The sequence below is a fragment of the Corythoichthys intestinalis genome, chromosome 10, assembly GCF_030265065.1.
Source record: "Corythoichthys intestinalis isolate RoL2023-P3 chromosome 10, ASM3026506v1, whole genome shotgun sequence".
In the NCBI taxonomy this organism is placed as follows: domain Eukaryota; kingdom Metazoa; phylum Chordata; class Actinopteri; order Syngnathiformes; family Syngnathidae; genus Corythoichthys; species Corythoichthys intestinalis.
This window is the reverse complement of record NC_080404.1, coordinates 36973629-37045717: the sequence shown is the minus strand read 5'-3', so window position 1 is coordinate 37045717 and position 72089 is coordinate 36973629. Positions and strand designations below refer to the sequence as shown.

The 72089-nt window shown below is 38.2% G+C and overlaps 1 protein-coding gene across 2 annotated transcripts; it reads right to left on the bottom strand.

The window, feature by feature from the left end:
• Window positions 1–58027: 58027 nt before the first annotated feature.
• chst3a (carbohydrate (chondroitin 6) sulfotransferase 3a) lies at window positions 58028–67899 on the bottom strand. 2 transcript variants are annotated; one of them, XM_057849001.1, is made up of 5 exons: window positions 67494–67899; window positions 64544–64674; window positions 60772–60915; window positions 59069–59575; window positions 58028–58996 (listed from the first exon to the last, which is right to left on the bottom strand). In XM_057849001.1, the coding sequence occupies exons 3-5, from the start codon at window positions 60849–60851 to the stop codon at window positions 58309–58311; spliced, it is 1275 nt and encodes a 424-aa protein (XP_057704984.1). In that variant the 5' UTR covers window positions 60852–60915; window positions 64544–64674; window positions 67494–67899; the 3' UTR covers window positions 58028–58308. The 2 variants fall into 2 exon arrangements, with proteins under 2 accessions (XP_057704984.1, XP_057704985.1); XM_057849002.1 differs by lacking the exon at window positions 67494–67899 and having other exon boundaries at window positions 64544–64762.
• Between the last annotated feature and the right edge of the window lie 4190 nt (window positions 67900–72089).

The following is a 72089-nucleotide window of genomic DNA, read 5'->3' as shown; positions in this document are numbered from 1 at the left end:
GTTTAAAATACTTAAGTATTTTGTGGTGAAGTGAGTTTCTCAACCAATCGCAAACCAAATAAGGGCTACATATGTGGGACCAGGGCTAGCTACAACGGAAAAATGGCCGCACTCTCTTGGTGTTCAATAAATTAATTTAGACTAGGCCCGATTGTGTAATATCTAGCGATTTTACCTCTTGAATTGGAAAAGGAATCCAGTATTCCCAGTATTCAACTGGGACCGTGTGCTTTGGTCAGATGAGACCAAGATTGAGCTTTTTGACAACAAACACTCTAAGTGGGTCTGACGTGCCACGAAAGATGCTCATGCTGAAAAGCACCTCATACCCACTGTGAAGTATGGGGGTGGGTCAGTGATGCTGTGGGGCTCTTTCACTTCCAAAGGCCCTGGGAACCTTGTAAGGGTGCATGGCATCATGAATGCTTTGAAATACCAGGACATTTTAAATCAAAATCTGTTGCCCTCTGCCCGAAAGCTGAAGATGGGTCGTCACTGGGTCTTTCAGCAAGACAATGACCCTAAACATATGGCCAAATCTACACAGAAATGGTTGACCAGACACAAAATCAAGCTCCTCCCATGGCCATCTCAGTCCCCAGACCTTGTTTTGTTGGCAAAAGGGGGTTGTACAAAGTATTGACACCAGGGGTGCTAATAATTATGACACACATTATTTGATGTCAAATAATTATTTCTTTATGTGGGATTTTTTCCCCACTGAATAAATGCACTTGTATTGAAGGTTGGATTTTTCTTTTTTCCATTAAGGTCCCATATTATTTGAATATAATATATATATATATATTAGAAGATAAAAACCACATCTTAACCAGGGGTGCCAATAATTATGGAGGGCACTGTATATATCGGTTGTACCAAGTTGCATATATGAGTTTCACATTGTTTCAGCATTAGCATTAAGCTAGATGTCCAGTCCATTTGAACTGGCAGGGCTGGCAGTGCATGATAATGTTTGAGTGCTTTTGACAACCATAGATGTCCAATCCACTTTAATTGGGGGAGCTTACAATGGGCGTCAATGGTGGTGAATGAGTTAAAAATGGCGTGGAATTAGCTGCTAGGATGCAGCCCCTCAAGAAGGAGCTTGCGAGCTAATGGCATTTGCTCTCTTTAAACTTTAATCTTTCCTATTAATTCCCTGCAACTGGAGAATGTGCGAGAGTTAATGTTCCATGAACGTGTTTCTCACTCTGCACTCTCCTCGAGCTAATTACCCTCAGGTGCTAAATGGGGGGAAATTGCAATCCATTTGGAAGGGAGAAATTTCACCTCCCCTTTCCCTCCTGCACACCCGCCGCCACCCCCTCATGTGCAGTGAAAAAGAAGAGAAAATCAAACATTGAGTACATTTAATCCAAAATGGACAATCAGCGCTAATGCGTGATGGGCTCGCCCTTCTCCAAGGTGGCTTTGGGGAGCGTAAACGGCTCTCCCCTGTTTCCCCGCCTCACCGCTTACCTCCCGGGTTACAGCAAGTTCAGCCACGGACGACCCGCCGCTGAACAGATGTTTGATTGACGCGAGTGCCGCGGATCGGCCATCAAAGTTTGTTCCTGATGGGGAAGGAGAAACGACACCGGAGGAAGTCAAAATTCAAATTAAAAAAGTCTTTTGACAGATCGACGGTTGCCGTCACGGGACATTGAACGGCGGAGAGTGACGGTGTATCTGTCAATGACAGAGTTAAGTTGTGGTATACAAATGCTTCCCAAATCCATTGCTAATCAGTAACGCGGGATCAACGGCTGTCATCGCAGACAAATAGCTTGGATAACTTTTGCGGTATAAAGGGAGGAGAGGAAGTGGAGGAGTGTCACTTTGTCCTCCGTTTGATCTTTGTCTTCACACGGCAGCAGGAAATTAAAGATGAGGAGGTGCTGACTACTGCCTCATAAACACTGAGGCCTCCTTTTCTGACATGTACAGGACAGCAAAAGTCACCATTAGATTTGTTGTTTTGACAATACCATTATCATACACAGTGGTAAGAAGACTGACCCACTAACAAGTTTTATCAAACATTTTCTTTCTTGTTTCATGTAACATTTATAAATTCTTTATCCTCCGCGAAGAAATATACGTTTAAAAAAAATAATAATAAATAAATAAAGCCCAATGGTGCAAAAGATGAATGAATGAAAAAAAAAATAAAACAAAAACTTAAATTAAAACGTGTTAAAGAAGTTGTGTTGATACAAAGACAGTCTTGGATTAGATATTGTACCTATGTACTCACGTTTGGAAATTAGTTTTACTAGAATACGTGAAATAGTATATGACATTGTACTTCCCACCTATCAATTTTTAAATAATCCGCATGCAAATTATTGCTTATCTGCAACCTAAAAAAAAAAAAAAAATCATACTGTAATTCATTAATTTAACAACAACAACAACTTTTTAACAGCAATTAATTCATTCATCTTCTTGCACCCATCTAAGCTGTCTCAGGGCAGGAAGTGGTGTCCTTACAATGATTATGCCCCCCAAAAATGATGTTACTAATATTGTAAAAATATAAAGAAAAACATTAAGTATAAAGATTGACTGTCCATCAACGAAGATGTCGCTTGACAAAGATGGACTTAAAAATGAGCACAATATTGAAGGGGAGACACGCTCCCATTCATATGAGTGCACTGAGTACTTGGTCATCACATGTATGATATTTTTTCCTTAGGTACAATTGAAATAAAGAGACTATTAAGGTATTGTAAAACGAAACATATCTGCACTGTATTTTTAGCATGAGTCCAAGACAAGGGGAATAGAAAGCAACCTGACCTAAGCAGCCTATGTGCACTGTGAGTGATCAAAATGCTATTTCTATTGATTATGAGATAATTAATCGACCAATCATGTAAAAAGTAGAAGCTTGTTCTACTGCTGGCCAACACAAACTTCCCCAGCATGTTTGATGACCGTGCAAGTCAGTCTTCAAATAAAGCTCCACAGACAGACATCTTGTTACAGTGGGATTAACTCATTGAAACCCAAAGACATGTGTTTTTTAATATTTTTTCACGCAAACTCATTCAGACTTGCCTGCATCTGTTTTAGTGGGAAATCCAAGCTTTTTACATAATCTTTCCATTGAAAAGTGCATTACTCACCTATTAAGACCTGTCTCGAGACCACATTCAAGGTTTTTCGTGTTTTTTCTCCGTCTCAACTTCCAAAAGTTTTCGCCGTGTCTCTTGGTCTCGAACTTGCTGGGAATTTCCGCTAAAACCAGCACATTGGTAATTTTAAAGGAGCCATACGTAATATTGGTGGCCAAAAATCGCACTGCAACCAGGATTAAAATATTTAAGAGTTCAAACTTTCGGCTGCCAGATAAACTCAGCGATGGAAAATCAAGATGTGTTATCATATCTATTTTGCAATTTCATCAAATAAGAGAGAGGCTAACTACACATTAATGTTAGCAATGACAATGTGAACATACAGCATGTGTAATCTCAAACCTATGTCTACTACATACCAAAAAGTAATAAGTATTTGCTACAGACTTCAAATGTAGGGGTTTCAAATTGCATCTGGGTTAATTTGGTACATAAGTAAATCAGTCTTAGCGAGATAGATCAATTCAAAGATAAAAGTCGAGTTAAAAAAAAGCCGAGTTCTGAGCTCCAGTTTAGTTTCTATCATGACAGGAGGAGGGGTACTCTCGGAACTACTTTTTTCAACATATAAGCACACTGGTAAAGAATTGTCTCATTTGGTGATGCAATGACAGCATCCACAAAGACAAAGTAAAACAGGAAAACCCAAAAGTACATCGCCCATCGAGAAGCAGTTGTGCAACTTTGCCATCCATCATCATTTTTTTCTTCGTTTCCAGATATCTCATGTAGTGTAGAGATATTATATATTCTCATATATTTTACTTGGTACATTCATTTTTATATCATCTTGTACCGAATAAGGTTCACAGCTCTCAGTGTCTTCTCTGAAGCAATAAGACAGGCTACCAAGTGTTTTTCTACTGTTTTTTTTTTTTTTCCAATGAAGGGGCTGGCACTAGCTTGCCGCATATATGAAAAATATAAACTGTATGATCACGAGGGTTCGGGACAGATCTTGAGGGCACCTCCATAAGGCTCTCGGGAACATTTGTCTTGGCCGACCAGCTTTTACTTTTTCTTTCCTGAACAAATCTATTTATCGTTGGTGATTATTGCTATATTTTTGTTACTGAATTGTATGTCGTAATTTCTTGCTCATTAAGAGAATAAAAGAACCAATAAAAACTTTTTTTTCCCCTCTTCACTCCATTGATCTAAGGCATCGCCAACACATTCTTGTCTTATTTCTGATTCTTTCATGACAATCATTTACGCAAACACTTATACCTGGGGTCAATTTGGGAGTGTTCAAACAGACTAGAATACATGTTTTTGGAATGTGGGAGGAAACCGGAGTACCTGGAGAAAACCCATGCAGGCACGTGGAGAACAAACTATGAACATGAACCCTTGATCGCAGAACTGTGAAGCAGACGTGCTAACCACTTGGCCACTGTACTGCCATACATTCAATTTATGTGTTACAAACATTCCATTTTTCGCAAACTTAGCAATATACTATATATATATATATATATATATATATATATATATATATATTAGGCCTGTCAACAATAACGCGTTAACGACCATGATTAATCTGGAAATATTAACGCATTAAAAAAAAATAACGCAATTCACACTAAGTTTGGCCACAACTGCCTCCCGTAGTCCCACACGCTGATGTTTACATTCTCTGCGCGGCAATGCAGGACAAAATGCAGCCAGCCACGATGAGTGAGGATGATGACCAAATTCCGTTTTAAAAAGCTGCCTAATGGAAACCTGGATTAAACCAAAGTTGTGTGCACATACTGCTGTGATGAACTGTCCTTCGATCGAAGTTCAACCAGCCTAAAGTACCGCCTTCAGGCAAAGCATATCTTCGCTAGTGTTAGCAATGACGCTAACACTGCGGGAACAAGCCGCAGTCATCAAGCTACACTGGCAGAGTGCGGACTCGGACTTGCCAACAAAAAGACAACAAGTAGGTTGACTACTGCTATCGCTGCATGGGTAGCCAGAGACTGTAGAGTGTAGACCCATTAACATAGTCGAAGACGAGGGCCTTGAAAATCCATTGACAACAAACAACAACAACCAATGACAAACCACTAGACAGGTACAAGGCAGTGCCAGCATGGACTTATGTCCACTACAGTGGTGGTCTGTGCACAATGGTGCCAACAGTAAGATGGCCCACCTTGCAAAAAAAGTATCTGGTCACACCTGCCACAACCGTTCCTTGCGAGAGACTGTTTTCTTTGACAGGGCACATTGTTCAAAAGAAAAGGTCTGCTCTGTTATCTGAAAATGTCAACAAGCTAGTTTGCCTGAGCAGTTGGTTAAAAAAATATAGCGTATGACTGGCTAACTTAAGCAGTGTTTCTAAACACCTTTATGTTAATGTTTTTCAGTTAAGTGTTTGAAAATTGACATTTTTTAAAAAAAAATTTAGTATCTCACGCAGCTTCCAGGCCATTTAGTGTAAAACTGCAAATGCTGCATTTATTTGTGTGAAATGTTCAATTCAACAGACAAGTTGTTTACACATTTTTTTGAAACACTAGCTATTGTTACTGTATAGTGCTTGTCTGCTCTTTAAATTGGCAGTTAATTTTGGGTAATATGCCAAATGGTACTTGAGTCACATTGTTAGTCTGAGGCACTTTAATCTGTTATAACTCTTTGCTGTATAATACAGACATTTTATTTTTTATTTTATACGAGCTGAGTTGTTAAATAAAATTATTAAACTCTATTTGATTAGTTATTAATTCATTCACACATCATACATTTCATCTTAAAACAAATTTTAAGTCAATTATAGTATTTTCCTAGATTTATTTTTTTCCTGAAGAGCAACTTTATTCATCCCGAGGGAAATGTGATTAATCATGATTAATCACACAATTGACATATGATTAACTAGATTAATTTTTTTAATGGTTTGACAGCACTAATATTTATATATATATATATATATATATATATATATATATATATATATATATATATATATATATATATATATATATATATATATATATTAGCTGTTATAACTACTAAAACAGAGGTTTGACCCCCCCAAAAAAGGAAGAAAAGAAATAATAAATAGATAACATTTCTGGCTCCGTGGCAACCTTCACGTCGGGGAGTTCCGGCAAGAAATTCTAGCCACATTCACCCCTGCTTGTAAGAAAATAGATTGGCTCGTTTGGTTGGAATGAAATCCAGGACCCACTGCAGCCCTTTGAGGACCGGTTTGACACCATTATTCTGGAGTAATATGGTCTTGAGCACAATAATAGTATACATAGATACTTAGACTCCTTTCCACATCCAACGTCAAATTTGACTCGTCGTTTGTCTCGATATGCTCGATATATGCCGATTTATGACAGCGTCGCAATTTCATCGTTTTCCCACAAGACGGAAGCACGGCGGAGGTAAACATGGGTCCAAAGAAGGTTATTGCAGGTGGTGAAAAAACAAAGGGTGACACTTACCATTGAAATAAAAATAGAAGTCATAGAGAAATATGAGCATGGTGTGCGCGTCAGTAAACTGGCTCGACATTACAGCCGGAGTATGTCTACAATCTCGAGGGTCCTCCTCCGACCTCTGTTCGTCAGTCTTTAATAAGTTAAGGGGACAATTATTATAATTTTAACATCGGCAAGGAATTCGCCAGCTCCTTCAGGTTTTTAATCATTTATTTTAGAACTTGAGCAGCACAGCACAGCTATTGTCCGCCGTAGCTGACGCCAAAAACAACATGAAATATCATGAAATTCCAATTTGTATTTATAATTCATTTGTTTTGCTACATGTACTGTAATTGCTATTTGTAATTGTACCAGCAGTATTTATTAAGGATTAAGAGTAGTTTTTGGGCTGTGGAATGAATTAATCGAATTATAATGTATTCTTATTTGCAAAACACGCTTGACATATGACCATTTCGACTTACAGACCAGGTCCTTGAACAAATTAAATTTGTATGCAGATGTACCTCTATACAGTAGTGATGGCCAAAGAATAGCCAAAAATGTTTGAATTCCAACACCTACATCAGCTCATTCGCTGCCCTTGACGTAAATTGACGTACAAGTCATTTGGAAGAGCTGGTGACTCCTCTCTGTTCAAATAAATAGGATATTCACCCCATAAACAGCATAGAATGAGTTAAAAGTAAAGATAAAAAAATAGCACCATAGCACACATTCACCCCGAGCATATTTCTTGTGTGCAATAATAAATGAATTAGTAGCGGGAGTAGTACCGTCCATATCTTGGCCAAACAATCATAGCGCCAGCCCTGAGCTCCCACTGTGCAGTGGAATCACTCCCTCCCATTTATCTCCACGGCAGAGAGCAAACAAACATCAGAAGAAAAGATAAGTTTCTCGAGGGAAAAAAACAACACATCCACTTTGGTAACTAAAACCCAAAGAAGTCAGATAAGTTACTCCATTTCATCCTGTGTGGCCTTTCACGCCATTATTTTGTGCCGATTTTTGCTTGAAGGCATAAGTAAACTCCGAGTGTCTCCCAAATCTCATCCTTTAAAATGTCAAAGCTATTTGGTTAAATCATTAGAGGTGTACTCCGTCTGTGCGAAAGGTTATTTTCTTCATGAACACTTGAGGGTCCGCTGAGCCCCCTGCAAGTGTCTGCATGAAAATGCATTGACATTTAACGTGAATGGGACGCTCTCCACATTACAAGTCATTATAGTAGCAATAGAGGACCACTCAACCCATGTTGGTATTACCTTGCAGGAAACCCTTACACTACTTGAGGGTTATGCCATGAAAGCAAGAGACGTTAACCTTTGACCTTACTGCGTTTTACATGTGTTTGGTAATGTGACTATGTGTTTTACACCATTAACTGTTGTTTTTGTTGGAGGTGAAAAGACACTTAAAAAAACATAGCATTTAGAAATATTTGTTAGGACTGGGCAACAATTTTAAACTATTAAAGCAGTTAAACATGTGACTAATAGCATGAGATCCTTCCTATTAGTAGCATTGTAATACATACAACCCATTAATACAAAAGTAGTATATATTGCACACTTTTTTTTTTATTATTATTATTATTTACTACAATAATAATTAATTTGTCTTTGACAAAATACAGAATGACCATTGACAGGGAAATTGCATTACTGATGTGGCTAATTTTGGACCACTTCTCATATGGTCATGTACTAATGCTTGGTTCTGCTCTGTATTGACGCACATTCTTATCAATTACCATATTGGCCCGAATATAAGACGGCCCTGATTATAAGACGACCCCCTCTTTTTCAAGACTCAAACTTGAAAAAAGACTTTTTGAACACCAAATTAATTTTTATACAGAAAATAATTACAGTACATCTGAAGCATGTTATTTTGCCTCATTCAAATCGTAATATCTGAACATTTAAATATGTAAACTAAAGTGCAATCACATTCGTAAATGAATGGCTTCTGGTTTTTGAAATGTAAATAAACCAATCTATTGTGATAAAACAACAAAATTGCAATAACTGAATTAACCATCAAAGTGAGGTCTAACTGTAACTGTAGTCTTGAAACAAATCTGAATAAGGAAAAACATTGCAATAAAATAAAGCAAACTGGTTAAACTTTAGGAATAATGTTCTGTCAAGTCAGATTTCAGCTACTCTAAAGTTCAGCATTCGCTTCAATGATATCTGGCGCCATCTAGCGTCGTGAATGGGTATAATGTCTAGACCCCAAATATAAGACGACTACCACTTTTTCAGTCTTATTTCAATGCAAAAAACACTGTCTTATATTTGGGCCAATACAGTAAATCAGTTGCTAATCAAACTTTTTCTTTGATGACTCTGATTTTAATGTACTGTTTTTATTGTACAGTACCATCTCTCTTAACATAAACTAAGTGGTTTGTGGCTCATTGGTGAAGGACTTGACTAACCTCTGACTGGACAACCATGTGACTTGATGCGACTTGGCTTGACAACCTTCTAATTTGGCTGGATTCGACTCGACACACTTGCAACTTGACAAACCCTTTACCAAGCTTGACTTGAATTAACACCCTTGTGATTTGGCCCTTGCCCATACTCACCGCTGTTCCAGCGATAAGAGTCTGGCGACCGTTCCGCGGATAAACTTCCCAGGGCAGAGGAAGCCACAGCAAACAGACAGAGGAGTAGACCAATCAGCGACGGGCCGACGTGACATTGGTAAAGCGACAAGAATCTCTACCGCGAAGAAGTAAGCATACGAGGAGAATGGAGAAGTTCATTCAACATGGCTAGCGCGAGACAAACTGTTGTCACTGACTATCAGTTGCTGGGGTTTTAGCGACTTGATATGTTTTTGGTCATCTAAAACTCAATTTATGGCAGATTGGAACATATTCTCGGCTCTCCCGTTCGCCATCTGTGTTCTTGTGGAGACGACTCAGACGCGAAAGAGTGACGTTAATCGTTAAGAACACGTCACGCAAATAAACATCTGATTGCACAGATATGTTCGTTCTGGCTCGAGAGGTGAGTGAGGAGCTGGGTCCCAGACTGTTCTCTCGGTGTTTGAAAAATACAGGGCGAACAGTCTGGCCGTGCCAGGAAAATTTGGCCCGACTTAACTTGACAAACTTTACTCTAAATATGACCCGTTAACTTGACCTGACACCACCTTGTCACTCGATTCGACGCGCACACAACAGGAAAGACTTGCAATTTGCTTGAGACTTGAATCAAATGACTTGCATCTCGGTTGTGACTCAGATCAGAGGGACTGGTGCAATTGTCTGTCAAAATGTACTTCTCAACCATGCAATTTCTTTTCACAAATTATTGTCATTTATTGTTGACATCATGCAAAACACCAAGGGCGTAGGTTTGGACTCAACATTGGTAGGGACCATATAAGAGCATAACCTGCATGTACACTTAATGGTGGGGACCGGACATTAATGAGACCAAACAGATTGGGTGAAGGGGGTCAAGGCAACATTTTGGCAAATATGAATCTAATTAATTGATAGGCTAACTACTGTATATAATAACTTTCATGTGTATTGGTTCAAGTGATACACCGTTCGATTCGATACTTTGTTTTCAAAAACTACTAACGAAACATTTTGAAAACTTCCAGAATAAAGGTCTGGATTTTATTAGCGAATTTAAATTGCAATATTTAAACATAAATTATATGAACATGCGCAATAAATTTGTTAATAATCTCTTAACTATCCAGGAATGCAAAAAATAAACATTTGTTTTAAGACTACTTAGAATTTTCTGTCTGAATAAATAAAATGAATATAACTGAAAAAACCTCTTGGTCAGGGATTGACATGTATGAACGTAGTTGACATGTACGAAATGTAGTCTTTCGTTTTGTAAACTGCTGCTTGAGTCCAAAAGCTCACCTATACTCAACAAAAAAATGAAAGCTCCTTTGGGCTGTTTAAGGACCACATAATGTAAATGAAATAAAAATGAACATTAGGGAGAAGGAGGTAAACTTTGGTTCATTTCTGACAGTTTAATTAACGTTAACAGTAGAAAACACATACAGTACAGAATGACACTTATCTCTAAGCAGCTCCCTACTCGAGGTTACCAAGTTCACACAGTTTAATCTTATGCTAACTCTGATAGAGGCCAGACTTGCAGTAGCAAAATTAGTGGTGTGTTCCCCACCTCCACAACATTGACGTCTTTTTACATTACTTAAAGTGGCTGCTGCTGGCCATAAAAACTTCCAATATCCCTCCTCTTCCACAGGAGCGGAGGAGGCGGTATGTTGTTGACATGCTGTCTGTGTCGGGGCTGTGTTTGTGTGTGGGTGGGTTCGGGGTTGTCAAGTCATCAGCCAATCAAACGTGAGTTTAAGGGGGGGAACATTCATCGAAAATTCAAGTCTGAAGGGGTAAATGTAAGTCTGAACATAAAGAAAATAATTGACCTAATAATGGTACAGTCAGTTATGTTCTTGCGGCATATGGGAAGACAATCTAAACTACCTATATAACTGAACTCTTTATTAAATGCAAATAAGGTTGCTTATAAGTTGGTGGGGACATTTTGAGCATCTGAAAAGTTGGTAGTGTTATCTCCCCACCGTCCAAATGGAAACCTACGCCCTTGCAAAACACGTTACAGTAATTCTAAAGCCTCACAACGACAGTACTCACAGTTAAAAATGTTATCTGCTCTGAAGACTCTACTCAAATTTCGAAAATGTGTTAAAAAATTCCCCCCACAAAAAGGAAAGAAAATATAATTGTGTGCTCTTATGCGAGTGTGGAAAGGAGGTGTCCGGGCATCCAAATCCAGTGAGGCCGAGTCGCATTCGTCTGATAACGTAGGTAATGGTGTTTCTGGAAGAGTGAGGCCAGATGAAAGCGGCACATGAGCAGATACCGCCGGCACACTGGTCTCTTCTGTCGGAAAATTCCATTTTTTCCGGCAGGGAGGCATGAATGCCGAGGTTGAATCCAAATCCGGTTTTCCGCACTTTATCAGCACGCGGCCCACCGAGTGGTGAGATTGTGTGGAGGGGGGCGCAGGGGGCCAATGGTGCGGAGGTCGGCGGGGCGGGGTGGGGTGAGCTGCTCAGGCGAGACCCTCCACTTTAATCCAATTTACAGCCTCCCCCAGCAAAAGATAATTACAAGCCTTAAACCAGCTTGGAAAGGGGTGAGAAGAAAGGACCTCACTCGAACCCAAACGGTGCATCTGGCCCCGCGAAGTAGGCAACATGTGAGTTTGTGTGTCCGTGTGTATGTGGAGGGAGGGTTTGTTAGTAGGAGTTAAACTAAGGCTTTGTGACAAACTTTGAGTGTGCAGAGCTAAAGAGACAAATGGATTTTCCTTTCGACGTCCTCAGAATTTAGGCTTGTATCTGTGTCATGGAGTCACTTTACCGCCTTCATTTGACATTTAACAATTTCCTCATGTACCGTACCGGGTTACTGTATATCAGCGGTCGGGAACCTTTTTGGCAGAGAGAGCCATGAACAACACATATTTTTAAATGTAATTCTGTGAGAGCCATACATAGGCCTGTCGCGATAACAAATTTTAGTGTTCGATAGTTTATCTCATAAATTATTTCGATATGCGATGTTATTGCGTCCCCCCACTTTTTTTTTAAACATATTTACAATAACACAGTGAGAATACAGTATATATTAATAGATCAAGTACAACTATTTAAACGCGATAAATATTTACTCTTAACTTCAAAAATACTTTTTAAGAAATCACAACTAAAAACAACAACAAAAAATAAAATTGCACTTAATAACTTAAGCATTTAGGCAAATGAAAACTTTTCCCCTCATAGCTTCTGCTATGGTGTTCCACAGGGATGCAACGATAAAGTTAAGTCACGGTTCAGTACGATTTTCGATACGGAGGACACAATTTTCGATTCGATTCAATACATTTAATGCTCTGGGGGAAAAAAAAAAAATGTATTTTTTGTTTCGGGTTTTTTTTTTTTTTTTTTTTGCTAACGAGCAAAAATTAAATTGCCATCATATAAACATGCATTTAAGTGCATAATATTTATGTGCTTACTTCTTACTGATCTGAAGAAATTTTGTATAAAAGTACTGAGAACAATCTTTACTGTTTGTCAAGTGAGGCAGGGCACACTGTTGATTGCTACAGCTCTCTTAGCAGCTAGGTTTACTACATGAGCAAATCATCCTATTTGTGGTTCGAATCCATTTGTGTCACGTACTGAATTAACAATATTTGCAGCATTATCTATAGTCAATGGTATGGATTGATTTGGCCTGCTTAACTTCCATTCAGTCATGGCGATTTATAATTCATCGATGTAGTCTATGGACTACGTGTCCCATCATCACTCTGGGCTCACGTAGCCAATGGCATGGGACGTAGCACATCTAGTTTGCTATTTCATGATATCTAGGGTGTGCTCGCATTAAAAAAGTTAGCAAACGCCACAGAAGTCACGTCTGCTCATTACTGCACAACACCAGCATATGACAGTCGACTTTCATAAACAGGACGAGTTTGAAGCACAGCTGGCACTCAAATATCCGGTGTTGTGCCGAAAAATAGCTGCCCCGCGTGAAATGTCACCCCTGACGGGAGCGCCCACACGTCAACAACACCGGCACGCCGGAGATGGTCCGCAGTCAATCCGGAGCACTGACGCGGCTGGTATACGTTGACCAATAGGATATAATGGGAACGATTGGCTCCGGCGCTATTTTTTGCCGGACCTGGAACGAAGATGCATTTTGCTCAGTTGGGTAACAAGGAATCCGAACTTTTAACAGCACGTCTGTCGCACACGCGCACGCACGTGCACACGAGGCGATAAATCGCAGTAGAAAAATTACCGCCTTCATTTTTATTTATCGTGCGATAAATTGAATTATTGCATATTGCGACAGGCTGAGCCATACAGTATGTTTAAAACTAAAAATGCAAGTAATATGTGCATTTTATGTCATTTCAACACTTTTAAAGTACAGTAAGTCTCTGAATTCTTTTTAATAACGTATATAAATAATAACAATTTATTTAAATAATATTAAAATAGTTATAATATTTTGTTGTGTCCACAAATAGATTCACCCTATGTTTAAAATGTTTCATCTTATTTCTTTGTGTTTGTGGAAAATATATAGACAAGTTTCCGAGGTACTTCCTCTTTACTTCCTTATGTCTGCCTACCACTTCCGTTTCCTTTTTTTTTTTACCATTGACTTCAATGGCGTTGGAGTGGCTTCACTCACTAAAAACCCTGAAAAACCATGATTTGGAAATACCACATTCTTCTGCCATCTTGACATGGGAAGACAACATCAAGAAGTGGCCGAGGGTGACCACAGGTAAAATATTATCGTATTTTATTGACTGTACGGCAGTCGATGGAAACGTCATCAGGAAGCTCTGAGGCATTCCAGTACTAGTTGCACACCCAAAAAGTTGGATATGTCCTCATTCATGAACACAGGAATTTTGTCTTCATGAAGGCGGATGTAGAACCAAGCCAGTGCCTCAATGCTCCGTACCACAAAACATGGGTGCTCGTAATACCGGAGGGGAGGAGACATCCAAACTGCAGGCTGTCCTGCGGGTCACAGCGGTTGTCATACGTATGTACGCTCATGACGTCACCGCATTGTGCCACATTAAAAGTCGTCCGGGCAAAACGTCATGCTTAGAGCTGGCAAATTTAAACGATTCCTCGAGGTGGAGAAAATTCCTCGATCAATTTTTAAAATTGACATACTCAAATTATTCGAGTAATCGTTTCAGCTCTATGTGAACTGTGACCACAGCACCTTGTCTCCTCTCATCGGTACTCACTATTGCTCTTTTTTAGGTTTGTCATGCTAAAAAAAAAAAAAACAACATGCAACATAAGTGAAAGCTTTCAATATTGAAACTCCATTGAGTACAACAGCGACTAGAGGTGTGCGAAATTTCCGACTCTTAGATTATTCGCAATTCGGCCGTGGAAGATTCGAGAACGATTCACAAACATCCAAATTACGATTATTGAAATATGTCAAGTAAAGCAGAAGTAAAACACACTCAGCGCGCCGCGCGGTCTTCAGGACGCAAGGAGGAACGGAGCGAGAGTAGCTAAACATCATGCTTGTCATTACCTGGCCCCTCGGGTAATGCCAATGCTCAACTCATGCCGCGAGATAAAAAAACAACAACATACCTGACTGCTGCCGAAAGCTGCTACAAAGTACGTCCACATAATGTTAAGGTAGATATCATATTTATATAGGACTAGATGCAGAATATACTCGGTGGCGATAGCAGCACATGTAGAGAAAGCTAGATAGGGCGTTAGTAAACGGCCGCCATCTTAAAGCAGTAGACTTCCCTGCAAGGCTGTTGCAGCGAACCTTCCAAGTGAACCTAATTAACTTTTTATCTAAAATACTCCTAAATTGGTAAAATATTGACTAGAATCTATGTTTAAAATAGTTTTAAAACTTTCACATGTCGAAAGTAGACAAAAGGGAAATTATGGAATAACAGGAGCAATTTTAACAACTTTAATGGTTGATTGACAACATTAAATTAATTGAATGTAGTTTAAAGCTGCTGATACAGAATGGGGATTTGAGTATATTATTTATTGTTTTTAACTGTTAACTTGATACTGAAATAGTCGTTTATTTAAGCCTGCGAGGCTTTTTTTTTTTTTTAAGTTTTTGTAACTAATGTACAAAACATTAGCAGCTAATAGCGGGGGAGGGGGGGGGCTGTCATCAATAATCGATTTATAATCGAATCGTAGCCTCTGAATCGTAATCGAATCTTTAGGTGCCCAAAGATTCCCACCTCTAACAGCGACATTGCAAGATTTGCAGTCTGAAAACTACAAGAGATAGAACAAAAACGACCAGTCTCAATACACCAAACCTAGGGGCAGTTTACATGGCGGCTCTGCGACACAAAGACGCAATGACTGAGTAGCGGAATTGCCTCGCGTGCATATGGTGTCGGCGAAGACGGAAGGCGAAGACGAAAAATTCTGAATCCTGCCTCGAAAGTGGAAGAATTCGATTGCGGGGGATTGAGGAGGCTTGCTTCGCATGCATATCAAAGGCTACTGCCGCGCCGGACCCGAGCCGATAACGTCAGCACTCCTACACGTCACATTGGGCGTGCGCAGCGGTGCTATTTAACATTAAAATTTGCAAATGGCGGAACGTCGGCTTTAATTTACTGTTTTAATAATATTTTAAAATTTAAATATGTCGAATGTTTCCATTTTTGTGCCTTTTGGAGCAAAAGGAAAATGCCATTGCTTCGAACGGGCGGGCATGTTTTCTTCCGGGCTGAGGATCCCCGTGGGGTCAAAGTGCATCATTCGCTGTCGCCTTGTAAATCTGCACTGCCCCCTACGGCTTGGCTTGAATACTACATCGTTTTCATTCGGAATTGCGACATTGTTCGAATGGAAACGAAACCATGTAAATGCACATTTGAAATTTTTCGTCTTCTTGGAGAGTCACCATGTAAACGGCCCCTTAAAGAAACATTGGAGATCAAAACATGAATCTGCAAAATAGTGCCAGCGCCAAAAAGATTCAGTTCAAAGTACAAAGAAACTCGTCGCTCATCCAAAAGGACACATTCAAGGTTCCCTTTCTTGCCACCGCATTTTTGTCAGACAGTCTTTGAAGTGAGCGCAGAGAAAAGGGGGTTAACTTTTGCAAAAGAATGTGAGGAAATAATAAGGAAGGGCGACTCGCAGGGGAGCGGAAAGGCCGGCTGGCCAGCCGCTTGGTCCTAATTAATAGAAGGAGAGACACTCCCAAATTCTCCCATTCACAAGCTCACAATGGCCGTCTCCAGTGAGCAGAACCTGGAATGGACCATCGGAGGGAGGGAGTGAAGGGGAAAAAAGAAGGGGGAGCTGAGGAAACTAATTATTATTTCCTTTATAAGTATATAATTGTATTTTAAAGCTTTATATTGTCAGTTCTTGTTTCGCTCTATCCAGTCCCTCTTTAACAGTGAGCAGAGTCAAGAGCATCCATTCCCGACAAGTGGGGGGCTTCAAGGTTGCAACCGGCAGCTTATTTTGCCACAAGTCAAGAGTTGGGGGTGCCAACCAAGAAGTGTGGGCCCACCTGCCACTGATTATCCCCCCCAGTTCGACGCTTTAGTCTTGACCTTCCAATTTCAGAGCTGCCCCACACCACTAATCTGTTAATTAACTGAGAAATACCCTGCAAAAACATGAGACAGATCCATGAGTGTGTGTGTGAGTGTGCATGCGAGCGTGTAAGGGGAAGTGACAACAAGAGTAACAGAGAGAGAGAAGATAGTGAAAGTTTTTCTGTTCATGTTTTCACACCCATTAACACGCTTGTACACATCCAGTATGTCTGTTTCCATCCAATGAATAAAACAGGCAAAACTGGTTGGAAGGATCGCCCTTACATTCATTACGTTACATAAAAAAACGACTTCTAATGTAACGTCACATTTTCTCATTCTACAGTTGTGGTCAAAAGTTTACATACACTTGTGAAGAACATAATGTCATGGCTCTCTTGAGTTTCCAGTTATTTCTACAACTCTGATTTTTCTCTGATAGAGTGATTGGAACAGATACTTCTTTGTCACAAAAAACATTCATGAAGTTTGGTTCTTTTATGACTTTATTATGGGTGAACAGAAAAAAGTGATCAAATCTGCTGGGTCAAAAATATACATACAGCAGCGCTAATATTTGGTAACATTTCCCTTGGCCATTTTCACTTCAATTAGGCGCTTTTGGTAGCCATCCACAAGCTTCTGGTTGAATCTTTGACCACTCCTCTTGACAGAATTGGTGCAGTTCAGTAAAATTTGATGGCTTTCTGACATGGACTTGTTTCTTCAGCATTGTCCACAAGTTCTCAATGGCGTTTAAGTCAGGACTTTGGGAAGGCCATTCGAAAACCTTAATTCTAGCCTGATTTAGCCATTCCATTACCACTTTTGATGTGTGTTTGGGGTCATTGTCCTGTTGGAACACCCAACTGCGCCCAAGACCCAATCTTCGGGCTGATGACGTTAGGTTATCTTGAAGAATTTGAAGGTAATCCTCCTTCTTCATTATCCCATTTACTCTCTGTAAAGCACCAGTTTCATTGGCAGCAAAACAGCCCCACAGCATAATACTACCACCACCGTGCTTGACGATAGGCATGGTGTACTTGGGGTTAAAGGCCTCACCTTTTCTCCTCCAAACATATTGCTGGGCATTGTGGCCAAACAGCTCGATTTTTGTTTCGTCTGACCACAGAAATTTCCTTCAGAAGGTCTTATCTTTGTCCATGTGATCAGCAGCAAACTTCAGTCGAGCCTTAAGGTGCCACTTTTGGAGCAAGGGCTTACTTCTTGCACTGCAGCCTCTCAGTCCATGGAGATGCAAAACATGCTTGACTGTGGACACTGACACCTGTGTTCCAGCAGCTTCTAATTCTTGGCAGATCTGCTTTTTGGTGATTCTCGGTTGAATCTTCACCCTCCTGACCAATTTTCTCTCAGCAGCAGGTGATAGCTTGCGTTTTCTTCCTGATCGTGGCAGTGACAAAACAGTGCCATGCACTTTATACTTACAAACAATTGTTTGCACTGTTGCTCTTGGGACCTGCAGCTGCTTTTAAATGGCTCCAGGTGACTTTCCTGACTTGTTCAAGTCAATGATTTTTCAGATCTATGTATGTATATTTTTGACCCAGCAGATTTGATCACTTTTTCGGTTAGCCCATAATAAAGTCATAAAAGAACCAAACTTCATGAATGTTTTTTGTGACAAAGAAGTATCTGTTCCAATCACTCTATCGGAGAAAAATCAGAGTTGTAGAAATAACTGGAAACTCAAGAGAGCCATGACATTATGTTCTTCACAAGTGTATGTAAACTTTTGACCACAACTGTATAATGGCTCCATAGTTATTGTAAGAGCGTTAACCGCATTAGAGTACTTATATTCCATGATCCAAGTGAAAAGTCACCCCATGCATCGCCGTGGCACGTGGGTCTATCTGTCATTTTACAGACGTCTCTGCTACTCTCTGTATCTCTGGTGTTCCGTGTTGACAGCTTTTTGCTCTCATACTAAGCTCAGAGCCCACATGGCTCTTTTCACTCAAACTTGAATACAGAAGAGGTTATTGATTGGCTAACATAAGGCAAGATGTCAGTGTAAGCCAGTCAGAGACAGTCAGACATAGTAGGGTGGGTCTTGTCGACAATGGCTTCAGTTGATTATCATTATTATTGTTATTAATATTTTATTTCATATTGCACAGTAACTTTTGTTTTGAAGTCAGGTTTATAGATATAATGATGCCTGTCGAAATTTCTGCAGGATATTTTGTTCCGTTACATTTCATAGTGTTAGGAAGGAATTGTCTTATCTCTAACTGTATGACAGAACAACAAAACATTAAAAGAAAAAGAAAAAAAATCATTATATGCCGTATTGGCCCGAATATAAGACCGTGTTTTTTGCTTTGAAATAAGACTGAAAAAGAGGGTCGTCTTATCTAGACATTATATCCATTCACGACGCCTAGATGGCGCCAGATATCATTGAATCGATGTTCTGTCATGACAGATCTCAGCTACTCTCCCCATTCACGACGCTAGATGGCGCCAGATACCATTGAAGTGATGTTCTGTCATGACAGATCTCAGCTACTCTCAAGTTTAACCAGTTTGCATTATTTTATTGCAATGTTTTTCCGTATTCAAATTTGTTTCAAGACTACAGTTACAGTTAGACTTCACTTTGATAGTTAATGCAGGTATTGCAATTTTGTTTTTTTTATCACAGTAGATTGGTTTATTTACATTTCAAAAACCAGAACCCATTCATTTACAAATGTGATTGCACTTTAGTTTACATATTTACAGTAAATGTTCAGATATTAAGATTTGAATGAGGCAAAATAACATGCTTTTTCTCTCAAATATATTATTATAATAATTTGTTTCGGATGTACTGTAATCATTTTCTGTATAATATAAAAATGAATTTGGTGTTCAAAAAGTCTTTTTTCAAACTTGAGTCTTGAAAAAGAGGGGGTTGTCTTATAATCAGGGCCGTCTTATATTCAGGCCAGTTAGGTACATGTATACATAATTTTTTAAACTTTTTTTTAAAACTTAAAGTAGTGACTTTGATAATTGAATAACTAGTAAAGCAATTAGTTACTTTTTCAAAGAAGTAACAATGATAACTACTTTTTTAAAGTAATGTTATATATGTATATATTTCTATATTCATGTATACTTTAATGAAATATATCATTTGTTATCATTGGTTTAATATTATTTATTAAATAAATTTACGAAAAAATTTGATAAAATGATTGAACTCACCAAAACGCTAGTCTTTCTATGCATATATCGATAGTTCATTTTCGCAGTTGAGGGGGGTATGCGACAGTTAATGAACCTCGGTGTGCCACATTTTGGGTTAAAACCCGAAAGTTACATTCTACCAGAGAATGTGGATTTGTGCTGTGTGTCCCTGTGCAGGGAAATGGTGAGCTTCGGGCGACCGTGAGAGGAGCATAAATCGCCTGAATGCTGGAGGTTCTCGTGGTGCTCGAAAACATTCACATTTCATTCTGCACCTTCATTCACAATTTAACCGTGCATTGCAGCTTAATAAATGACAATAAATGCCACAATCCGCCTCAGAGTGCGATCCTCTGTGTGCTATTGCCCGCATACAGTATATATATATTATATAATATACGTCCACCGTGTGTTACAATCACATTTAATATTGTTTTATAATTTAATTTGAAAAAATTATGAACTGCAAAACAAAATCACATTAACTTGTATGTATTTGTATGAACACACGTTTTTCAACTTTAGATGTGTAAGGGTTTTATTTAAGTAATAACGTAATTAGTGATTAGCCATAAGGAAATCATTGGACCGAGGTCGACAGGTATGATCATCTTATATTGGAATCGACTTAACACTCATTTTGCTATACCAGGTCACATTTTTATTCTTGAATGACTAGAAAAACAATCTGAAAATACAACAATTTAAAACATCCTTTCTAAACATCATTCAACTTCAATCATTTGTGTTTCTTTCCCAACTACGAGCAGAGCAACAAGCTATTTGTAGGAGATGAGGCTCACCTTGCCGTAAACAAATATCTCGGAGGTTGCGCTGCCTGCTGAGGCGGCTGATAAGTGGGGTAACAAAGTCAATTAGTTGTGTGATTATTAGTATGTGACAAGCACTGGGGTCCTGCAGATTAACTCACAAGCCTTGAAGGGATGGGACAACAATAATTCTGAAACATGTCCGTCCGAGCAGAAACGTAAAGGTAGCAAAAAGCAACAACAGCCTGTTCAATTAATTATATTGAATTAATGAAGTTCTGCTTGATTGAATGGCGATGCCGTCGAAAAACGCCTAGTTTTATCTGACATAATAGACATTTTTCCGTAATTACCCTAGCCGCAATTATTACAAGAAGCAGCACATTATCTTATGGAATCCATGCATCCCCTTGAACTCGCAATGTATAAATTTAGGCTATTGGCCTCCATTACTAATCAGCTCTATCACAGGATGAACGCCAGCCTTCACCCTTCCCTTGATAGGGGCATATTGATTAAATGCAATGCACTATTTTTAACGCAACCTGTGAAAAGAAGCTATTGTTTTTGTATATTTTAAAGTGAGAAAGTTTCTCATGGTGCAAATGTGACCATTTAGACAGCTGTAATAAAATAATTGTTGCGAAGCCACGCGGGATCGATAATACCTGCCCTCTGAAAGCTACTCATGCAAAAAGTGACTTTCACACACAAAGACGACCCCCACCCCCCATCTTTTTAATCACATCCATTATAACAAATGAATTATTTGTTGCTCGTGATTCGGTGTCATTGACAGAATTGTTAGTTTCCACCTCGCTCATTAATCAAAACTGCATTTCGTCTTCTCTGTAATGATGGAATGTCTTGCAGTCCTTTGTGACAAATTACATATGCAATGTTTGCACTTGCAATTACAACTTAACAGCTGTTTGGGTAAATAAACAATGCATCACCGCACGTACACCAGGTAAAGCTTCACGCCATTTTGACCTGAAGTTGTCTACCCCCTCCTCCCAAAAACTTAAGTAAATAAATAATATGTGAAAAATCTAGAACAGGGGTTGGGAACGTATGGCTCGCGAGCCAGATCTGGCTCTTTTGACGGCTGCATCTGGTTCGCAGACAAATCTTAAATTATTTAAAAAAAAAAAAATCGTTATACTCCTTTGCACATTGCGCGAAACGGCGACGGTCACTGGTGACTAGAAAGTGGCAAACATACATGTCATTCTATCTATCTATCTATCTATCTATCTATCTATCTATCTATCTATGCAACGCAGATGAGTAAGAGACTGTTCAAGTGGGGTTGCCGTATTTTGCTGTTGAAAATAGCGGTTGATGAGTGCATGTGCTTGAGATCAGGAAGTAAACTTCCCTCGTTTTCAGTTTCGTTTTCCGCGTTGTCAGCTAATTGTAGAAACACTTTTGAGAAGATGGCAAAAAGTAAAAAAGAAGAGGACTATCGTACTTTTCAGCAGGAATGGACAGGATAAAGACAAGATAATTAAACGAATAAGACATGCCTCGGTTGGCAAGAACTGTTCACGATCGTACCATCATCATGTCAAATTAAAATGAGGCAACGCAAGTGAAGGACATAAATGCGGCACCGTTTCTTTCTCTCGCTTTGGGTGAGTCAACAGATGTAAGCAATTTATCCCAGTTCAGCGTGATTTCAATGTTTGGACTATAAAAGGGACAAAAAGAGGGGAGGATTTATTCAAGTCTTCAGTTGAAGAAAAAAATCTACCGATGGATAAACTTGTTTCGGTGTGCACTGATGGTGGTCCTACCAAGGTGGGGAAAAACGTAGGATTCATGGCACTCCTTCGTCAACATGAAAAGAGACGCATCCTAAGTTTCTCAACGCCTGCATGAAGCCTAACCTCACCAAGGTTCAACCAGACTACAAAGCCATCAGCAAAACTATGCAGCACCAGAAGTTGCATTAACTCATTCACTCCCAGCCATTTTCACCGGTGCAACCCCCTCCGCTCCCGACCGTTTTACTGGATTTTGCAAGGCCCACAGAAAATTCTGTTCTATTGCTATATAAACATGGAACCCACCAAAAGAAAAATTAGACTCTCTTCTTTCAGGAGAAAAAAAGTTAGTTCTTATCTTTTTCCATTCTTTAGAAATCAGCATTAGAAAATAGCTTAGTTTGAGTAATTCTCCAATTTCTGATGAAAAAACAGAAAGTGGGCTTTTTGTAAACGCGTACATTTCAAACATAACTTTGACCTTAACACAGCTATTTTTTGTTTTAGTTACATCCCCGAAAACATCTGAATAATGTTTTCCTTTTACAAAATAACATAAAACAACAAGACGAAGAGAGCTTTTGATACCAAAGTAACAATTTATTTCCACATAACTAACAGAGATGATGCTGTTGTGGCCGCGGCGGCCGGGGTAAACTTTTCCCTCATTCGTTCGCTGTACTGGTGGTCCCGGTCGTTCTGCTCGGTTGTCCATTGCCTGGCATCCCGGGCATCCTCCCGGTTGTTCTGCTCTGTCGTCTGCCGCCTGGCATCCTGGACGTCCATTCGGTCGTCTTCCGCCGGCACCCTGGCCGTGCGGCCGCCGTTCGTTCTGTTGAATCGGGTTGGGGGGGTCTTACCAAATGCACCACTGCCCTCCAGTGGCCAGTTTTATTGCTTCAAAATAATTTTCAGCTTTGTGCTTTGGAGCTAAGTTGAATCAGAACCTTGACCTAGAACCTAACCCTTTCTTGTTAAAAAAAAAAAAAAAAAAAAAAAAAAATTTAATTAAAAGACGTATAAATTCGTCTTTGGGACACTGAAACAATTAAAAATAGAACATATTTATATGTTTTTGGGAGCAAATGAGTTAATGGTAAGAAATACTCATCATTGATTAGCAACAGCATAACAATGTTATTTGAAAGAATTCAGAGACTTATTGTACTTTAAAAGTGTTTTCATTACATATAATGTCACATTCCTTGTATTTTTTAGTTTTAAACATTTTATATGGCTCTCAATTACATGTAAAAAAAAATATGTAGTGTTCATGGCTCTCTCACCAAATCCCGACCCCGGCTCAATAACAAATTGAAAAAATCATATTATTTGGAGTAAAATGTGGAGTGGGACACATTTCTGGCATGTATAATTCATCTGTACAAGCAAAACGTACTCAACGGCTGCCATTGACGGCAGCAGACATCCAATCTATTTGAACAGGGAGGGCAGGCAGCACTCATTCGTAATTAATGACAGCCAATGAGTTAAGAAAATGTATTGGATAGATCATCATAGTGTGTGGGGGACAAAAAAAAACCTATACACGTGTCATGAAACAATGGTGTGCGCCATACAGTCCAAAATCAAAGTTTGTATCAGGATTTAATCAGGTTTAATATGATGGTGAAATCAGGCAATTTTATAATACATGTGAACTGTTTTGAAACCAGCCTCCAGTGGCGATCTCTGATACTGCAGGGTTTTAAAACAATTCCGGGCTTCATTGTCAAGGATGTGAGGTTGACCTTTGCCCCAGACACCTATTGCCTATTGAATTAAAACATTAAATCATTGTGCGTTAACTTTAATTGTTGATATATAATGATGTTGTTGGACTTTAATTATGTTGTTATTGTGTTTTTCTTGGGTAAAATATTCTACAGGGCTGTTTTTTCTTAATAAAAAAAACAAAATCTTGCTAGTCTTTGTGGTATTTGGTGCCTCTAACTGATCTTAATTTGGGCTTATTGATGAAAGCTCTTGTATTTGTCTATAATAGACAACTCCAAAAACAAAAAAAACAAACAGATACATACAAATTCATGGCAGATATAGATGAACATACTTCTTATCCGCAGTGTCATCCGTCCTTGTCATCACCAAGGCATACGGCTTTACACTTCATTAACAGTTTGCTAATATTTAAACTGGCAAAGCAGTATGAATCCAATCTTGGAATGGACAATTTAGGTTAACCGTTAACTAAAAGGCGGGTGTTGGTTATTCACTAAAAGATCCTAAAGTGTAAGGTGTGATTTTTCTTTAGTTTCATACCAGTACTTTGCAAGTAGAAATACACATACTTTGTCTAAACCCTGATTTATAAGACTAATGAGTATAAGGAGGTGTTCGTTATATTGAAACACTTTTCCCCAATACATACATTTCGTTTTTGTCATTGAAAGTCAGTATTTTCAAGACCAGTATTTCAACTTAATTCATGTGCTATTAACTCATTCGCTCCCAGAAACGTATAAATACGTTTCATTTTAAATGCTTCATTGTCCCAAAAACGTATTTTTAAGTCTTTTGCTTTTTTTTTTTTTTTTTTTTTTTTTTACAAAAAAACGGCGTGGAAAATGAATGAAAAAAGAAGAATCTATAGCTTGTGATCTATCTGAGAAACAAAAAACGAGGCTCCAAACCCATTTTAAAGCAATAAAACTGGCCACTGGAGGGCAGTAGCACATTTTGTAAAGACCCGCAACCGGATTCAACAGCAATGAAAGGCCGGGAAGCACGGTCGAAGCACTGGCGGCAGTATGCCACGCAGCGGACGATCGAACAAAACAACCAAGAGGACGCCTGGAATGCCAGGCGCTGGACGACCGAGCAAAATGACTGAGACCACCGTGCAGCGGGCTCGCCAACCAGACCCCGCAGAAATTAAAAAATAATCCATCTTTGTGAGACAGACAACGATGAGGGAAAAGTTTACACGGCGGACGCGGTGACAACAGCGTCATCTCAGCGACAACGGGCGTCATCTCTCAGTAGTCATGTGGAAGCAAATTGTTACTTTGCTATCAAAAGCTCTATTTGTCTTGTTCATTATGATATTTTGTAAAAGGAAAACATTATTCAGATGTTTGGGATGTAACTAATGCAAAAAAAATAGCTGTGTTAAAGTCAAAGTTATGTTTGAAATGTATGCGTTTACAAAACGCTCATTTTCTCCGTTTTTTCATCAGAAATTGGAAAATTGCTCAAACTAAGCTATTTTCTAATGCTGATTTCTAAAGAATGGAAAAAGATACTGTATGAACATACTTTTTTTTCTGCTGAAAGAAGAGAGTCAAATCTTTCTTTTGGTGGGTTCCATGCTTATATAGCAATAGAACAGAATTTGTGAATAAGTTAAGGGAAAAAAAAAAAACACCATAATTCATTCCAATTTTTCTGTTTTCACCACTCGTCTCAGTTTCAGCCTGTCATGGTGTTGACTCCAAAAAGTTTTAGTGCTGTCTTGGTTTCTTGGGCAAGTGTTGGTATCATATAGTGTGGTTTTGAGGCAAAATACAAACACCTCAAAATTTAGAATTATATATAATTTTCATAGGGGAACAAAGAAGGAATATGCATCCCCAGGAAACACAAAAGCAACTCCACCCACAGCATTTAATGCTTATTCATGACTCGAAAATCCACAGTGCAAGCGTTACTTTGGGGTTTTGTCTTCCACCTGTTGCATAAAATGAGCTAAGGTTTAATGAGTTGGGTTTAAGCCCCTCTGTCCTTTGACTCCTGCAGCCACAGCTTGGTCTCCTAATGAGCCATCATCATGCAAAACTGCCAGCTTGATACACATTAATTGGATTTTCACTTTTTTACCAATTAATTGAGCAGCATTGTCATGTTGGCAACCCCCCCCCCCCCCCCGTTCCTTCTTTCTGTACTCATTGACTCAAATAGCCAATGTCTGGACAGGGGAAGCTTTTTATTCCCTCTCTTTTCTTTAGTGCAGATCAGCTATCTCATTAAAGGCTTATGACATTGGTGGGAGCCAATCCCTTTGTGGAGAGAAAACAGTTTGTGTGCTGCTCAGTTGAAGTCATTAGATTTTGTTAAGCTCGCCACTCCCAGCACCCGGTGGGCGAGCTGCGGGGGGAGGCCGGCGAATCAGACCACTTGCTCCCACACCACCTTGTCCAACAAGTACCCCAAAAACCATCAAATTTTGTGTTTGTTGCAGTTGATACAGTATAAACGCTTAAATTTGATCAGAAGGTGGCAAAAGAAGTTTTTGAAAAAAGGCTTCAAAACGGTGAACATCATTCACTCGCTGGCTCTCAAGTCAGACTTTTATGACTTGCTCATTCTTCTGTTTTTCTCTTGTGCGAACTCAAAAGCGCTCTAAAGCATACACATAATCAGAAAGGAAGATTGCAAGTTCACATGTGCACATATTCTAAGATTTTTGGGTTGCAACAATAAATTTAATTCTTTACTTTGTTAATCCATTTCATTCTGTCTATTGTTGATTTTAAATGTCACTAGGACATGATGTCAAACTCAAAGCCCAGCGGCCAAATCTGGACCGCCATGTCATTCTGTGTGACCTGCAAAAAGCAAATTATTTAAATTGAATTCATGTTTCTCACTAAAATACAATAATTACAGATTGGCATGTTTAAAAGCGTTGAGATATTGTGAGCGTTTTTGTTCTAAATACCCCCTTTTAAAAATAACTTAATAAGAACATTTTTTTACTGACGTCGGATTAAAAATAAAAAATAAAAACAATGGTATATCTCAAATTGTTGGTCCTGACTGATCTTGATGAAGTATCTTAGAAAGGCATTGAATTTTAACTGGAAGGTCCTAAATTCCTTCCATTTCAAATTGTGCTGCATTGCATGAAATTGTGTCTCAGAAATTTTCTGAAATGTTTTGAGTGACTAATTTTTTTTCCAAGATTTGCCCAGAAATTTGCTGCAGAATTGTAATTAATTTCTCTTTTAAGTGATGTTGAAAAGTCTTAAATTTGACTTGATAAAACATGTAGGGGGTGAGTGTGAGTGGTTTATGTGTGCCATTATTTACTAGCAACCATTTAAGGCAGACATGTCCAAAGTCCGGCCCGGGGGCCAAATGCGGCCCTTGGTCAAATTTCATCCGGCCCCCAGCCTCGATCATAAAATCAATAACGTCTGGCCCGCACGCAGACTTAATAAATTGGTCAGCAGTACTGCTACCAGCATATGAAGTAGCTTACACACTAAATGCTGCTCCTCATTTACCCACTAAAAGGCAGCAGCACTCTAAGCAACATTACCCTATGTGACCCTATGCTCCCAATTTTCTAAAATGGTGACAATCAACAATAAAAAGAAAGTTGACTGCGACGGCCGACGCTTCAAGGATAGGTGGAAATTGGACTATTTCTTCACTAAAATACGCAACAACCGTGTCCCCACATTTGCAAAAAGACAGTCGCTGTTTTTAAACAGTTCAATATGAGGCGATATTACCAAACAAGACACGCTGACATATACGACAAGATTACAGGGAAGATACGTAGCCAGAAATTGAAGCAACTTGAAGCTAGTTTAATTTTACAGCTGCAGTATTTTACAAGAGCTCGAGAGTCGAAAGAGTACGCTACAAAGGCTAGTTGCGAGATTGTCGAAATTATTCATTTTGAAAAATAATAAAGCAAATGTGACACAGGGAATGGCTTGCTAAAATTTGCTTAAATATATTGTTCTACGTAAAGGACGTCAGCCAAGGTCGGCCCCCCACAATTTTACCACACCAAATCTGGCCCCCTTTGCAAAAAGTTTGGACACCCCTGATTTAAGGCATACACGGAGATTAAGGGGGGCGCGCGGGTGCATAGCCCCTCCTGGCGGCCTAAAATGTCATTGCATATAATTGACTTTCGAATATATGATTTTAAAATTAACACTTTGCCAGTAAAATGGTGAGCGGAGTTTAAGTTTGTTCAACTAAAGACGTTAACCCTCAAAAATGATGGGAAACAAAACAAAACAAAACAAAAAAAACGCTATTTTTAAATTTATTATTACAAATGTTTCTGTCTGGAATATTCAGTCAAAACGGATGCGGCATCTACTTCTCCACTAGGTAAGATTAAAAAAAAAACTTCACGCGCTCACACACACACACAGATGTGATGCCTGTATGTACAAGCATGGGCTAAGCTACTATCCGAGCATATAGCTTGTAAGCTAATTTCATTGCTGACACTGCGTTTCAGGGTCATCAAAATTTTTGCCCCCCCTGCCACAAAAGTCAAACTCTGCCTATGATATCAGGGTGTACCCTGCCTCCTGCCCACCGTGTGCTGGTATAGGCTCCAGCTCCTCCGCGACTCTCGTAAGAATAGGTGGTATGGAAGGCGAATGAATGAATGAGACACGTTATAATACAATGCAATATATTTGCATTCATAGTGGGACTCCAAAGGCAGTGGTGGAATATAACGAAGTAAAAGTACTTCATTACTGTACTTAAGTACATTTTGTATCTGCACTTGAGTACAAATCTGAAGTGGTGCTTTTTACTTTACCACATTTTACAGCATGTATCGGTACTTTTCACCCCATTACTTCTAAAATTTTTGCCCATGTTACACGTTACATTGCTGTTTTTTTTATTTTTTTTCTCATTGTGAATTAGTAGTTTCGTTTTCATGCCTCTGGCGTAATCGATAAGCCCCATTTAACTACAGTATATCATAATCAAGCACTAGAAGCAGCAATACGAGTACAAGCAAGATTAGGCATGTGAAGAAAATACTGACCAATAAAAACCAACAGTGAGAGCAGCACGCCTTCAGATGGGCTCTGCTCACTCTTGTACAGTAGGTGAGGGTATGTGTCTAATAGTCACTTGCGATCCACCACTAAGGATTTCATTAATCATTTTGCCAGAAGATATTATTTAGTCTAGATTGAGTTTTTTTTAGCTTCTTAAGCTTCTATTAAGAGTGCAGTCAGTTTTACTGCTTGCTTTTCCATTCTGCACAGTTTTAAATAAATGTATGCAGTCAATGAATTTTCTTGTTCTTCGAATATTGGCTCAGATCTCTGTATATATCACATTTTTGCATCGGGAGAAAAATACTTTTACTTTTTACTTGTCAAGTAAATTTTAAAGTAGGGTTGCACGATGTCCATTTTTTGAAACCGATACCGATAACTTCCTGTTCCTCAAGACCGATACCGATACGATAACCGATAATACTAGTATATATATAATTTTTCAATGTATATTCACCTGGGTTTTTGAACACCTGTAGGTCAAAAATACTAGTGGTTGATTCAACATAGATTTGCCTTTGACCGAACCAGAATTTTCATGATGACATGAACATTATTATAATGAACAAAACAACCACAATAACAGTTTTGACTTCAAATAAAGTACCCATATTAATTTTTTCAAATTTTTTTCGGATTTATTGGGATGACGTCATAATTCCTACTATCGGACCGATAATTATTGGACCGATAATTATCGTGCACCTCTATTTTAAAGCAAGTACTTTTGTACTTTTACTTGAGTACATTTTTTTCTTAGATACTTGTACTTTTACTACTACTTCTTTTACTACTAATACGTTTTAAGTATTTTTCTCTATTTGAACCTTTAGTTAAGTTTAAAAAAAAAAGTGAGTCCTAAGCTTAGGAAACTGTAGCTACAATTAATGGAAAAAATGGAAAAGGTTTGATACTCTGCACTAGATGGGGATACAGTTTATGGGAATAGTGTTATTTCCAAACAAATCCCTGAATTCACAGGTTTTAAAAGTAAAAGAAAAAAATAAAATTGTAATGAGGCACGATTGTCAGATTTTTCCCAGACCTGATAATATTTGACAGTAATCTGTCTGGGAATCATTCTATTTCATTCTGCGCGTAGTCCGAACATTGCAATGAAATGGCCTGGTGTTGTGGTCTTTTCCTACAACAGATGATTGCGCTCTTCTGGCCACTTGTTAACTCCAGCAGTGACACAATAAAAAATGTGCGGCCATTCATTTCCAGGCAGCCGGCCTGTTGTTTGTCTGGCCTCCGCCTCTGTGATGTGAAAGATTAATACTCTTGCCACACTCTCATAGAATAATGTCACTTTAATCTTGTTTGGGGCGAAATTCCAAGTGGAGTGTGTCTACTTGTTTCCCGAGATTACTTCATCTTTCTTTCGGCACTGGCGTGTGACTCGGCCGCCTGCTGTCCCCTGGCGCTGGATGTCCCATTACCCTTCACACGCCGCAACTTTCTGCTGTTTGCACAAACGCTGGCCACAGGAGCCAAAAGTGCGGCGCGCTGCTATTGATGTTTTCAGGCGCTTCGCTACTGCAGTGTTGATTCCAGGCCTCTGTCAAAGAGGACTGGCTTAGTGGGGCACCACAGCAAGTGTTTGTGCACTTTGGCATTTTTTGTTACATTTATTGCAATCATACAATTCATAATGTAATGTTGCCTGGTGTATCCAGGTTCACACGAGGTGTCTGGGACTAGATTGTATTTCTTTAAACAATGATTTGTGGAGTTTTTTTTTCTGTATACAGGCAAGTTTTGTTCTAAACTCATATCCTGAATCATCTTTTTTTCAATTCAAAGATTAAATTAATCATTTACTCAGATTTTATGAATAATATATGCTTGTGCATATTATAATATTTGTCTACATGTTTCTTCACTGTATTAGATGTCTGTTCAGAACTGTGTAATTGTCTTTTACAGTACAGTTTACTAGGCGTGACCACAAATATAGGAAACCTGCCAATAACTGACGGTTGAAAATGCATTTCATTATTTTTGTCAGGATTTGGGGGCAGGAGTGGACCCAAACGCAGGGAAAAACAAAGACAAGGCAAAAAAAAAGCAAGGCAAGGTGAACTCAAAAACACTGTAATAATAAAACACCAGCAACAGGGATCAGACAAAAATACAGGAATCCAAAACCTATTTGAGCAAGAATAAACACGAGGGCTTGAACACTCATATCGACTCTTAGATAAACATGAAACCGACAACGACACAACAAAGACTGACAGCACATGGGGCACTTAAATACAGACATGGAGTAACGAGACAATGAGGCACAGGTGGGTGACAGAAGAGGCAGCAGATTGGTCAACACACAAGGAGCAGGCCACAATAGGTGAAATCAATGGGTAATAACATGACAAGACACACAAAGGCACAAACCTAACAGAAGTTAAAATGCCTATGAGACCAAAAAGCATGTTTATTTCTTATTTTAAGCGATATGTTTTGCTCCTGAATGAAATGGACCGCTTGGATGTGTATGGAAGCAATCGTTTTATTTATTCAAATTTTGGAATCCCGAGCCATGAAAATTAGTGACCTGCGGCTCCTTTCTTGGATTGAGGAGGAATGCGGATCAGCATCTCACAACACAGCCATTGCTTTATAGCATGCCGATGGACTGCGGATTCAGCTGATTTTGCAGATTAATTCGTTTATTTTTCGTGTCACGCCATCCCAATGTGCTGCAGGCTTTTGTTGCTGCACCAGGGAGAGTGGTGTGAGGCTTTCTGGATTTCCAAAAGATACCACGATGGGCAAAGCAAGTCAGACAATCAAGAGACTATTGGACGAATGACTAAGTGAGTAAACTTCGTGTTTTATATTATGTCAAATACTGGGATCATGGCAAATGTTTTAATAAGGAGGAGGCTTGCATTTTATGGGTTATAATTCTACTCCTGTTTTGTTTATATTTTTGGCGTTTCCCCTTCTCTCTCTCAATCAACCCCGTCGCCGTGTGTGACATGAGCTGGGGTACTTTTGTGTGATTTGTCATTTTCGGCGTTTCCCCTTATCGACCCGGCGACGAGCACTGCCTGCCCGCCGCTGCTCGGTTCGGGTTAGCATGTCGGCTAGCTGTCACGCCTCCTCTTTCCTCCGTCACCAAAGCCGGGGCAGAGAAATGACTGACTGACTCCGGTGGCATAAAATACTTTTCGGGAGGTGCAAGAAGTCGACAGTTTTGACCATTATTCAGTAATTTTGTCCTGTCGTACTGAATAAATGCATTTTTAATATTTCATATTCCATTTAGCACAAGACTTATTTGTCATGAAATAATATATGGATGAAATTATTTGTCATTTATTTAGCGATTAAGGAAAAATACGTAGATAAAAAGAATACCCTGTAAATATATTGGAGTAGAGAGATTAAAACAATGACATTTTCCTGCTCTTTGTTGCAATTTCCTCGTTCTGAATCGTCACCTTCAAAAATTCTAAATTCTAAATCTGCTGAAATTGTGACCTGCCGACGTCATCCTCCAGCTGGGGACGTTAGAGCGCTATGATGACAGGCGGGGCTAAACGGCAGATTAAAAGACTAATGTCTCATCATCTGCGCTTTGCCAAATTGTTGTATGTAGTCGAATCGTCTCAAAATATGATTTAAATTCACATAAAAATGCGATTTGAGATTTTTTAAAATGCTGTCACAGGCACTTTAAGGCATGACATTTTTTAAAAAATGCATTTATTTTACCCCACTTTTATTATTTTTTAAACCCTTTTTGAAAAATTCTTTTAACATTCACAATATGGATGAATACGAATATTTGTTAGCACCAAGTTAGTTGTCATTTGATTTTTTGGGGGGGTCATTTGTGTATTTCCTCTGACAAGTGATACAAGTGAAAGTCAATAGCAAAAGCGTGATGACAATGAACTCATTCGGTGCCAAAGACATGTTAGAAAGTATTTTACTTTTTTCTATAAGGAGGAGGAATGTATGAATATCTGAGCCTACTTTGAATTTAACCCCCTTAGCTCCCATTAACTCATTCACTCCCAGCCATTTTCACCAGAGCAAGGCCCTTCGCTCCCGGCCGTTTTTTCCGGATTTTGACTGATTTTGCGAGGCCCACAGAAAATTCTGTTCCATTGCTAAATAAACATGGAACCCACCAAAAGAAAGATTAGACTGTCTTCTTTCGGCAGAAAAAAAACAAGTTTATATCTTTTTCCATTCTTTAGAAATCAGCATTAGAAAATAGCTTAGTTTGAGCAATTTTCCAATTTCTGATGAAAAAACTGAGAAAATGAGCTTTTTGTAAACGCATACATATCAAACATAAGTTTGACACAGCTATTTTTTGCTTCAGTGACATCCCAAACATCTGAATAATGTTTTCCTTTTACAAAATAACATGAACAACCAGCCAAATAGAGCTGTTGATAGAAAAGTACCAATTTATTCACACATGACTACTGAGAGATGACGGTTTGTCGCCGAAATCACGCCATTGTCGCCACGTCAGCCATGTAAACTTTTCCTTCATCGTTGTCTGTCTCACAAAGATGGAGTATTTTTGCGTTTTTGCGGGGTCTGCTTGGCGAGCCGCTTAACTGAGGGTCTCACTCGTTTTGCGCAGTCATCCAACGCCTGGCCTTCCAGGCGTCCTCTCGTTGTTTTGTTCGGTCGGAGCGCCGCCTGGCATCGTGCCACCAGCGCTCCGACCATGCTGCCCCGGCCATTCACTGCTGTTGAATCGGGTTGCCTGGTCTTGCAAAATGCGCTACTGCCCTCCAGTGGCCAGTTTTATTGCTTTAAAATGGGTTTGGAGTGTTGCTCTTTGTTTCTCAGATACAGTGGAAGGTATATATGCTTCTTAGTAAAAAAAAAAAAAAAAAAAAAAACACAAAAGACATATAAATACGTTTTTGGGACAGTGAATCGTTTAAAAATAGAACGTATTTATACGTTTCCGGGAGCAAATGATTTAAGAGCAATTGACATCTATTTCATTTTGAGCTGAATCCCTCCTAGTCCAAATGTACTGGAAGTCTATTGTCGTCAATAGCAGTGAATGTGTTAAAAAGTGTAAATCTGCTGTTATACAAGCTCTTTGGGTGGCTAGTATTTGTATTGTCTGTCACCGGGTCGTTGACAACACCGCGTTAGCGCCTCTTTTCCACTGTGTTGACCTCATGAACATGTTGCAGCGAGCGAGCAGTAAATCTCTAATGAGGCTTGGTGTAAATACCACATTGCACAAAACCACATCAATTCCTCCTGTGTAGCAACTCATCACGGGTACACAAAAAAGCAGTTCAACCTTGTGCTGAATGTGCTTGTGGTTATCGCTCATTTTCCATTGTAAATTATTTATTTTGACTAGCACATTGAGGTACACTGGTTTGACTTGGCTGGTACTGTCTGGAGTATCCCCTAAAACGTCTTGTTGTAATCATAGTATTGTAAACACCAAAAAAAATCATGTAATAAAACTTGTATCATTGATCTGTAAGTGGAGCCAATTGATATTAGCCATCGTTAGTCATGAGAAATTAGCGGAAAATAAGACAAACTGTTTATTTTTCCCCCAAAAAATGAAGCCCCAATCACCCCCAAATCTGAAATGACCCAATATTGATTTGGCAGTTAAACCTTTTTTTTTATTTTTTTATTTTAAATCTATCTCAAATTGCCATGCACGTGTTGAAGAAAAAAAAAATCTTTTTTTTTTAATTCTTTTTACAGGTTCTTTAATTCTCTTAACAAACAGGAGATGACGACATTCAGGAACAAAAAGAAATCAATAATCACCTAAGATTTAGTATTTACATTTATTAAGGAAAGAGTAATTAACGACTGGTCGACCAGGACAAATCTCCCAAAACACCAGGAGGTGCCCCCAGAAGAAGTGCCCTAATCTTAAAGTCCATGAAATTATATTTGCCGTCTACACAAACATTGGAATAAACCAGCCCGCAGCCTAGTGCCGGCCCCTACCAAGATAAAACAATGGAAGAAAAAGTCTTTGTACGAAAGCAGTAGTGTACAAGTAGATAAACACACAGTTTTGAAAAAAAAAAAAGAATGATTATGTGCAAATATGTAAAATAAACAGATATATGTTCAAGTAAATAAATGGAAATACTATATATATCTACAGTGTGTATGCTCGAGTAGTATTTATGTACAGTAGTTTATTGAAGTTGTGGGTCTGACAGCATATCAGTAAAATTGAGTTGTTATAGAGTTTTAATTGAGTTGTTAAATATAAAAAAATAACACCAAATTGAGTTGTGATAAATCTTTTTAAACAAAAAAAAACACAAACTACGTGAATTACTTTAATTTCCAAACTATTGAGCGCACCTAACTACAGTGGTACCTCTACATACGAAGTTAATTCGTATTAATTCTAGGACCTTGTTTGTAAGTCGAAATGGTCATATGTCGAGCAGGATTTTCCCGTAAGTATACATACATACAAAAGTATACATTATAATTCCATTAATTTGTTCCACAGCCCAAAAACCTACACGAAATCCGTAATAAATACTGCTGGTACTATTACAAATGGTAATTACACATAGCAAAACAAACAAATTATTAATAAAAACCGGAATAACAAAATAATAATAATTCCTGTAATGATGTAACGAATCGGGTTCTAATTTGGCAGACACGTTTTGCATGTCGCTGAAATGACAGCGAGATGGAGCTGTGCGGTTGAGAGTTTGCTTTCCCTTTTAATGTTTTGCTGAGAACACTGTCAACTGCGGTGGACAGTAGGTGTGTTGGACAAGTTCTGAAATAAATGATAAAAACCTGACAAAGCTGGTGATTTCTTTGGCGATGTTACCACAATAAAAAATTTCAACTTAACTTATAAAGACTGGCGAACGGAGGTCTGAGGAGGGCCGTGAAGATCGTAGACATTCTACGGCTGTATTGTTGAGCCAGTTCACGGCATGCGCACCCAACGCTCATATTTTTCTATCATTTGCATCTTCATTTCAATGGTATTTTTCTATCATTTGCATCTTAATTTCACCTTAATGTCGCCTTTTTCCTTGTTTCAGCACTTGTACCAACCTTTTTGAAACCTGTGTTGTTTCTCTCATAAGAAAGTCCGCCGTGTGTCCGTCGAGCATGTCGTCTGATGTAGAAAGAAATGGCGAGTCAAATTTTACGTCGGATATCGAAAAGATCATGTGTCAAAGCGATCATATGTCGAGGTACCACTGCATAAGCTGCTGGTGTAAAAAAAAAAAAAAAAAAAAAAAAAGCATACTTTATAGGCCGAAAAATATGATACTCATCTTTTTTTTTAAAAATTGCATTTCTAATAAAGTCTCATATGTCATTTTAAGTTTTTATCATTCTTATTTAAAATGTTGCCATTTTACTGCAATAAATTATTTTTCCAATATTTGCTTGTAATATTTTGAATTATGATATGTATAGGTTTTATGAGGGATAAATGTCATGTTTTGACATTTGAATTTCCACAATATGGATTATTTGCATATTTCTTAAAGGGATTCTGGAGAGGGGGGGGTAGCTCCAGTATGACTTGTTTTCATGCCTTGAGTCAAGTTCTGTTTGGTTTTTCTCCCTAGTATTTCTTGTCCATGTGATTATCCATTGATTTCACCTGTTATGGCCTGCTCCTTGTGTTTCCACCAATCTGCAGCCTCTTGTATCACCCACCTGTGCTTCATTGTCTCGTTACCCCTTGTTTGTGCATTTAAGCTCCCAGTGTCTGTGTCATTGTCGATGTTTTTCTGTGTGTCCAAGCACACATGTCTATTCTTCCCACGGTTTCATACCCGGTCTTTTGTTGTAATTTGGTTTGTACTTTGTGTTTAGTTACCAAAATGAAAACATTTTTGATTTGATTACCACCTTGCCTTGCCGCCTCCATGCCCCTCACTCCTGACACTTGTGCTATGTACCCAAAAGAACTACACGAAGATAGTAGCTTTAATACATCATAGTTTGAATACATTAGCAACGAAATTTGTGCTCCCAAATGTATTTTTCTTTTGACATACTCAGCTAGTTTGTTTTTCCTAATGAAATTGCCGTACCATTTATAACGATACAAAATCTTAGTTAGTCACAAAACACTTGTTATGTTGTTACATACATTGAAATCGTAATAACCTCAGCTGACTTATCACCTGGTACAAACAAACTTTGTCAGCATTAAAGCATTATGTACCACTACATTCCCATTCATGAAACACTGTATTTAACGTTTGTTTGTTTTTTTTACCCGCACACATAAATAATATTACGATACGCAAAGATTATGTATGAATGAACTAAAACGTGCCTGACAAGCAGAGCAACACCCCAGGTTAGACCCACAGGTGGGTTGTTCTAAGTTATCAAAAAAGATCCCAGAGGGCCCCACAGACACAGTTTTACTCTATTTTGTCCTGTCACCAGTGTTGTTAATAACGGCGTTAGAGTATAATGGCTTTACTAAAGATGTTATTTTTTTCAGTAGTGAGTAATCTAATTACAGTAATTACTTTTCTCATCTTGGCAACGCCGTTACCGTTACTGAGGATGTAAAGGCGTGTGTTACTATGCGTTACTCGAGAAAAGTCTGAGAGACACGGACTCACGGAGACAAGAGAGCGGACCAGGAGTGGGGTGAAGGGAAGGCAGTTGTGATACAGTTGCAAACGCGATGCTAGGTGGCTCCAATAATACCTCACTGTAGCCGATAGCCTACAAATTACGCCCACAGGATGCTACGGTATATATCACATGTATATAGAACTAGATGCGAAATGATAAGACTCGTCGGTGTTAGTAAGCAGTCACAATCTTAAAGCAGTAGACTTATCAGGAAGGCTCTGTTGTAGAGAATATTCCAAGCGAACCTAAGTAACTTTTTATCTAAAATACTCAAATAATCTTGACTTGAATCTATCTTTAAATGATAAAACAGTTTTAAAACTTCCACATGTCGAAAGTAGACAGAAGGGAACTAATGCAATAAAGGGAGCAATTTTAACAACTTTAATGGTTGATTCACAGCATTAAATGACTTCCAAACATAGCAAAGGGTACTGTTTTTTTTTTTTTTTTTTTTTGGGGGGGGGGGAACATGAAAGTTAACACCAGTTACTTTGCCAAGTAACTAATTACTTTTACATTCAGGTAACTGAGTTACTAACGCAATTACTTTTTGGGAGATGTAATTTGTAACTGTAATGAATTACTTTTCTAAAGTAAGATTAACAAGACTGCCTGTCACACATCCGTTTGGATGTAAGTCAACTGTCGACTACTCAAGTGGCACATTTTGCTTTGGTCAAATAGAATGAAGAGGAACGAAAACAGGAAGTAAAATATACTGTACATTGTGAAATGATAAATTTGTACGTGGAAAAAAGTGTTGAAGTCCATTTTTGATCGTTTTAGTCTCTCTCTAAAATGTTGAACTCACTTGCTGCCATTGACGTCGATGTCCAATCCATTTGGACTTGGAAAGTTGGCAGGGAAAGATGACTCCCTCCCATTTCAAAAGGGTTGTAGTAGTTGACTAAAAGTCTCAAAAATGTGGCCATCGTGTTGAGAAAACAAAAACTATGGGGGTTTGGGGGGGGGGGGGGTGTTACCAAACTCTTTTAAAATGACATGAACTATGAGTCAGGAATAAAAGAATGTTGTCAAAATTAATGGATAACTGCAGTGAGAGACGTCTCTCCATTCTTAGCAAAATGACCAAAGGCGGCCCAGGAATTTGACGAGAGTTAACACTAGTAGCCGTTCCCATACATATATTGTTATAGCCGTGGCGGCTGTGATTGAATTTCTGACCTTTTGCCAGAATGAGAACATGTAGGGGCGGGGCAGTGGCGAGGGAGGGAGGGGTGCGTTTCAATTTTTGTTGTGTCATTGTCGACGTCCTCAAATAACTACAGGCAAGGAAAGATCACGGCTTCGTTCATTTATGCTGCTTTGTAAAGGCTAAAGATGACTGTTTTGGACAAGGAAACTACAACAACGTTAAATCCATTAATACTGGGAGGGCAGTCATGTTTCAGTGGCAGTGACGTCTATTGCCATCAATGGCAGTCAATGAATTAAGCAACATAAATGCCTCTAAACTAGGAGGTAGACATGGTTGTTTTTGTTTTTTGTTTTGCCGTGCCCGTTGAGGGGGGTTTCATCAGGGAATATTAGTGTTCAAGATCAAACTTTTTGAGATCAAGACTTACTCAAGAACTGAACCCACCGAGACCATGAATTTTGGAAGTCGAAGCCAAGTCTCGTAAAAAATTTGATTTTTACATTAAAATGGATGGTGGAATGTCAGTTTTAGTAACAGAAAATTTAATCCTTATGGGGTTTTTGAGTGTTTTTCCCTAATAAAGTTGAAGTGCTGAACTTTCAGCACTTCAAAATTCCGAGTCTGCCAGGCCGGCCAGTCTGACACACTTAAAATGTAGTCTCAAGACCAAGACTGGTGTTGTGAGTCACAACATGAGTGTTTATTATTTTTTATTTGTAATACATATATATAGGATTTATAATTATTATTTTATTATTACTCATTTACTTTATATGTTTAATATTTCCATATACGTGTCTGTTGAGGCCTATAAACAAGTAAACATTACCACCTGTGTATGTTATTTACAATTTTTTTTTAATGAAAAAAGAAAAACATTTTTCTTGACAATGGATACGTAAAAAAATCAAGAAACAAAATGACTGACAAAGTAAAGGTGAGCCATGCATCTAATGTGCATTCAAATGTGTACCCATCCACAGCTACATACTGTATGCACAATCGATGACATATGCGGCAGAACAATGAATTAACATTGTTAATCCTATATTCATTTTAAAAATATTTTTAACCAGATATCACCTTTCAAAAGATTTTGCAACAGCGAAATACACATTACAGTAGCCCAAGTCTAAAATTAGATTTCATTGCCAAAAAGTATCATGTTTTTCCTAAGATCCTGAAACATCAGAGTTGAGGCCATGTTTTCATAAGAATTAAAGCATAATGAAGTCATAGCTCACATTACGTATGTAAGCCAATATTAAAAACTGGTGACAGATGACGAGTTCCTACTTTCTGTCGGCTAAATAAAGCCGCCCTTATGAATCACATTTGAATCCCACAGGCCGTATTTCCAGACATTTTGTTTTCTTATTTTCTATTTCTGTATTTAGTTCTTTATCTCCGTGAAGTAAGCCCACCTAGTAATACCGTCTCCAATTATCAAACAGCAGTTCCTCTAAAATCTCAAAGGAGCTCCATCTAAGATTAGTACGTAACTTCTTTGGAGTTTAATGGCGATGCCTTGCATGCGCGTCACTTCACGCTCCCTGTTATAGACCTCTGCTGACCCTTAGAGGCAACATGATACAACTGCAACATGAAGATGCAGATACGAAAGTGTCACTACATCCATTTTCTAGATAGCTTATTTGGCTTAAAAAAGATATTTTTCAAAGTACATTTGCAGTCTCTTTGAACTGCCATTGAAATTAATAATCATCCATTCCATATGAACTGGCAATGACTCGCTGCCAGCCCTTCCGAACTAAATAAATTGGATATCAATTGACAGCCAATGAGTTCAATATCATGCGTTTGGTGTATTCAAATGAAAACATTTTGAAAAGTGGTATCTATGTATTTTTTCAGTGTCTCAAATTAATTGGAAATGAGGTTTTTCAGAGGCTAGATTAGTTTTCTCTAAAGTGAAAAATCCAATGGTGCCCCTTGAGACTAGGGGTGGTCAGGTGGTGTCGGTTCATATATCCTGTGTCATAATTTATGAGAGGTGAAAAGTCAAATGAAGACAATGCTGGCAATTAGATGTTGGTGAATACTGTAGTGTGTGACATGAGTTTAGGCTCATTTCTTTCAAGGCTAGTTGTCCTCGTTTTCACTTTTAACTTCATGTGAAAATACTAATATTGCACATTTGAGGGTGATCTTTTTTTTTTTTTTTTTTTAATTTAATACATTTTATCATGACACACACACAAACCTTCCATGCTTTTTTTGTTTGTTTGTTTTGTAGATATATATTTCCATTTATTCACACAAATACATCATATATGTTCATTTCGCATGGTTGTACATGATATTTTCGAAGCTTTATGTTTTATCGACAGTACAAGGACTTCAGCTCGTTTTGTTTTGTCTAGCTATGGGCGGCACTACAATAGCGATATAACTGGTATGTGCCCCTACATTCAGGCCACTTTTTCTGGGGTCACCTTGTGATGTTTTGGTAGATGTGTCCAGAACTCCAGATCGATCAGCTTTAAATTACACTTTCCTTAATGAATGTACCGTATTGGCCAGAATATAAGACGGCCGTGATTATAAGACGACCCCCTCTTTTTCAAGACTCGTTTGAAAAAAGACTTTTTGAACACCAAATTCATTTTTATACATAAAATAATTACAGTACATCTGAAACAAATGATTATAACAATATATTTGACTCAGAAAAAGCATGTTATTTTGCCTCATTCAATATCAATATCTTAGTATCTGAACATTTAAATATGTAAACTAAAGTACATTCGTAAATGAATGGCTTCTGGTTTTTGAAATGTAAATAAACCAATCTATTGTGATAAAACAACAAAATTGCAATAACTGCATTAACCATCAAAGTGAAGTCTAACTGTAACTGTAGTCTTGAAACAAATCTGAATAAGGAAAAACATTGCAATAAAATAAGCAAACTGGTTAAACTTGAGAGTAGCTGAGATCTGTCATGACAGAACATCGCTTCAATGATATCTGGCGTCATCTAGTGTCGTGAATGGGTATAACGTCTAGACAGCGAATATAAGACGACCCCCACTTTTTTAGTCTTATTTCAATGCAAAAAACACTGTCTTATATTCGGGCCAATACGGTATATATCATGCGTGATTAATGCTTTCTTTTTGTTCCTGAATTGTGTGGCGTCATCTCTTCGTTAAGACAATTTAAGAACTGTAAAATGGAAAAATCGACTTTCTTTCCCTTCAGTTTGTTTGTTTGTCGTCGTCCACTGTGCTACGTTGCCTTCCGTAAACTACATGACAAGCGACAATACCTCAACCAATTAAATGAGCGGGATTTTGTATTCTCATACTCGTATGTGAGTGTTCTGTCAGCTCATTAGTCACAAAGCAGGAGAAGCCGGGATTGCCATTCCTACATACACGACGTATTCAACTTAAACGATTTCGACTTTAAAACGCAGGAGTTGTCCGCCATTTTTTTTTATAGTCGCACAAACAGTACCAAATGCACCTCACAGTATCTTATTTTTTACTTGACTTTATTAACATAACTGGTTCCGTCCTCAATAAATGTAAAATTGTCCATTTTGACTCAGCAAACAAAACAATTGGGCTTTTTTTTTTTTTTTTTTTTTTTTTTTTTTTTAAAGCTTTTTACTTCCTTCACTTTTAACAATTTGTGAAGTTGTAATACACATATGTACACGTCTGTTCAAAACGACACGCATCAATGTGTAAATTTAGTAGATTAAATTAGCCTAATTTGCTTCACACGTCTTAAATGCCACGTATTTACAATTCTCATAGCAAATCGCCCACACATAACTCCAGAAACTGTAGTTATAAACTTAATCACAAATGCATACACAAACATATATTAGCTGAAGCAACTTATATGTGGGCAAAACCCGAGCGCAGCTATCCTTTATCTATGTGAGACGTCTGAGTGCTCCTGTATGGAAGCATTATTGAATGACAGTCCAGCCAGACCCTACGCTGCCACCAGAGGGCAGTGTACCCTCCACCATTAAACAGAATACAATACTTTTGGAATAGTTTTAAAGGGTCAATTCCGACAAATACGGAAATTTGGGTTACGTTGCCAGCATAGGAACGGAACTCGTTCATAACCCGGGGACTACCTGTATTCTTAAAAAGCAACCGATCATTATTCGTTCATTATACAAATCAGTGCGTCGCTTGTAAACTCAATAAAAGTACTTTTGTTTCTAAATATAAGACGATTGGCCACCCTGACCATGACACTCCATGCTGTAAAGCAAAATGAATGAAAAAAATGTTACCATTAAACAATTCAGCATAATGCTAGTTCGCCGGTTAAAGTCGATAAATATGCTAAGGCCTGAGTCCAAAGGGAGAGAAAAAAGTTGCGGATTACAGTCCCAAAAATATGGCAATTCAGACACAATCAGCATATCACACATTTTGGGAAATTTAACTTAGAACTTTGGCCTTTTCAAAAAAAAAAAAAAAAGTATCCATATGGAGTCACCATGAGAAAGCAATCTCATCGTGTCCTGTGGTGTTAAATTGCTTTTGTTAGTATTGGTACTGTGGTACATGCACTTAACCTTCAGTCTCTGTCGGAAGCCTCCCCTTGGGCTAGTTAGCAAAGAATTGCATCTCATTTCAGCATTTTCCCTTCTGAAACACATCAAGACAATGTAGAAGGAAGTCGGGGATAAAGTTGCCATGGCTCTGTGTTTATTTGCTATGTCAAGAATTGAGAGATGACACCACTTGTTTCTTTGTGGTAGAGGAAGAGTCTAGCCCAGCCTTGCCTCAGGCCCCAAATAAAAACACTTGAAGGGGCCAAGGAGCATTAGCGACACTTGCATTAAAAGTCAAATTTCCTGACTGAATGCCCAATAAGCGGGAGCAGTCATGATCAGTCATTTTGTAAGTAAGTGAAAGGTGCTTACACTGTAGTGACACCTATTGTAGTGTTTAAAATAGTGGCAGTCCAATGTGATTAACCAGATTAATCCAGGTTTTTAGGGTGTAAAAAATTTAAAGTGGTGTTTTCGTAGAGCTTGGAACAAATTAGGCGATTCATATGTAAAATGTAATTCATTATACGAAAAGATCATGATACGAAAGCCACTCCGCAACGAATTCATTTCATATCTTGAGGTACAACTGTAATAGCCCTATTGCACAACCTTAAGCGTGTGTACCTGTATACAGGGGCACTGCCAGGGATTTTGGGCCCCATGAAAAGATATCACCTTGGGCCCCACCACCAGTGCCTGGGGACACACATACATTTAGAGTATCAGCTACGCAATTTCCCGCATTCTGATAAATCTTTACACTCTAATTTGTGCGTTTTCTACATTAATTTAAAATGAAAATATATTTATGTAAACATGCAGCGTATAGAGCAATAATGAATAGACTGATATCATCCATAAGAAATGAACTGAAGGCCATCTTTTACAATCTAGATATATTTTTATTAGAAATATTCTCAAAGCAAATACCATAACGAATGACGTAATATAAATGTTTTGCTTTAACTTAACTATATTACAGTATACATTACAGTATAGAGTATATGACTGTTTTAGTATGTAGAGATTGCTTAGGGTTTGCCTGCTGTACTGATTAAATGTAAGCTAAAAGTGGAGCAAACACTAGCTAGCAAACAATTACAGTATTTCATTATGGAGTAGGCTTAGCCTCATCTGGAAACTCGCGATCCCCACTCTAGGCTACAGCTACGAAGCGAGGTCCCTTGTTAACAAATTAATTCAATTGATGACAAACTAAATTCAATAAATTCTTGACAAACTGGATTCAAGCTGATTTTAAAAAAACAAAATTTCCACACCAACTTTCAACATCTTTAAGATACCAAAAATGCCGTCATTATTTGGAATTCATGTTTTTGAATCGGTAAATGTTGTTCATTGAGGAGGGAAAATCCCGTATTTCTTACGGAGTGAGCTGGGACCTCGCTTCGGAGCTAAGATAACAGGTTCATTTTCAGCACTACATTGACACAAGACACCAACCTTCCTTTGTGAAGTACTTTGTAACATCCTGTTGGTCTTTTCTACCCATCTCCTGTTTTGCTTTCTTTTCTTTCCTCTTTTAAAAACCCGATTTTTGTTTTGAAAACATTTCTGTAGCACCGCGCACTCCGAGTCACTGACTGGTGTAAATGTGTACCACTGCTCCCGGTCTGATCGAAGGAAGGGCGGACCAAACCATTTAATGAAAATACGGGGGTTGGGGAGGGGGGGCTGGCAATACATATGCTCATTGGGTGTTTAGTTTTTGCCAAAAACAAAACAAGAAAAAGAAACCCTTCGTTTTATTCCTATTAAAATTATAATGATTAATATTTAAATTTGCAAACGATTACCTAATGTTCTAATTTTCTTTGTGGGCCCCCATCAGGGCATGGCCCTTATAATCAGTATCACTTTTCACCCCGATACGGCGCCCCTGCCTGTATATCATTTAATGCTGGGTCTTTCTGGTTTTCTGAGAATCTACTGCAACTACTGATAACTTGTTTGCCATGTAGCAATAACAAATATACTGAAAACTTGTATTAATCTGGTTAGTCACATTGGACTGCTATTATTCAGAACACTACTATACGCACTGATTAAAAAGAAAAAGAAAAAAAAAATGGAAGCAAGAAAAAAAATAAGCCTATTAGTGACCATGTTTTAATGCCACTGACGGTAATTCATGTTTAATCGGACGTCCGTGTGGGCCATTACTGTGTCCCTTATCAATGTGCAGACATCCTGATATCAAGTATGATTTGTGGGATTGTGTTTTTAATCTTTCAAAAATGAGATTGTCAATGAGAATCCAAACGTTTGACGCTAAGGACAACTTCACATGTCAATTATGTTTTTTTTTCATGGGGAGGGATAGAGGAGAGTCTGATGTAGCTCGACGGCAAATATAAAGATTAGGAAGTATTTTTATCTAAATCGATGCACGATTTTAGATTTGAGATCATCCCAGTTTATATTTAAACCTAGAGGTTACTTAATGAAATGCCAAACATTCTGTTTCGCAGATCACACAAAAAAAAGGCTTGTATTCACGTCTATTTAAACTGTTGCAGTAAAACCTATTATTAACAGTCTTTTAATCTCTGTCACTCTGTTTGGGGCAGTAACTCTAACCCCGAATTGTTGTCAGCGTGATTGATCACCTGCAGATAAAGATCAGATAGAACAGGAAAGACATTGATCCCCAGAAGGAAAAAAGGACTTGTCGCACACAGAAATCTCTGAAGCGTCTGTCAAAATAACACAGAATATGTGTGCTACTAACATGCAGAGACATCAGGTCTTTCGGATGCTGCTTGATGAACACAGTAGAATATTTCCAGCTGCATAGCTCGAAAATAAACAGAATAATTAACCTAACATAACCAGTGATAAATATTTTCCGTTATGTTCTGTTGCCTGTTAACTTCTGTCCTTAAAGAGTGAAACAAACAGGCTTCTCAAATAGCAAACCTTTTCATGTTACCAAGTAGGAACAAAAGTGTTGGCTGGCCCATGGGATCTCTGATCTGTAGCATTATTATATTTGGTCCCTCCTGTCAGCTGATGACCTACAGTCAACTCCTCATCTATTATAAAAGAGCCATGAGGAGTCTAATTAATGTTGGAAGGATATTATTTTTACTCGGTTTTGTTTGTGGCGGGGTCAGGAGTGCCCTCTCGGGTTCTCTCTGTTGGAGAAAGTCTTACAAAGAAGGACTCGCTTGAATTATGCAAGACAAGATTCATAAAGGGAGAAATTGCCATTTGTAGCAACTTGAGAAGGACGAATCTGCGGCCTGATTGACAGGCGGTTACCCCGGGATGAAATGACGCACAGCAGAAGCAACATTTTACATCAGGGGTCCCCAAACTTTTTCCTGTGAGGGCCACATAACCTTTCCCTTCTCTGATGAGGGGCCGGGGTCAGTTTGTAACAGAAAAGGTGTGACGATTGCAGGAGTGCCTAAATGTAAAAATGTATTGTTTTTCAGAAAGCCACAGTCAAATAACCCTTTCTGGATTCTTCACGGAACAAAAGTAAATAAAATAAAAATAATAATATAATATAATATAATATAATATAATAATATAATTAGGGCTGTCAAAGTTATCGCGTTAACGGGCGGTAATTAATCTTTTTTAATTAATCACGTTAAAATTTGGACGCAAGTAACGCACATGCCCCGCTCAAACAGATTAAAATGACAGCAGAGTGTAATGTCCGCTTGTTCCTTGTTTTTTGGTGTTTGGCGGAGTCCAACTGATTTTATGGCTTTCAGCATAATGAGTGAGCATGGTGTAATTATTGACATCAACAATGGCGAGCTATTAGTTTATTTTTTGATTGAAAATTTTTACAAATTAAAAAAAAACGAAAACATTAAGAGGGGTTTTAATATAAAAATTCTATAACCTGTACTAACATTTATCTTTTAAGAACTACAAGTCTTTCTATTCATGGATCGCTTTAAGAGAATGTTAATACCATCTTGTTGATTTATTGTTATAATAAACTAATACAGTACTTATGTACCGTATGTTGAATGTATTTATCCGTCTTGTGTCTTATCTTTCCATTCCAACAATAATTTACAGAAAAATATGGCATATTTTATATATGGTTTGAATTGCGATTAATTACGATTAATTCATTTTTAAGCTGTAATTAACTCGATTAAAAATTCTAATCATTTGACAGCCCTAAATATAATATAATATAATATAATATTATATAATATAATATAATATAATATAATATCACTATTAATTAAATAGATAATAACCAAATAACCCTCTCTGGGTTCTTCACAGAAAAAAACCCAGGAAATAAATAACACTATTAAAAAAAATAATAATAATAAATAAATAAACTTTTTTTTTTTCAGGGGGCCGGACCAAATGTGATACGGCCCGCAGTTTGGGGACCGCTGGTTTACATCATAAATGAAAGGTTTCAAATATGAAGTGAGTACCACCTTCGGTATTGTCATGTTTCCTTTCTTCTCACCTACAGTGTCTTTATTAAATGACATGTAATCTTAACAGCTTAGTTTAGGAGGGGGACGTGTTCCACCCATCCCCCCCGGGATATCCGCCGTTGTCTTCCATGCACATTGGCTTACATCATGAAACAGGATATTATAGATAAATTGTCTCATGTCTCACTTGTATTACAAAATTAGATTGTTCTGGTGAGTGCGCTTGGCTTAGATGTTATTTTTCATGCTCATTAAATGCCACAAAGTTTCCTTTATGGTTTGTAGAAAGGGTCACACAAGTGGTCTGGCATGAATGCCCCCGCCCCCATATAATCTTACAATGTTCATCAATAATTTAAGGCCCAAAATGTACTTAATAAAATGAATTGATCTTTAGCAAAAATTTAAGAGAGCAATTTTAGTAACAAACAACTGTGTTGCCATCTTGTGGTTAGACTTGAAATTACATCTAAAACTATAGGATGTCTGGGGGAAATGGAACTGTTCACACACAAAAAAAAATGCATACACTAGTTTTGTTGTGTCAAGAAAATACATCTGTCTCTATGTACATTATACTATGCAGCACGGTGAAAGACTGGTTAGCACATCCTCCTCAAAGTTCTGAATTCTGAAACCTTACATGTTGCATGTTCTCCCTGTGCCCGTGTGGGTTTTCTTCAGGTACTGCTACTGGTTTTCCAAAAATATGCATGTTAGACTGAATGAAGTCTCCAATTGTCATCAGGTAGGCTTGTGTGCATGAATGGTTGTTCGTCTCCTTGTGCCTTGCGATTGGATGTGATTGGCTGGCAAATGATTCTGGGTGCACCCCACTTCCTGCTCATAGCAAGCTGGGATAGCCTCCTGCATCCCCGGGGCCCTCGTGTGGATAAATGACTCAGAAGATGAATGAGTGAATGAATATATACTGCAAGAGCGAAGGTTTGCATAGGGACGGGAGGGACATAACACTACAAACGTTTCAGGATGCTGAAATTGTCCCCGCCAACTTTTAAGCAACCTTATTTGTATGATGTAATGGCTTCCGTTATATAGGTCATTTAGATTGTCTACCCATATGTTTTAAGAATTGACCCGACCATAATTAAGTGAATCACAGTACTTTCATTATGTTCGAACTTACATTTACTCCTTGGCACTTGCTGAATGTGCCAGTCCATTTTTTTCCCCCTCAAACACACGTTAGATTGGCTAATAACTTGACGCCCCCCCCCCCCCCCCCCTGCACACACACACGCATTCACAGCACAACAGAAATACAACATTCGCTTCCTCCACCCCCTTTGAAGATGAGGGATATTAGAAGGTTTTTTCCACCAACAGCAGCTACTGTAAGTAATGTAAAAAGATGTCAATGTTGTGGAGGTGGGGAACACCCCACTCATTTTGATACTGAAAGTCCAACCTGCATCAGAGTTCTACTGTTATGTTAATTAAATTGTAAGAAATGTAGTGAATGAAGGATTACACATTTATAGATAGTTAATTGATGATTAACAAGTTTGTATTTCTTGTGTTTGTTGATATAATTTGTGTTCAAATATTGCAATTTATTTTATTTATTAATTTGCTAATAAAATCCAGAGATTTATTGTGGAAATTTTCAAAATGTTTCCTTGGTAGTTTTTGAAAACCAAGGTTTGAATCGAACGGTGTATCACCTGAACCAATACACATGAAAGTTAGTATAACTCAATACAGATTTATTTTGCATTGATCATTTACCCTATCAATTAATTAGGTTCATATTGGTGAGAAATGTAGCCCTGACCCCTGTTCACCAGTTTGCTTGGTCTTATAAATGTCCTGTCCCCAGCAAAAAAAAGCGTACATGCAGGTTATGCTGTTATATCATCCCTTCCAATGTTGAGCCCAAACCTACGCCCTTGATATACTCTATATAAATACACATACCCACACACTCTACATACCCACACAACAGAATTTGAAGGCTAAACAAGCTTTGTCTGTGTCCCAGATGGAGAAAGGAGAAAGACATTAGATGCACTGGTTTTTAGTAGATCGCAAATAAAAAATGCAAGTCAAGCTCACGTGAAATAAATTCTAAATCCTGGAAAAGTGATGTCACACGAGATAAACAGCTGAATGTAAGACCAGGGTTGGTCGCCAACGGGCTTACTCATAAGAGATTCACACGATTACTGGGTTCTAGATCACAGAACTGATTTGTGTACACTCTACCCCTTTCAATCACTTAGCTTATAGGCTTATAGACACCCCCACCCCAATTCTCCTCTTTCACTGGCCAATAGGCCCCCACATGGTGTAAACCGGAAATACATCTCGCTGACGATAGCACCAGCATATTAGTAACTAGTTTAGATGTTCAATGTATTTCTAGTTGTTGTTTGTGTATGTGTTTCTTTTCCTTCTTCTCTTGTATTTCTTTTCTTCTGTCCCCCCATAATCCCTTCCTGTTCGCTGCTTTGTCATAATAAAAAGGTATTTTGAATGATCACAATGGGAGTATGTCAGACTCTCAATGTGAAACATTAAAACTGTTCAGAATCTGGGCACTTAGACTTCCATTCTCTGTGTCAAACAGCTGAACAGGACAGGTTAAAAAAAAAAAAAAAAAAGTAAGACCAGGGCCGTTCCAGACCAATTTGGTACCCAAAGCAACATATTTGCACCCACCCCCAAAAAAATAAAATAAAATAAAAAACAATAGCTATTTTCACCACAGATATTAAACACTCACTCTCAGACTGTACTTCTTTTTCCACTAGCCGTTCGTGTGTGGAAAGCTACTGGACTTGGCAGGCTTGGACTTGGTGCTGATGTGGATAAGGTGGCTGTAAAAGATGGCCCGGAATGTACAGAGGTGGAAGGAAAATATTTCAGTCGAGCATCTTCAAAGAGAAGAAAGTGGGATGTTACATTATATTAATCAAATAGCTGTTGACTGTGAAACCAGCATGACATAACCATAAAAGTGCCTAAATTTAGCAGCCTGGCTCAATCAGGTGTTCGGATCCGGCCACTAACCTTGACTGGCAAGGTTAAAAAAATAAAATAAACTAATAAGGCACTGCAACTACACAGGACCACCCAATAATAATAATAATGAATTAAACAGTATATGATCATAAAAAATGATATTGAATATTTTTTACATAAACGTAATTGCCATTTCAATGAATTATTGACACATTCAATAAACGTCGGGAATTTCAAAGGTAGCGTTCTCAAACTTTAATGATATTTAATATTGTTACTTTAAGGAATATTTAAGGATCAGTTAATATAAACATTTTTGACGTTAAAGATGTCATGGAATGTATAATGTAATAACGTGTAGAAAATGAAAAGTAACGTCAGTTACTTTGCTGACTAACTAATTACTCTTACAATTAAGTAATTGAGCTACTAGCTCAATTACTTTTTGGGAGAAGTAATTTGTAACTGTAACCAGTGTTGTCAGAAACTCATCGCGTCTGATTACTTCATTTCAGTAACGAGAAATGTAACACGTTAATTTTTCCAAACCAGTAATCTGAATAAAGCTAGTTTCCTTAGTGTCTTTGCGTTACTATTTTGTTATTGCCTCATAATATATGAAGAATGAAGACTATTGGTTCATGTACAGAGAGCATTTCAAATAGAAAATGTTAGAAAGGTTCCCATCTTCCCTCCACGGGTTCGTTTCCATGGTAACCGCTCACTTCTTGTTTTGGTCTCGAGTCACACGCGCTAAGTGGACTGAGTAAGGCGCGATGAACGCCAGGTGCACATTCGAGCCTAGTGCAGCCACCAGTTGAGATGTGTGAGGGAATGTTGATCTGTGTGCGTCCATGAATGAACGTAAGTATTTTCCCTTCATTCTGCAGGGTTCCAGCGATAGGTTGAAGCCACTACATGCGAGGCCATTTCATAGCTTTGCCATTGCAACATCGGATAGTCATTGCTCCAAGTCGGCAACCGTTGTTTATATCATATTCGTGTTGCACATTTACGCCGTGAGGTGCCGTGTTCATTAAGCATCTTTGCGATGTGTTGTAAGTCCGATTGAATGTAAAGTGCTTAGTTGCCTCCACCTTTTGTGGCCAAATTGACTGCGTGTGTGTACGACGTACCTCCGGGTTGTGCGTGCGCATTCGCGCCTGATCACCCTCTTTTGTGTTTATTGCACAATTAATTTGTGTATTGTTGATTATTGTGCAGTCAATTTGCATTGTTTAACATTGGCACTGACATGCTGTTACCCCTAAACCCTAACCCGAAGTTCAGGATTTTTGGAATTAGGCTTAATCTTTGAGGGGCAGTTTACATGGCGACTCTGCGACACAAAGACGCAATGACTGAGTAGCGGACTCGCCTCGCGTGCATATGGTGTCGGCGAAGACGAAAAATTCTGAATCCTGCCTCCAAAGTGGAAGAATCCGATTGAGGGGGGCTTCCTCGGCATGCATATCAAAGGCTCCCACGGCGCGAGACCACGCCTATAACGTCAGCACTCGTACACGTCACATTGGGCATGCGCAGCGGTGCTACTAAACATTAAAAACAGCAAATATGGCGGAATGTCGGCTTAAATTTACTGTTTTAATAATATTTTTAAATTAAATATGTAGAATGTTTCCATTTTTGTGCCTTTTTGAACAAAAGAAAAATGTCATTGCTTCGAGTGGGCGGGCATTTTTTTTTCAGGCTGAGGGAGCTTGGTGGGGTCAAAGTGCATGATTCTCTGTCGCCCTGTAAATCTGATCTGCCCCTAGGGCCTGGCATGAATACTACATCGTTTTCATGCGGAATTGCAACATTGTTCGAATGGAGACGCAAATGCAAATTTAAAATTTTCCGTATTCTCGGATAGTCACCATGTAAACGACCCCTCAGTAAGCGGGGGTTTAATTAGTCAGTGGAGTTGATTTCAACAAATTCCATGCAGTTTGTCAGTCATTTGTGAGTTTCAGGGCTCCTCAATGGATATGCTAACGCAAGTCAATGGTGGGTGAAATCAACTCCATTGACTAATTAAACCACCCGCTAACTCGAAGATTTTGGTCTTCCTCTTTAAATTCAATTATCGGAAAGTCAATTACATGTGATGACATTTTTCTGTTGCCATTCTTATGTTGAGGCAGCAAAGGGAGAAAAAAATGGTAAAAAGTAACCGCTAAATTACTTTTAAAGTAACTTAGTTACTTTGATTATAAAGTAATAAGTAGAGTAACTAGATTACTTTTTTGAGGCGTAATCAGTAATTCTATTACTTTTTCAAGTAATCTGTGACAACACTGACTGGAACTAATTACTTTTTTTTAAAGTAAGACTATCAACACTGCTCGACACACAACCTGTCTGCCATGGTAGTCCATTTGCATAGCAGTCTGGAGTGGAATGTTTACTACAGAGACTAGTCCATTTAGACAGTCCTCTCCACTGAGTTTATGTCCTCTTGATAAAACCCTTCCAGGCAATCTTTGTCGCGACATCCTTTTGAAATTTGTGAAAGCATTCTAACACTAGGCTCCGATGACTTACTCCAGCAATACAATATGCGCGCGTATACGATTATTACAAACCAATCGTTCGTGACGTGTTAATGGAATTATACGGGAGTATGCCCTTGTGTAAACACCTTGTGTGATGTTACACTGTGATCCGCAAGCGTCCTCTAGCTCAGTGAGGCAGGCACACTTTAGATTTCAAATTCTGTCAAAAATACTGGGCGTATTAGGACTAATGCTTCCCGGTTTCAGCTCAAAACAGAGAGTATTTTTAAAATTTTCTTATTTATTTATTTATTTTTTTTTTTCAGATTCTGGTCCGCATTGCCGCAGTAAGTCGAATTTGTTTCATTCACTTTTGTTACAAATTTTGACCGGAGTTGCCCTTTGAAGAGAGTGAGCCATTGTTTTTAATTTGTTTTCAAGCCTGTGTTCGAGTCTTGAAATCGAGGTCACCGTCTGCCAACAGTGCTATCTTTTAATGAATCACAAAGAGCGCAGAAACATCTGAATATTTGTCATAATATCATTCACATGTAACAGCGTGTAATATATGTAAGTATACTATACCATTTGTCCCCACTTGCTCTCTTTGGTCTGATTCACACATTGATTCTTCTCCCAATGAAGACAGTAAATGGCTGGGTGATTTATCAGCATTAGAGGAGGGCAATATGGTCAACAAGTGTGGGCTTTAAGTGCTTTTCTGTCCATTACGTGGAGCAGGCAAAAAGTATTCAGACCTGAATGCGCTCCTTTTATCTGCTAGAAGTAGGTGAAAGTTTGTAACACGACTAGATAAAGACCATGTAAAAAACACTTTTTAAGAATTATTTCCTCCTTCCTACACATGAAATAGATTGAAAGCGCCCTTCATAGTATTGAAAGAAATGTTTCAAATATATTTTGACTTGGCCTGGCAGTAAAACAAGTTTAGCATAAATTATGAACGATTACAAACCATAATAAACAAATTGAGTTTTCCAAGCCTTTGAGTCACTCTTATATATGTACCTAGCATTTTAATGGAAAAAGTAATAGCCAAACAGTGTGATTCAGGCTCCCTTGTGAGTCGTTGACTGTACCCATTTTGTCTTATGGTAAATGCTTCCATGTTGACGTCGGGCACCTGAGGACGCAAAAGCAGGCGTTCTTGTTGATTTTTTTAACCACAGAGAGTATATGCACTTGCATATGGGCACCTCCGATGTAAAAAAGGGGGCAATTTGAGCACCGTCTCTGGCCAAGGTGAACACAATGCAGCCATTGACGCTGAGTCACAGTGGATGCCTTCATACGCCATCAAGAGGGATGGTTAAAGCTACAGCACCTGGGTTTCACTTGAAGACCAGGGTGTAGATTTGCATAGGGAGGGTAGGGACATAACACTACCAACTTATCAGGATGCTCAAATTGTCCCCACCAACTTTTAAGCAACCTTATTTGCTTTATATAATGACTTCAGTTATATAGGTAATTTAGATTGTCTTCCCATATGTTGTAAGGATAGAATTGACCTGACCATTATTAAGTGAATTACAGTACTTTCACTATGTTCAAACTTACATTGACCCCTTTTAACTTGCTGAATGTGCCAGTCCACTTTTTTTTCCTAAAACGCACATTTGATTGGCTGATGACTTGACCCCCCATGCACACACACACATTCACAGCCCTCCTGTCCTATCCTCCTGTATGTTTTCTACTGGTAACGTTATTTAAACTGTAAGAATTGTAGTGAACTAAGGTTTACCCCCTTCTCTCCAGTGTTTGTTTGTATTTTATTCATGGGGTCTTTAAGCAGTCCAAAGGAGTTTTTTTTTTTTTTTTTTCACCTGAAGGAAAGCTCCATTTTTATTTATTTTTGTTATACCATGACTAAGAAGTTTTTTGTGATATTTAATTTATTTAGAAAACTTTGAGTGGTTTTAAGATAAATGTTTTTTTTTTTTTTTTTGCATTCCTTGATATTTAAGAGGTGATTTACAAGTTAGTGTTTCTTATGTATGCCAGTATAATTTGTGTTCAAATATTGGAATTTTAATTGGCTAATAAAATCCAGACATTCCTTATGGAAATTTTCATGTTTCTTTAGTAGTTTTTGAAAACAAACGTGTGAATCGAACGGTGTATCACCTGAACCAATACATATGCACTGCAAAAATCTTATATTCCCTTGTTTTCAGTGTAAATGTACTAGAAATAAGTGAAATTATCTGCCAGTACTTCAAGTAAATTTTACTCACTTAGATTTCTTGAAATAAGAAAAATAGCTAGCTGAAAGTAAATTCAACAGATTTTTTTCAAGCGAAAAGTTTGTATATTTAATCATAAAAAAAAAAAAAAAAAAAAAAATTTTGTCAGAAATGTTCTTAATTCAAGAATAGATATTGTTCATTATTTGAAAGCAACTTTTTCTTGATTCAGGTGAAAAATGACCAACTTTTAGATGCATGGGCTTAATGAGAACAAATAGTAATTTTTGGTTAAAGTAAGTGGAATAATCTGACACATTAATCTGTTAACTAGCCTTTAACACTCAAAACAAGATGGAAAAATCTATTCGACTAGAATCTTGTCGAATAGATCTAATCACTAGATTTAAGAAAAATTATCAGATTAAGACGATTTAAATTTGCAGTGTGAAAGTTAGTATAACTCAATACAGATTTGTTTTGCATTAATTATTTAGCCTATCAATTACCGTATTTTTCAGACTATAAATCGCACCTGAGTATAAGTCGCAGCAGCCCAAAAATGCACAATGAAGAGGGAAAAAAAACATAGAAGTCGCACCGGAGTATAAGTCGCAATTTGGGGAGAAAAATTAACTTGATAAAATCCAACACATAGAACAGACATTTCATCTTGAAAGGCAATTTAAAATAAAAACTGAGAACAACATATTGAATAAGTGTACAGTATGGTAATGTTACATGATGCATGAACAACGAAATGCGAACGCGGCCGGTATGTTAATGTAACATAGCTATTAAGAGTTATTCAAGTAACTATTGCATAAAAAAAACATGCTAGCTAGTTTACCAAACCATCAGTGTCACTCCAAAACACTAAAATAACATGTGAAATGATGTTATAATGTGTTAATAATTTCACACATAAGTCACTCCAGAATATAAGTCGCACCCCCAGCCAAACTATGATAAAAACTGTGACTTATAGTCCAAAAAATACGGTAATTGGGTTCATACCTGTGAGAAATGTAGCCCTGACCCCCACCTAATCTATTTGGTCTAATTAATGTTCCATCCCTACCAATATTAAGACCACACCTACGCCCCTGCTTGAAGACATAATTATGCATCTGTATTCTCAAATCTTAATTGAAGATTTAAGAAGAACACGGAATATACATTGTATCACAAAAGTGAGTACACCTCTCGCATTTCTGCAATTTTCATGAGACAACACTGACAAAATTACACTTTGACTCAATGAAAAGTAGTCTGTGTACAGCTTATATCATAGAGTAAATTTATTTTCCTCTCAAAATAACTCAAAATATAGTTATTAATATTTAAACCCCTGGCAACAAAAGTGAGTACACCCCTTAGAAACTACGTACATCCTTAAATGTCCAAATTGAGTACTGCTTGTCTTTTTCCCTCCAAAATGTCGTGTGACTCGATACAGGAGTGCTGTCAGCATTGCTGCAGAGATTGAAGAGGTGGGGGGTCAGCCTGTTAGTTCTCAGACCATACGCCACACTCTACATCAAATTGGTGTGCATGGCTGTCACCCCAGGAGGAAGCCTCTTCTGAAGACGGTACACAAGAAAGCCCACCCGTCTAAATAGACCATAGGACATGGTTCCAGTAACCCATATGCTTTGTTGACATGTCTTCAGCAAACTGTTTGCAGGCTTTCTTGTGTACCGTCTTCAGAAGAGGCTTCCTCCTGGGGTGACAACCATGCACACCAGAGCGCGGCGTATGGTCTGAGCACTAACAGGCTGACCCCCACCTCTTCAATCTCTGCAGCAATGCTGACAGCACAGAGTCACATGACATTTTGGAGGGAAAATGACAAGCAGTACTCAATTTGGACATTTAGGGATGTACGTTTTTTTCATAGGGGTGTACTCACTTTTGTTGCCAGGGTTTTAGATATTAATGGCTATATTTTGAGTTATTTTGATGGGAAAATAAATTAACTATTATATAAGCTGCACACAGGCTACTTTTCATTGTGTCAAAGTGTCATTTTGTCAGTGTTGTCCCATGAAAAGATATACTTAAATATCTGCAGAAATGTGAGGGGTGTACTCACTTTGTTATACACTCTATCAAAAAATAAAATTAAACTGCAATGATTTCATGGTTGTACAAAGCGAGCGTAAACTACATTTTTAATTTATGAAAAAACTTAATTTACTATAAGGATATGTATTAAAACCTTATCACATTACACTTGGAAAAAAAAGGTACACAAATCACATATTTGATCTGCAATAAAACCTCTTTTATGTAAAACAGCTTTAGGAATGGAAAATGTCAAATGTCCTGTAAAGCAGCTGAAAAGGGCCACCTAATCCAATGGGCTAAAGTAAGCCCAGGGGTCTACTATCGAGAAGGGCCTATCAGCACAGGTGATTATTCCCCTAGTGACCTTGTCTAGAGAGAGTGAGTTGTTCTCTGCTTGCACTAATTGGCCCGAAACGTCCAGATACCACTGCTGTAAAATATTTTCCAGATTCATTTATTGAAATGTTCTGTCCTCACATAAGCTGATGGACTTGTTGACGAGCATCTTTGCATTGTTCACAAACTTGTATCCAAACAGCTTCATCGTGGGTCCGCAAAGTCGCTGCACCAACTGAGCAAGGGTAAAAGGAAGGTTATATCTCCATTTTTCTGCCTGCTCTGATGAGTTTCTCTGGGTGGAGAAGAGGTCATCTTTGCCCTGTGTGGTGTGGGTATTCCTCAATATCCACTCACGGACCTGAGGGCTGAACGGGATCCCCGTAAACCTGTACATCTCTTCGGCCTTCTGCATTGGGAATCGAGCGATGTCCTCGTACCGCACCAACATGTAGCGTCTCCTCAACCAGTCAGGCTGGCTCAGGCCCACCTCAGCGGCCCACCTGATGTTGTCACAGTTTCCTTGGAGTACCTCCTTGTAATTTTCGGGTGGATGACCATCGTGCACAAAGTCGTTCCACGTTTGGTACTTTGGGAAGGCCAATATGCGTGATGCCAATATGGCACGTGGATCTCGGACAAGCTGGATTATTTTCATGTCCAGGCGAGGGTCCTCCAAAAGAGGCTGCAGCGTTTGCCACTTCTGTACGCGTACAGTCTTGATGGCTTGGTGTTTTTTGGAAAGGCACAACTGCGAAGCTAGCGTCAAGTTGAGTGGACCACACAGCCGATTTTTGCAACCGTACCTATGACGACAACACATTTTTTTTTTTTTTTAGATCACATTTAATCTTATTCAATAACAAAACCAACATTACCGCTCATAAACGTCCTTGATGACAGGAGTACAGACTTGCTCTTCACACAGTGATGAACTGGAATGTCTACGGAAAAGCTCAGAGGTCACATGGTTCTGGGGTGGTGGAGAGATGAACTTCTCCAAAGGGGAGAAATCACACAGGAAGAGGCCCTTAAGTACATCCCGATAAATTGTTGGCAATAGGCTGCTGTTGTTCGTTTCTGCAGATTTATTCATCATCATGCGTTCTACGTGCCATAGTGGCTCAAAGAGGTAAAACATGTTCTCTCCGTGCTGGTTAAAGAATTGTCCCACAAATGAAGAGCCTGATCTCGTGGTGGCCATAAGTAAAATGTGCTTACGACGACCATTTTGAAGTTCTTTCTCGTGCTGCTCCTCAGTGCGATTAGAAGGACTCCCTTGTGTCGTACTGATGGTCTGACTAGGTTGTGTTGTGTTGCTGTAATCCAGAGAAGTTTGTGTGGTCTGCTGTGGCGTTTGTCTCAGCATCATTTTTTCAGACACCCTGATCAGAAACCAAAGGGATTAGATGGATAGTACGTTGGTTTTTTTCCATTCAAGGTCTTGGAATGCAAAATTCCATAGCTGATACCTATGGGGCGCCGTTTGTAAAGCATTACATGCTGAAAATTACGACAACATTTTCTCATATTTAGCGCCACAAAGTGTTTAAAATGGTGTGAAATTTTTAGTCACTTTTTTTTTTGCACATTTACAACATTATTTAGCAACTTTATTTATATTTAAATAAGAAGTTTTGGACCTGATTGTTTAAACCAAAACTAAACAATTATTTTAAATCTTAAATGTATATCCTATAACCTAAATGTTAAATCAGGAAACGTTTTGAATTAAGTATTTATCTTAATATGCAAATTCACATGACTGGAGACCGGAAGTAACAAAATAAAAGTTGGTTGAGCAGCTCGGACTGTCTGTTTATGTTGCTTGAAAATGAATAAAACCTACTCAACGGTGGCAGTCTGCTCTTGGACATGAGTCATTGTGATAATAACAATAGATAGGTAAAATACATATTTAGGAGAAACTATTTAAAGAGTATTTTGTGTGTTCCAGCTTTTATTTTGTTACTTCCGGTCTCCAGTCATGTGACTTTACATTTTAACCCTTTATTGCCAAATGTATCACATTTGATACACCTAAAATTTCATGATTTTGAGACTAATTCAGAATTTTGACATTTCTATTTTAAAAGAAAAATGATGGATGCAAGTCAACACATGCATCTGAAGGTTCCATGAGAGAAATAAACAGGATTTAGCAAGGGTTATAGATATTAGAGCGCTTATTACACATATTCATTTTGATTTTTCTTTTTACAAATTTGAAAAAAAAGGTTTCATTAAGACCTTATTTTTCAAATTTTGTGATTCCCTGACAATTGCTTCATATTGCAGGCATTAAAGGGTTAAGCTAAATATTTAGTTCCAACCGTTTCCAGATTTAGCATTTAGGATACAATTTTAAGATTTAAATTAAATATTTAGTTCTGGATTTAAACATTCAGGTACAAAACATATTTAAAAATGAACATTTAAGTTGCTCAATAATGTTGTAAATGTGCAAAAAAGGTGACTCTAAAAAGTTCACACCACGTTTTAAACACTGTGTGGCGCTAAGTGTGAGAAAATGTCGTAATTTTCAGCAGGAGCTGCTTTACAAACGGCGCCTCCCTCATACCTTGATATGATGTTACTTTCCTTTTCAATAATGACTAGGGCCATGATGAAGATGAAGACAATGGCATACTTGATCTTCATGTTTTAAAGTCCTGGTGTGGCAACTCCAGTTCTAGAGGGCCATCACAGACGCAGCAATTTCATTCTGCACAAAAAACAAAAACAAAACAAAAAACAAGCCAGGTATGATAAACGTTTGTATGGGTAATGTCCATTCATCCATGTTCTGTAGTGCATAATTCTGATGGGTCATGAGGGAGTACTGTGTCAACTGACTTTGGGTAGGAGGTGGAGTACACCGTGAAATGGTCACCAGCCAATCACAGCACTTAGATAATACAAGACCTAATATTTTAAAAATAATTCCAATTGGTTCAAAACCTGTAAATTAACCTCAGGTCAGTCCTTCAGAACACATGGTTACTTTTATCTACAAATGAAGGTTCTGAGTTATAGGCTGATAGATAAACAAAACCTTTGTATTCGCATCATATTTTTGATTAGGGTTATTGGTGTTTACATGGCCAATACCGGGTAACTGCCAATATTTGGACTGGCAAAACAAACTATTTAATTTTTTTTTCTACATGGCCGCCTGATTTGAAACCTCAGGAATGTTGCACAGTTTACACCAAGAGTCTTTTGTGCCCTTGGAGAAAGACCGCCTGCAAGGATGAGGGACAAGGACGTGGTGGGGGAAGGGTCATGCTAAGAGGGATGTTTTTCATTCCGGAGTGGGGCACCATCATGAATAGTCAGTGTGATTTTACTATCCTCAAGTATATTAATCTATACTGGTACATTGTTGTGTTGCTCAATTACTCTTTTTTTTTCCATTGTGTATGTGTCACATGTGGGAATGTGATTTCTTTCACACATGCACACCCCAGCGTCCGACCTGGACATATCAAGAGAATAATTAATTTCCGCAATTCAAGTACATCATTAAGAAGGGGACTATGTCCAAACCCTTGTCGGCGATTGTATGCTGCCTAAGTAAATATCACCCAATTTTTTTTATGTCATATGTCACAGCCATCAAAGCGTCAAAGACCAATGTCTTTAGATTGAGAACTTTTACATATTCAAGAGTTGCTGGGGCATTTAGCAAATCAGACTTTTTGCTTGAGCAGAAATGCCTATCTTCGTTTGGTTTCTCCGAAACAACTAATACTGTCTTAAACAACAACTGTTGCTGTTTTTTGCCGTGTTTTGTGACTCCTCTAACATCTGAAAAGTGGTTTGATTCTTGGCAACCAAAACACATGTAAGGCTTTTGTAGCCAAATAATGATGTATTTAGCATTATTTATTTATTATTATTATTAGAGATGTCGATCGGGTCAAAGTATCGGAATCGGCAAAAAAATATTGGCCATGCCTTTTTTTTAATATATATATATTTTTTAATTAAATCGTTTTCTAATTGTATTTAACGTTACAGACATAATATGTTACACTCATCCTTAGTCTTTAGTTTAGACTTAAGTTAGGGTTATCAAATTTATCCCAATGACGGCGGTAATTAATTTTTTGTTTAAATGTATCACGTTATAATATTCAACGCAATAAAGCATGCACTACACGACCCACTCACGCATTGTCGCGCTCAATCTGTAATGGCCCCGTTTTACCTATATAGAAAGATTAAAAAGGCAGCTCAAAATGAGTAGAGTGACTTTTTGCAGCCTTTGAAGCCTTTGTTTAATTGGCTAAAGCCTTACAATCCCTCTCCCTTCGATTGGAAATATCACGGGAAGCAATGCGGGGAAACAAGGTAGCAATTGACCTTTGTCTTAACACCTTATTTTATTTCCCAATGCAGAGAAGATATATCAATTGGTAGCACTACGCACAGTCATGGTTCCACTTCCCATCATGCATTTGGGTTGAATGGCTGCAGTATCATTTACTGAAAGCTCAACAAATACAATAGATGGCAATATTTAGTCACAATATACAAAGTCACAAGTCTTTCTATCCGTGGATCCCTCTCACAGAAAGAATGTTAATAATTTAAATGCCATCTTGAGGATTTATTGTCATAATAAACAAATACAGTACTTATGTACTGTATGTTGAATGTATATATTCGTCTGAGTTTTATTCATTTTTTTCTTAATGCATTTCCAAAATGTATATGATCGGGGAAAATTATCGGGAATGATTGGAAATGAATCGGGAGCAAAAAAAAAGCAATCGGATCGGGAAATATCGGGATCGGCAGATACTCAAACTAAAACGATCGGGATCGGATCGGGAGCAAAAAAACATGATCGGAACAACCCTAATTATTATTATTATTTAACATTGATTGGCATAACTTACTCATTGTGATCCCCATATTCATCAAAAGACACAACCCTTCAAAGTAACATAACACGTTATCTGTACATTCTTCAACAGTTCATAATCGGTACATTGATGTCCCATTTTAAGCTTTGATAACAAAAACAAAAAGGTCTTGAGTTCATTTCATAACTTGAATTCAAACCTAAAAGGCTAATGCTAACTTTTGGTGGCTCGTTACAGCTTAATGAAACCTTTTTGCACTGCTCAGCACTTTGCATCTTTGCTTTGCAGGTGCGTCGGATGGTCCTCAACCCCTCTGCTAGGTGGGAATAAGTTAACAGGGCCTTGCACATCCTCAAAATCACCAACACAATATAGTAATTAAGCAATTACAAGAGGCATTCACACCACATGCTTGGAGTGAGCCTACAGTGTATCACAAAAGTGAGTACACCCCTCGCATTTCTGATGATATTTAAGTATATCTTTTCATAAGACAACACTGACAAAATGACACTTTTGACATAATGAAAAGTAGTCTGTGTGCAGCTTATATAATAATTTATTTTCCCCTCAACTCAAAATATAGCCATTTAATCTAAACCCCTGGCAACAAAAGTGAGTACACCCCTTAGAAACAACATCCCTAAATGTCCAATTCGTAAATTAGTTTATAGGTATGTTTAGCCGTTTTTTTTTTGTGGGAATGTGTGTCTGAACCATTTGTTAAGAGCATTGTAAAAAACAAAAGTTAGCATTTTATAGCATTTAAGCTAGCAGACTTTTACAATATAAGTCAGGCAATTGTTATTTTGTTCTACATAGATCCTCTTTTATTTATTCATTTATTTATTTATTTATTTTATACCTATTGAGGCTAAGCTCAGGTATTTTAATTTTTCGTTCCTTATCCGATTACTCAATTATTCGAACTAACTAGTTCATCGATTAATCGACTACTAAAATAATCGATAGCTGCAGCCCTACTCTGTATATTAGTTCGCTTGACTTCATCTTGAGGGTATGAAAAGCTTCCACTAGATATCCTATATCAAATTGTTAAATTTTACTTTCATCACACCTGAATGCAAGAGAGAACTTGTCGTGTTGCCAGTTGTTATGACAATTGGGACAGGAATGCATCAGCTTACTTCACTGCAATCTCAGAGTGAGACAATGAGCTATTGTCAAGCCTTGGAACCCAAGAAGGCCAAATGAATTCACCTCACTCCTCTTGTGCAGCCAGAACATTATAAGGACATCCAAAACCAAGATGTTACCAGCATGTCTTCAGTGTGAGACCAAGTTAAGTATTCGTAGAAAGACGATTCTATTCATTTCCATATTCATCACACACACAGTATTTTAAATAAAGCATTTGCTGTGGTTTAGTACAATTCTTTTGTCACACGACCAGTTTCTGTCGTTGTCGCTTATTTTCCTGGGAGCTCCGAATCCCTTCTGCTGCTATTCGCTATTTACCTGAAAGGCATTTCCGTGGGCTCGTAGACCAGCAAAAGTCGTCATCCTAGCCTTGTCTGTGATAGACTCCTACTGACACACCCACTCCACTAGTCAGAGCAGTGAGTTTGCAAGTTAGCTCCAGTCAGCTCCTGCATTTATGAAGAAAATGAAAATCCAAGGTTTTGAAATAATAACTTAAAAAAAAAAAAGAGAGATTTTAGTAACACTTTAAAAAACATTTCATGTACAGTATTTAGACAATAATCAAATGGAGTGTCTCTTTAAACAACCATGGGCTACGCAATATACTATACTACAACTACTGTATATCGTCAATTGGCAGTGGAAAATCAAACCAAAACTGGTTTATTGTGGACCTTTTGCTTCTTTTCTTGAAGTAGATAATAAACTTTTTTTCAGGCGTATTTTGGGCACACACAAGGAACTCATTCGTCAACTTCAACCCACCCAAGAAACATAAAAAAGAAGTGACACATACATGGGGAGGACAGGGTCGGGAAGAACTGACACAGCGACCCAGTTACTTAAATGAGAAAAGGGAAAACAAAAGAGTGCAAGAGAGGGAAAAAAGGCTACAAGTCCCAACTATGCCCCTGTGGGTGGGGATTAGGATTTAATGAAATTAGGAAAAACACATCAGAATTTAAACAAAATAATACAAGAGATGAACGCCCTGTAAATTTGTGTGTTTTGGAATCTGTCGAGCAACAAGTCTATGAAGTCCATTGTACCCCCCACCCTCAAATCAATTTGCTCAATTTTATTTAATTAATACCAAATGACCATTAAGAACTGATTGATTCAGGCCCTGACAGGGGAAAGGTTCATTTATCAAGAAATATTGAATATCACATTAATAAGTCTGCTATGGACGCCGGAGAACCTGAATGTAAAGATCGTTGAAGCAAAGGAGAGCTCATTTAAATGCATATTCTTGAGTCACTTCATCGTCACACAAAACCTGCAATTACAGATTTTATGTGTGTGTACGTATATAATAATATGGGTCACAGTTTATCATCACTGCATTAATTGCGATATCACAGGAAAGCTGGCAGTACACCTCTTTTTTATTGCTTTCCAAGTCCTTCTATTCGGCTTTAGTAGTTTGTGTTTACCCAAACGTTAGAAGTGTAATAAACCTAAAATAAATGTTACACGCAGCCGTCAGCGGCATTGATTTATGGTCCTGCCTGCCCTTTTTATTTTGGTGGGTTCCTGTTACTATGTGTTAACTTTGTCAGCTTTGTTTTTCCTCCCCTGATCATCTGATTGTCCACACCTGTTTATCATTAGCCCTACTCCTTATATACCCCTCTTGTTTCTTGTTCTGTGGCAGTGCGCTTTGGTTTGTTGGACGTGCAGTAGGAAGCTACGACACCTTTTTCAGGTTACGCTTTGTCTCATGTTTGCTGTTACCAGTTGTGTTTTGAAAAGCTTTTTTTTTTTAACGTTCCTGGCAATAAATCTGAGATTAAACGTGCCATTTAACTCTTCTTGTGCGTTTCCAGCTCTGAGTGTCCCTTTTTGATTAATACTACAGTATAAATATACATACCGTATTGGCCCGAATATAAGACGGTGTTTTTTGCATTGAAATAACACTGGAAAAAGAGGGGGTCATCTTATATTCGCGGTCTAGACATTATACCCATTCACGCCGCTAGATGGCGCCAGATATCATTGAAGTGATGTTCTGTCACGACAGATCTCAGCTACTCTCCCCATTCACGACGCTAGATGGCACCAGATATCATTGAAGCGATGTTCTGTCATGAGAGATCTCAGCTACTCTCAAGTTTAACCAGTTTGCATTATTTTATTGCAATGTTTTTCCTTATTCAGATTTGTTTCAAGACTACAGTTACAGTTAGACTTCACTTTGATGGTTACTGCAGTTATTGCAATATTGTTATATCACAATAGATTGGTTTATTGACATTTCAAAAACCAGAAGCCATTCATTTACGAATGTGATTGCACTTTAGTTTACATATTTAAATGTTCAGATATTAAGATTTGAATGAGGCAAAATAACATGCTTTTTCTCTCAAATATATTGTTATAATCATTTGTAATTTAATTATTTATGGTATAAAAATTTGGTGTTCAAAAAGTATTTTTTCAAACGAGTCTTGAAAAAGAGGGGGGCGTTTTATAATCAGGGCCGTCTTATATTCGGGCCAATATGGTGTATATATATAAACGGGGGTCTTCAGGGTAAAACGGACAAATTAAAAATGCTTAATGCGCCATGAAACTGCTACGGCAGCATATAAACATATTGTTCTATCCAACACAACAGTTCTTTTGGCTTACAATACAGCAGTTTATTTTAAAGAGGGGTGCAAGAGCAGAAAAGCAGAAGCTTTTTCAGCCTTGTCTGTGTTTTCAGCAATTTATATAAACCTCAATCGATTCTTGTGCATATTTTAATAAATTGATGACATTTCATGACTGCATGTTTTCTTAAACATCTAATACAAGACAAAAATCGTCAAAAGCCTATTACTTAGCAAGCCCTGTTGCACCCTTTTATACACATATAGTGTGCGGGGGGTGAGAGTCTGTACATTTCATTTTATAGCAAGCATATGGGGGAAGGGTGGCGAATAGAAGCATTTTACACATCTCCACACATGTCGTGAACCTAAATGAATGCACATTTGTTACTATTGCCGAATGACATAATAAAATGTGGCTTCAGACCATTTTTGTTTAACTATGACGAAGAAACATCGACGGCAGGACGCTATTCTCCATATTCTCTGTCACATAGAATCCTCGTGTTTTGTTCAGTTAATACTATTTAACGTATGGTTATAGTTCGGCACGTATATGAATGCCGTATAAACATTATTTAACAGCTTTTGTTTTCAAACAATCTGTTCAATTAACGCTGAGGGTGTACACATTACACTTAAGTCAATGATTCATTTCTACCGACCTTTACGTTGGTCTCTGTTCGCCCAGGGTCGCGAGTATGCGGCAAGTTGGTGGGAGAAACATAGTCCACGCAGCATCTTGCTGCATTGTCCCCGGCAAGGACACACTGCCTCATTGTGTTCACGATGCACTCATCAGCACCCCCGAAACATCAGTCAGAAGGATAAATAATATTTCAAAATATCCAATTGTAAAGGACTCCCGAATAGTTACCATAAAACGTCCTCCACAAAAATATGTCATTGAACGCCTCTCAACTTTTTTTTTTCCTCTCACTGAAAAACACCACATGAGCCATGCGGGTGCGACGACAGTGACGTCACACGACAACGCGCGAGGGGTGTCCCTGCTGGGCTGTCACGTGACACCTTCAAATCCCTGTGTGTGAGTTTGGACGTCTTTTGCCGTTATTAGAAGAACCAAGATCTATTTTGTTTCGGAGAAGCTGGCAACAAACGATTGCTGCTCGCCCTTCCCAGTTAAAACAGATCGGACTATCGCTGTCAATGAGGTAATTCACAAATCTAAATAATCACACAAACGTCATTCTTTACTAACCAAGCATTTATATGAAACAAGATTTCTTTTAATATGAATGTCTCTCATTTCACCCCAATGATCTTAAATCATCTTAACTATGCATCAGCATTTCTGTTAAATCATAATCGGATGAATCAAATTAATTATACTGTAGGCCTATATTTTTTAAAGATCTTTTTTTTTTTCCATCAACCATTTTGTGGAGTCGGGACAGAACATGACACACGAAATGCAGTGTCAGCAATAAAATTAACTTACAAGATATATATGCTCGGATAGTAGCTTAGCCCATGCTCGTACACACAGGCATCCTACCTGTGTGTGTGTGTGCGTGCGTGTGTGAATACGCGCTTTTAAGTAGACAACGCATCCTTTTTGACTAAATATTCGAGCCAGGAATATTTATAATAATACGTTGAAAATGAGCGTAGTTCTTTGTTTGTTTGTTTGTTTGTTTGTTTCCCATCATTCTAAATCAGGCTGCGTAGTACCGCTATGCTTGACCAATATCGTTGTCAATTGAATATGGTACGCCCGGTGGTGGCTCTGTTATACAACGTCTTTAGTGGGGCAAACTGAAAATCCACTCACCATTTTGGCGGTACTCATCGGCTTTTCATGGTCCACATCTTCAATCCTTGGTTCTCCCTTAGTAGTTGTTATGGCTTTTGAAAACTGTGGGGTTTTTTTACAAATTACAAATATCCATCTTGCATCATGTCCTCAGGTGGTTTATGGTAAGCAAAGCAAATGACAGTCTCTAAGGTGCTAGTCACATGATTTGTTCGAAAAATAATTTTGACCCATTATAATTTTTTTTTTTTTTTTTTTCATTCATTTTTGTTGTTTTATTGCTTCACAACTTGTGTAGACAACATTTTACCGGGAAAGTCTTAATTTTAAATTCAGATATAGGAAACTCAATTACATGCAATGACATTTTCGGCCACCGGGGGGCTATGCCCCGGCCACCCTTAATCTCCATGTATATTAATCACAGCAGGGGGTGCTTAGGACCTTTTTTAGTTTTTCCCATCCAAAAACAGCTGTTTGGGTCCAAATTTGTCATGTGTAGTCCACACACATGCTGGATAGTTTACATACTACTAGGCTACTACAAAGACAGCGTTCTATTTTACCTATAGTGTGTGTTGGAGTTTTTGTATTGGAAATAAAAGCGCCCATGTATTAGAATGCAAATCCCCGAGATGGCGCAATGATCTGCATACACATTTGAAAACTAAAAGGGCCAATATGCCTCGGTTTAACGCCCCCTACTCGCAACACTCAAATAAATTGCACACGAATATCCAACAGCACTTTACACGGCGGCAGTTCAACAGCAACACACAATCATATGGCTACAATTAGAGATCGATCGGGACACGATCACGTCATTTTCAAAGTATCGGAATCGGCAAAAAAATATCGGACATGCCTTTTTTTGTATATATATACATATATATATATATATATATATATATATATATATATATATATATATATATATATATTATTTTTTATTTATTTATTTTTTAATTAAATCGTTTTCTAATTGTATTTAACGTTACAGACATAATGTGTTACGCTCTTCCAGAGTCTTTAGTTTAAGCTTAAGGTAGGGTTATCAAACTTATCGGGTTAACAGCGAGAATTAATATTTTTTACATTTATCACTTTACAATATTTAACGCAATTAACGCATGCGCTGCACGACCCACTCACGCTTACCCATGCAGTATATAGAGCTAAAAAGCAGCGTAAAATGAGTAGAGTGAATTTGGCAGCCTTTGGAGCCTTTTTTTAAATGGCTAATCCTTTCAGTCCCTCTCCCAATGATTATAATAATCGCGGGAAGCAATGTGGGGAAGAAAGGTAGTAGTTGATCTTTTTCTTAACAACATATGTTTTTTCCCAATGCAGAGAAGATATATCAATTGGTACCAGTCATGGTTGCACTTCCCATCATGCATTTGGGCAGAAGTTAAATGGCTACAGTATCAATTACTGAAAGCTCAACAAATACACTAGATGGCAATATTTAGTCACAATATAAAAAGTCACAAGTCTTTCTATCCGTGGATCCCTCTCACAGAAAGAATGTTAATAATGTAAATGCCATCTTGAGGATTTATTGTCATAATAAACAAATACAGTACTTATGTACTGTATGTTGAATGTATATATTCGTCCGAGTTTTATTTATTTTTTTCTTAATGCATTGGCAAAATGTATATGATCGGGGAAAATTATCGGGAATGATTGGAATTGAATCGGGAGCAAAAAAAAAAAAAAGCAATCGGATCGGGAAATATCGGGATCGGCAGATACTCAAACTAAAACGATCGGGATCGGATCGGGAGCAAAAAAACATGATCGGAACAACCTACAATGCAAGCATGTCTAACCTATTTGCAGACACCAAAGGACATCTTATTTTTTGTCCTCGAATTGAACTTTTGAAAATTTCGCGGTTCTTGTAAAGGAAAAAAACTGCAAATTTGTATTTGTGCCATGTGGGTGGTCATGCATTTCCTCTTCCTATTCTCGTAGGCTGGTTGAGGGCGACACAGGGGCTGGTACCCTGTCTGATGGTTCCCTCTCAACAGTTTTATTATCCGCATGACTAATACATAAAATAGAGTGGATACACACATAAGTAGGTGCTACTAGATATATACTGGCATATAAAAACTGTTGGTGCTAGGAGTAGCGATCACATAGCTTAAAGTAGGATGTCGTCTCAATAATACAAGGTCCTAATACTAGGGGTGGGCAAACTATTCCAGAAAGGGCCGCAAAGGGTGCGGGTTTTCATTGCAATCCATCAAGAGGACACCTTTTCATCAATCTGGTGTCTTACAAGTGCAATCGGTTGATTTCAATCAGGTGCTTCTTGTTTCCCTGGACCCCGCATTGGTTAAACTTCCTGTGCTGGATCAGTTGTAACAAAGACCAGGACCCACTGCGGCCCTTGAGAATTGGCTTGCCCACCCCTGTCCTAATACTAACATAACACATTACCGTAATTTCCAGACTACGAGCCGCCACTTTTTTCCGTCTTTTTGAATCCTGCAGCGTGTGCAATGATGAGGTCAATTTATCGATTTTTCTAATGGCCGCCAGGGGCGCTCGAGCATAAAATATAAGAGTGAGGCCATGTCCACACCAAGCAGGGTTTTTTTAAAAGCGAGGATCCTGCCCTAATACATTGGGGATAAATAACTGCATCCACACCTGCAGGTTTGTAAAAAAAAAAAAAAAAAAAAAAAAAAACTTCCACAGCCAACTGCTTTCATTCATTTTTAAGTACATTTATAACAATAAAATAATTATCCATTATACCATTCTTCAATGAGAGGCACAGCAGGAGTAGAAATAGAATAGAAGCAAATAAAAAAAAAAAGAGAAGCAAATAAGTGCCTGAATAATTTACTCCAAATCGAAAATGAATGAATGAATGTAAACATTGTTCTAATATGTGACTTAAAGTGCCTGTGACACGAAAAAGCATGTTTATTTCATAATACACGCGGTATTTTATGCCCCTGAATGATATGGACCGCTTGGATGTGTGTGGAAGCGATCGCTATATTTATTTAGTTTTTTTAATCCCGCGCCATGAAAATGAGTGACTTGCGGCTTCGGTCTTGCATTGAGGAGGAGGGCGCTGTGACGTGTACGGTAGAAGACGTTCTCTTCACTATACAGTGTACTGTTGTGTATGAGGACGAAGGATTCAGCTGATTTTGCGGATTAATACTTTTATTTTTTGCATCACGCCAGCCAAACGGCTGCAGAAAAATCATTCTGTATGCGGGAGAGGCGTATGCGCCTTTTTGGAGTTTCAAAAGGTTCCCATTCACCTTGGATATTTACTGTGGGACCATTGGACTTACAAGGAAGTGAGTAAACATCTTGTTTTGTATTATGTCAAATACGAATACAGTGATTACAAAGTAAACACTATAAAATTCATTTAAATAAAGGACTACTTACGTTTGATCATGGATAGGCATGTAAAAAGCTATCCTCATGCTCATTAGCAGTTAGCTGT

Excerpts from the sequence above, each read along its gene's own strand:
- chst3a (XM_057849001.1), bottom strand. The coding sequence starts at position 60,851 with ATGAAGATCAAGTATGCCATTGTCTTCATCTTCATCATGGCCCTAGTC. Across the intron at positions 59,576-60,771 it reads GAAAGTAACATCATATCAAG|GGTGTCTGAAAAAATGATGC; the intron begins GTATGAGGGAGG and ends GTTTCTGATCAG. Across the intron at positions 58,997-59,068 it reads ATCAAGGACGTTTATGAGCG|GTACGGTTGCAAAAATCGGC; the intron begins GTAATGTTGGTT and ends TTGTCGTCATAG.